Consider the following 72089-nt stretch of genomic DNA (forward strand, 5'->3'; position numbering starts at 1 on the left):
CTGAGAAGCAGACAAGACCAGCCATTTTCCCAAGTCTTGACAGAGACTTCCTTCCTTGCACTGGCCCAGTTGTAGATGGCAGACTTGATGTTGTAATGGTGAAGGTTTTCCAAAGTCCTCTGGCCTCGCATGTCCCGTCCCTCCCTGCACTCGTCCTCGTCCTTGAGAACAACCATCACCTCATCCAGGAACTTCTGAAGATACAGCCTCTTCATTGCCTTGATCACTCCTTGGTTAATTGGTTGGATGATAGCATTCGTATTATGTGGCAGAAACATGCACCTAATGAGGCCGTTCTCAGCCACCAACTCCTTGTCGGATGGATGTGCAGGTGCATTGTCCAGAAAAAGGAGGGCCTTTACGTGGTCGTGAGGGATTCCCAGTGTCTTCGTCTGGTAATGGATGACCACCTTGATGAAGTGGTGGTGAAACCAGTCTTTGAAGATCATGGCTGTGAACCAAGCCTTCAAAGAATGGTACCAAATGACAGGAAGGACATCCATCATCCCACGAAGACACCGAGGCTGCTTTGCACAGCCAACAATAATGGGCTTGAGCTGGTGCATGCTGTTAGCACTGGCTCAACACAAAACAGATATCTGTTGCTTGCAAAGCTTGTGGCCAGGTACATGCTTCTCCGTCTCCTTGGCTAGAGTGTTTGTTGGCATCGAGCAATAGAATAGACCAGTTTTGTCAGCATTGTAGACTTGATTGAGAGTAAGGCCCTCCCTGTCGATCAAGCCCTTCACCTTCTACCGAAACTCCTCTACTCCCTCCTTTGGCATCCAGAGCTTCGCCATGGACCTTATGATTGGTAAGTCCATGCCGTAACTTGAAAGCATTGAGCCAACTCTCGGATGCTTTGAAGTCTGGGGTGTCATGTAACCTTGCGAACTTTGTAGCAGCAGACTTCAGCTCCATACCATACACCAGTATATCAGCAGCATGTTGTTGACGATACCAAATCAGTGTGGAGTGGTCGATTTCTGCAAGCCGGGGAGTGAACATAACCTTCCTCTCCACGTTGTGTTTGGTCTTCAATTCGAAGTCAGCCATGTTCTGGGTAAGATTGTCCTGGGATCTCTTGATATCAAACAACGTAGAGCAGGTCAGGTTGAATTCAGGGAGGATGCATGACGTCAACCATCCCACATCCAACTTGTCCAATATCTTCCTCTTCTTCTCCAGAGTCAGAACCATTCGTTTCCTCTTCTCGGGCGGCGGGGACATCATCGCACACACGATGAAGAGGCAGGAGATGAACACCAGAGCCTGCAGCAGGTAGGGCAGCACCACAAAAGCAAGCACGTGGACGACCATGGTGACGAGCGTGCACTCATGATAAAGGACAGGCGGGAAATGGGGATGAAGCAGCGTCACCCTGCTGAACACTGGCAGAACTAAGTGGCAAAACAAAGCTGGTCCTTACCATGTGCCAAGTTCAAATTATGGGGGGATAAAATTAGATTTTTTAAAATTCTTTACGTTGGGGGGGCAATTTCGGGGTTGCGAAGTCCCAGGCCCAAAATATCCAGGTAATGGAGGGGCCGGATAGTGGGTGTCTGGATAGTAGAGGGATTATATATATATATATATATATATATATATATATATATGGAAGATTGTCGGGTGTTGATAGAAGAAGGGCAAGAGAGGGTGTTGTTAGTGAGCCCGGAAGTACAGCAGTGTGTGACTGAATGGAAGGAAGTGCCATTGAGACTGATGTGGGTGAAAGCGAAATTTGAACGTGAGTTGTGGGTATCTGTGAGTGCATATGGGCCTGGTAGTGAAAGGGATGAAGAAGAAAGGAGTCTTTCTGGAATGATGATGAGTGACTGCAGAGTTTTGGTGCGAATGTGAATGTGGTAATGATGGGAGATCTGAAAGAGTGGGAAATGCAGCAGTTGAAGGTGTAGTTGGTATGCGTGGTGTGCCTGTAAGAAATGGAAATGGGAATCGAATGATAGGGATGTGCATTGAGCGAGAGATGGTGATTGGATATTGTCTGAGAAGAACGATATTTACAAGTATATATGGTGAGACAGGAGGGTGGATGAGTTGTTGATAGAGCATTGATAGACTATGTGGTTGTGTCCAGGAATGTTATAGGTAGATTGTTGGATGTGAGAGTTTTGAGACGGGAGGGTGGAGGTATGTCTGACCACTACCTGGTGGAGGGAAAGTTGAGAGTAAGTAAGAGATGGGTGAGAGCTAGGAGAGTTAGGTGTGGCAGGGAGGTTTTGAAAGTGAGTGAGTTGGATAAAAGAGAGAAAATGATATCATATCAGGAGAAATTGAAAGATGAGTGGAACGCAGTGAAAGATCAGGGAAGTGGAAGTGTGCAGGAGGAATGACAGTTGTTTAGGAGTGCTGTGGTGGGGCATGCAGGAGAGGTGTGTGGTGTGAGACGAGTGGGTGGTGGTGTAAGAAAAGGAAGTGAATGGTGGTGCGAGGAAGTAAATATGGCTGTGGCTTAGAAGACACGTGCATATGAAGTGCGGATGCTGAGGAAGGATGAGGTATCATATGAGAGGTATAAGGAAAAGAGGAATAGTGCGAGAAGGGCTGTGCATGATGCTAAAGTGGCAGCAGATGAGAGGTGGGGCGTGCGGTTGACTGAGAATATTCAACAGAATAAGAAAATATTTTGGAAGGAGGTGAAAAAGGTGAGAAAGGGAGAGTCTGGGAAGGAATAGCGAGTAAAAGCAGAGGATGGAAGGACGTTAATTGAGATGGATGCCGTAACGAAGAGATGGGCGAAGTATTTTGAAAGATTGTGAAATGTAGAGGAGGAAAGGGAGGCTGAGATTGTGGCGGATGGAAGGGTGCAAGGAATAAATATTTTGGGAGAGTTGAATGAATCTCCACGGACGCATATCCGGATCCTTTTTAATGGCAATGACATTGGCAGAGTTATGTGCTCTTTGGGTGCTTTCCACTTGCTAATGTAATTGCAGACACAGTATACTTGTAATGTTTACGTGGAACTAGGCAAAGTGTATCCTTGAACGTTTATATAGGCTATTCTGGGCAGTGGTGTACTTGATATTGTTTTAGCTTTTAATTTGTACAGTGTAGCGCAAATGTGGCTTGAATTCAGCGCCCCAATATATATAAATATCACATGCAATAATAGAATTTCAAAGTTTGCTTGTGTTATATAATTATAATTAATAGAGTACATTTACATCACAACGCGATTTACATACAGATATACAAATACACACACACACACACACACACACACACACACACACATATATATATATATATACAGTTTAGAGAGAGAGAGAGAGAGAGAGAGAGAGAGAGAGAGAGAGAGAGAGAGAGAGAGAGAGAGAGAAATGGATATATTGTGTGTGTGTGTGTGTGTGTGTGTGTGTGTGTGTGTGTGTGTGTGTGTGTGTGTGTCTGGATTTAATGATACTAGATTTCTCCCATAACCTCTTCGTTATTGTTACGTTTTTCATGTGTAATGGTTGCTCTCTCTAGGCACTTTTATCCAGTTATCCAGTTTAAGGGATTTATTTTTCATAAACATTTTCAGTTTGGAGACACATCGTATGCAGAAGTTATGGTGGCAGAATGCTGCTGCTGCTTCTGATGATGATGATGATGATGATGATGATGATGAGGAGGAGGAGGAGGAGGAGGAGGAGGTGTAAGAGGAGAAGGAGAAGCAGGAGGAAGATGATAGGCATATTCATAGTAATAATAATGATACTACTACTACTACTACTACTACTACTACTAATAATAATAATAATAATAATAATAATAATGATAATAATAATAATAATAACTAGATGCCCCCACAAGGGGGGAATCACACCAGTCGCAAGCCGATACATGTATAGTGCGGCTCGGAAAATGACCTTCACCTTGACCTACTTTTACCAATTTCGAACTGGTAGTAGATTTTCATTCCTACTACAAACCTATAAAATAATGTGATGATATCTTGAGTCGTTGCGAAGTTATCGTGCTAACAGACACACAGACAAACAAAGAGTCAAACTGAAAACTGGAAACCCCCCAGTGGGGGAATCACACCAGCTGCAAGTCGATTGATATCTAGCACGGCTCGGAATATGACCGTGACATTGACCTACTTTCACCAGTTTCGAACTCGTAGGAGATTGTCATCCCTACTACACAGCTGTAAAATTTTGTGATGATATCTTTGGCTTTTGCTAAGTTATCGTGGTAACAGACACACAGTCCTTGACCTACTTTCACGAACTTGGAACTTATAGGATATTTTAATTCCTACTACACACCCGTATTTTTTTTTTTTTTGATATTTTGAGCGTTTGCTAAGTTATCGTGGTAAAAGACACGCAGTCCTCATACATTCACCAATTTCGAATGCCTCGGAAATTTTCATCCCTACTACGCACGTCAGACTTTGTGATGATAATTTGCGTTGGTGCAAAGATATCGTGGTAACAGACACACAGACCTTAACCTACTGTACTACCACTAATTTCGAACTCGTGATCGATTTCATTCCCAACTACACACCTATAAATTTTGGGGTGATATCTTCAGCGGGTGTGAAGTTATCGTGCTAACAGACAGACGCACAGACAGACACACAGACAGACAGATAAACTGAAAACAATACCAGCTTTGCTATCACAGCTGGTAGTAACTGATGGTTATAAAAATGTGAAATATACACTCTACTCATCAATAAATAAACAAGAAAGCAGTGCCAAGGCACAGCAAACCCGTCTCCGGCAGTCATTTTAGTGCTGATATATAAACACAATAGGATATCTAGGCAAAGATGTCATATAACAAATTTGGAGTAAATCGAATGAAAATTAATGAATTGACGCCCATTTTAAATTTTAAGCCTGGCCCACCTGACACTGACCCGCTACTGCTAACTGGGGACTGGCCCCACTGATGTGATGAGGCATGTTATAGGATGCAAATTTGAAATATGTAACTTTAGGTTTTGGTTTCATGTCCATATGACGAATTTGAAAGGAGTTATGGCCAAAAAAACTTTTTTTTTTTTTTTTTTTTTACATTTTTGGGCCTACACTCTGGGTCTTGGCCCAGTTTGGGCCAAACTTTAACCATTTTGTGTTTATGCATGCAGTGCAAATTTCATGGACTCATTACCATTTGATGCAGGCTGCATCTGCGTACATTTCAACTGCTTGCTACCATTCAATGCTGGTTGCATCGAACAAAATGGCCCCTGTTTTTCTGGTTTTGGAATTACTTTGCATCCATTTTCTGGGTAAGACAAAGCACTACTTGCGTCCCTGTGTATCACTCTGCCATGCTTAACCCACTCCAGACCCAGTGTCACCCCTCCGCCCCAGTCAGTGTGCGACAGGCCTTGCTTGAGCGTAAGATAATTTCATTTGGCGTTCCGTAAAATTGGCCCTAACTGACCTACAGTAATTCTTCATACACCAAATGTAGCCAGATAAAGTCCCTATAACTTTTTCTCAGTAACATTTACCATACGGATTATATTTTTATGAGAAAAAAATGAAAAAAATGGAAGTAGAAATAAATAAATAAAGACATAATTTACATTCGGCTAATCTTTTTTACAAGACCATAAGCAAGTACATTTATTCAGGATTATGGTAAAAAAAAAAAAATTATTGAAGCATAAGTAAGAGTGTGAGGATTAATTGTTTATGAACAATCTAGTGCACAGGAATAGCACGATGACAGACCTTGGGCGCCCAGGCCTGTGTCCCAAGTACTCTCTAGTGTAACTTGCAATACTTTGGTGATAGAAACTCCGTGTACAAACAGCTAGATAAGGAGTTTATTACAAGCTCACAGTAAAATAGTCTTCCCGTCTTGGCTGCCTGCTATCAACTGATGCAATCACGCCTTCGTTCAGGCATGGGGGCCCTGGAAAAGCGTGCTGAGGTCAGCAGTTTTAGTGGGGGCATGTATGCATTGGGAGGGGACATATATACATCGAGGGTAGACATATTGTGGAGGGGGTACACTAGTGGTTGAAAGCAGCATGCGTCAGTTGGTAACAAGAGGGTTAATCAGATGATCAGAAGGTCATCGCCCATCTTCCCTGTAATTTTATACAAAATCACATCAGTAGTTTCCACATAAAGTTGTTAATAGACAGAAAAGCAGCAAACCGAGTGAAAACAATACCCATCCCCGAGCCCCTCCAGGGTGGGGATTGGAAAATTATTCTCTCTCTCTCTCTCTCTCTCTCTCTCTCTCTCTCTAAATGACATTGTCTGTATGTTTGTTTGTCCTACAATCATACCCAAACCAAGGGCCAAAGACCCAGAAACCATATATATTCTGAATCAGGGTGACCCAACGATGGTTTTAGGGGTGTCAAAATTTAGATGTGAGTAATTCAGGGTCATCTGTAGAGTGTTTGCCTTATTTGGCACAGGCAACGCCGGTTACCCTTGCAGCCCAATTTTTTGGCAAGGAGACTCATATGAGACCTCCAGTTTGGACATAGGCTATGTGAGGTTGGCCTCTGAGATCATCTGAGGTCACTGGTAATACATGCTCTAAAGAATGGATCCAGCATCCCAATTATTGGCTACTTTTACACGAGCGGTTTCTGCCATGGCGGTTTAACCCACTCACTTGGATGTGCAATTTTGGTCATCCCTTCACATGGACAATTTTAACTGCTGCATGTCACTGTCTCTTCTTGACAGAGGACGTGAGGAGGAAAGTTATGTGTGTTTATTTAATGAACAAGTTCATGAAAAAATAGGAGCATTGGAAATTCTTGAGCCATGCCTTGAACAGCAGTTGACTTGGGCTGGGTGCATTTTACACTGTATAAAGGTCTGAAAGCTGATGATACCATGACACAGTATTGCAATTTAAAGTCATCAGTGTTCAAAAAACGTTGAGTTACAGGGTTAATACGTCTGTAACTATATACCCTAGTACATTTTGAGTATGAAGTTATGAAACAATAAATGAATTAATATTTGCATTATCGTACAAGCCAGCTACTGATATTACAGAGCAACTGGTTGAGTGTTGTCTGTCTCAGTGCTGAAACCTAACTGCCGCCGCAGGCAAAACAGATTGTGTGAATGGACCCATAACAACGCGTGACCTTGCAGCCAACCTTGCAGCTTTATTGCCACCGCGTTCTAGCTATCCAGGCAGTCAGGGCAGCTGCCGCGGCGGCAATTTTGCCGCTTTGGTCTGGTGATCCAAGTGGCCGACGGCGGCTGTCGTGGAGGCTATTTTTCTTAGGACTCCATATTATAATTACAACTCATAATAGATAGATAGATAAATAGATAGATAGAGAGACAGATAGAAGCAGGAGGTCGGATGATGAGAAGGTACTGTGTCTGCAAGAATCGAGCAATGCTAAACATGCTTACACACTCTTAACTCAAGGAATGCTTTATAGGCACACGACAGCACCTAGTGACCATACACACACATACACACATACTCACACACAGGCTTCTAGAACTTTCCAGTCACAGGGAACACACGTGATACGACTTCTGTATCACCAGAATTTAGGAAAGAGAGCTCAGAAGGAAGCTAGCCATAGAACAGACAGGTTGCAGGGAGAAGGGCTTAGCAACTTGGGAGAGAGAGAGAGAGAGCGAGACAGGGAGACAGGGACTCTACTCATACTCACTCGTGAGTGAGAGACTTGTTAATATTTCCAAGACAAATAAAAATAGTCCCATACTATTCTTTACCTCTCCTGTCATTGCACGACAAATGGGAAAGAAGATTATCTACTTACAAAGCTACTCAAGTATAACAACCGCTCGTCCACAAGTCTAATGTATATATAACTTCTCTACAAGTAACTACAAAGTCATTTATGACATTTGGTAGCAGCTAACGTATACGAACCTCGTCTACGAATCAACAGTGAATTCCTACAAAATATCAAGATTGAAAACAAAAAAATACCTCTCACAACCAACAACTTACAACCAGCTCCTGACAGTATTCTCTCCAACCAGCCCCCTCCGTTTCCATGATCATCACGCTGATTTAGAAGTGATCACACGACGCCTTGCAAGTAGTTTAACAAAGTACTGATACAAACAATCTTGAAATTTCTACGACGAACCAACGAACTACAACCATCTACAATCAACTACAAGTAACAACTCTACGAGTCGTCTGTATAATCTTCTACACGCACCTACAAGTAGCAGCAGTCTTCATCCTACAACGAGTAAATCACAAGAATAAAGGACCACGAATACCTCGAGGAAGAAAACAAACAAACAAACGAAGAGTAAGATACGACTCACAACTCATAACCACCTGACCTAACCCTCCTCTCTCTGCTACCGTCCCCCGCAGGTGTGAAGAGGTCAAGACGACGAAGCAAATACCAAGTCCATATTCACAACTCATCTTACTCACTCATCTTCACTCAAGTTACTCATCGCTACTCATTCACTCACCACAGCTACCAGTGTGGGAAGTCGACGTCATCATGCGTGCTTGCTGAAAAGACGCCACGTCAGTCAACTCACCACCTGCACCATCACTCACACCATTCCCACCACGGTAAAAATTAATGAGTTACATAGTTACTTCATTTATACACTACACAGTGATAGACAATAAGCTTCTGCACAAACATATAAAACGCGCTGTATAGTTACAGCTTAAATACACATACTTACTTCAGTTGTCTGCATAACTCAAACACTAAATAATCACCAACAATAAATATTCTACACTGTATATATTCATTCATTTATTATAGCATTTATTTACTACCAACGAGTGTTACCATTTATACCTACATAAAATACGTGTTTCATACATACAACTATACATTATTACATCTACAAAGTAATAAAGAAAATATACCACCACAGTTACTCAGTGAGCGATTAAAAGAACTGTATTAAACATTTATTAATTTAAGCTACCTAGTGGAAACAGATAAATTAACTTACAAGGAAGATTAAAAAAAAAAATGGCCAACACAAATGACGTTAGCAAGAATGAACATCTTCAACACAATCGTGAAGACAATGATTTCCACACAGTGCTGACACACATATTACCCACGATAGGTACAAGTGAACAACAAGTCAGTGTATATAGTTAATACTGTATATAGTATATATATTTTTTTTATATATAATAACAAAATATGGGACTATATAATATCATTTTCAGTAATACCTGTGCAATATAAACTAAACTTTAAAAAAGTATCCCAAGGAAATTAGCCAGTAATTATGCAACCATGAACAACATAGAAAAAGCGTACACAAGCGAAGAAAAACAAACTATGGAAAATCAATACATACAAAAAAAAAGAAAGAAAGAAAGAAAGAAAAAGTAAGAAAGAAAAAAGAGAGAAATAGAGTAAGATCACATAACAAACAAATGAAAATAAGTGTAAGTGTTACTACATATGCCAAAATACCACATAAACTACAAACGAAAAAGTAAGTTGTTGTCTCCACAAGCAAGTGGCATGACACATCATCACTATCATCGACCGCAGCATGACCGGATTCATATGTCAGGACTGCAATTATTACAATTATGTAAAGACAACCGATTGCATTATGTTACACTTGCTACAATTATGTAACTACAAACGATATGTAACAATTATGTAACGACAAACGATTGCATTATGTTACACTTGCTACAATTATGTAACTACAAACAATATGTAACAGTTATGTAACGACAAACGATTGCATTATGTTACACTTGCTACAATCATGTAACTACAAACAATATGTACCATTTACGTAACAGTTGCATTAACAAGATGTAACTTTTATGTAACTTTAACTACAATTATGTAACTACAAACGATATGTAACAATTATGTAACGACAAACGATTGCATTATGTTAAACTTTGCCAATTATGTAACAGTTGCATTAACAATATGTAACTTTTATGTAACTTTAACTACAATTATAAGGCCAAGACACTTATGTAACAGTTGCATTAACAAAATGTAACTACAATTATAAGGCCAACACAATTATGCATTACCACAATATTTTGTAACAATTCATAAAATGTTACAATTATGTATTACCACAATGTTAGTACAATATTATGTCATACAACTATAGCACAATTCTGTATTACCAGTATCATCATACAAGTTAGGTGAAATATTAGACATTACTAAAGTGATAACTCAATATGTAATGTATAACCTAGCAGTATTACCATTGCACAATTATATGCGTATGTCTGTTATACATACACATCTCACAAAATGTATACAACTTGTTTAAAATGTAATATTACTGGAGAATTGCTATTTACTATGAATGTTATATGTATACAATATTATAATCAATATTATATACTAATAGATTAGCATATGTCAATGATGATTGCTGTCGGAGGACCTCCAGTGGCGTGTACCGAGCATATGTTAGGACTCCATATTATAATTACAAATCATAATAGATAGATAGATAAATAGATAGACAGAGAGACAGATAGAAGCAGGAGGTCGGATGATGAGAAGGTACTGTGTCTGCAAGAATCGAGCAATGCTAAACATGTTTACACACTCTTAACTCAAGGAATGCTTTATAGGCACACGACAGCGCCTAGTGACCATACACACACATACACACATACTCACACACAGGCTTCTAGAACTTTCCAATCACAGGGAACACACGTGATACGACTTCTGTTTCACCAGAATTTAGGAAAGAGAGCTCAGAAGGAAGCTAGCCATAGAACAGACAGGTCGCAGGGAGAAGGGCTTAGCAACTTGGGAGAGAGAGAGAGAGAGAGAGAGCGAGACAGGGAGACAGGGACTCTACTCATACTCACTCGTGAGTGAGAGACTTGTTAATATTTCCAAGACAAATAAAAATGGTCCCATACTATTCTTTACCTCTCCTGTCATTGCACGACAAATGGGAAAGAAGATTATCTACTTACAAAGCTACTCAAGTATAACAACTGCTCGTCCACAAGTCTAATATATATATAAATTCTCTACAAGTAACTACAAAGTCTTTTTATGACATTTTCTCCCTCCTGCTTCATGTGAATGGTCCCATTGGACTCAGTGTATTTCTAAACCACTCGGCAAGAGCCGCTCGTGTGAAAGCAGCCTGAGACTTGGAGACTCACATGACCTCCAGTATGGACATAGACTATGATTGTGAGGTTGACTGCCGAAGTCATCTGAGGTCACTGGTTGGAGGTCATTTGAGGTCACCGGCAGTAGTAAACAAGTGTGCACAAATACAGTGCTTTAGTCTGTGAAAGCTGAAATAGAACATTCCTGGACCTCTTATAATCCCTCTTCAAAAGCATAAGAGGTTCATGAACTTTTTGGATTAGAAAGATTGAATTAGAACAAATAAGATTAGAGTGTTCACATTTTTGGCCTGGGCAACGCCGGGTACCTCTGCTATCTCATATATATATATATATATATATATATATATATATATATATATATATATATATATATATATATATATATACAGTGGAGTCTCTTTTATCCGAAATTCTTTTAACCGTAACATGCCATTAACTGTAAGTTTTACTGAAACGTTCTCATTTTGATTAACTGCAAAAATCTGAGATGTATCCGAAAATTCAAACACGGCGGGCTTGTTTCGTGCCACTAGCGTTAGTTTATGGTTGCTCCGCTAGTCACTAGAGCGAGCGATGGTTGCCCCAGCCCTCTCTGTCTGGATGATGTGGGAGATGATGTGGATGATGTGGAAATTATTGAATAAGAAAGCAGAAAATATGAAAAAAATTAATTAGCTTTAAGACTTTATTTGATAGTATTGTTTTTTTTTCTAATGTGAGGAAGAAGGAGCCAAAGGCCATGAGCCTGCAAAACTATTCCTTCCAAGAGAATAACAAAATACAAGAGAGCCAAATTCAGGATCTGATCATTTCGAGATCCCTGGACACACTGCATTTGAAAGACTGGAGATCATAGGAAGCAGGAAATACAGACATAGGGAGACAGTTCCAGAGTTGACCTGTTACATAAATGAAGGATTGGGAGTAATGGCCAACTCTTGCAAGAGAGAGTTGGACAGAAAAGGGATGAAAGTTTGATGCTAGACGGGTGCCAGCACTCGTCATAGAGGTGGAGGAACGCAATTGGACCGTTCAGAGGAGCAGTGACCACTGAAGTAGCGATAGAAAAAAGATAAAGATGCAACAGTGCGGCGAAGAGACAAAACTTGAAGGGAGTCATTAAGAGGAGGAGAGTTGATGAGACGAGAAGCCTTTGACTCCACCCTATTGAAAAGAGCTGTATATGGGGAACCTCCCCACACATGAGAGTTGTACTCCACACAGGGGCAGATAAAACCTGCGTATAGAGTCAACAATTGTGCAGGGGTTCAAATGAAATGGAGTCGGCTTAGCACACCTAATCTCTTGGAAGCAGATTTTATAAGAGATGTAATATGATCGTTCGAAGATGAGTCTCGAGTAAATGAAACCCCAAGCATGTTCAAGAATGATGCAGGATGAAGCTGAATATTATTTAACATTAGTGGGTACTTTTGTGGAAGATTTTGTTGGGTTGATAGGTGTAAGAACTAAGTCTTAGATGCATTAAAAACAACCATATTATTTTTACCCCAGTCAGAGATACGAGTCAAGTCAGACATTAGGTGTGTCATAGTCTCATCCCTTGTTTGGTGTAGTAACTGATAAATGGACGTCGCAGGAACCGAATGGAAAGGTGAAGGGTGGAGTCATCAGTGTACGGGTGGATTGGGTTAGATGTACAGCTTAGAAGGTCACTGATAAATTTAAAAAATGTGAGTTGGTGATAGGACAGTGTCCAGAGGAACACCACTGTTGATAGGTTTAAGAGAAGAACCGTGGCCTTCTACAACAGCAGCCTTAGAACAACCAGAAAGGAAGCTATAGATGAAGGCACAGTTAGAAGGGTAGAAACCGTAAGAGGGCAGTTTGGAAATTAAAGATTTATGCCAGACTCGATCGAAAGCCTTTGAGATGTCAAGTATAATGGCAAAGCTCTACCCAAAGTCCCGAAAGGAGGATGACCAGGAGTCTGAAAGGTAGGTGAGAAGATCGCCAGTGGAGCGTCCCTGAAGGAACCCATACTGACGATCAGAAAGAAGGTTGTGATAGGAAAGATTCTTTAAAACTTTTCTGTTAAGAATTGACTTGATATGTTAAAGCAATTGGACGATAGTTAGACGGTTGGGAAGGGTCACCCTTCTTTGGGACTGGCTGAATGAGACCAAACTTCCAGCAAGAAGGAAAGGTACAAGTTGAGAGACAGAGGCGAAAGAGTTTGCCTAGGCAGGGTGTAAGCACAGCAGCATAGTTCTTGAGAACAACAGGAGGGACTCCATCGGGCCCATGTGCCTTGTTAGTATTTAGGCCTGTGATGGCAGAAAATACGTCAGCTGAAGAAATTTTAATGTCAGGCATGAGGAAGTGAGAGGGGGGAGGTGATGGAGAAACAGTAACAGAATCGTCTAAGGTGGAAATGGAGGAGAAAGTCTGAGCGAAAAGATCTGCCTTATCAGTAGAAGAAATAGCTACAAAACCATCAAAGTAGAAAAGAGGATGGAAGGATGATGAGGTAAAGGTGCTTACAATGAATACCGTAATATTTGAGTGAAGATTTATTTTGACAGTTTCTATTACAGCTACAAAAGTGCAGTTACAAATGTAGTTACTATAGTGTAATAAGTGTTTTGGTGATGGTTGAGTGGCTTTTGGAGTGCAGGTGGTAGTGGTGGGCTAGACGTCGCCAGAAATAGGTAATGGGTGAGTACAATACTGTTCCCTTGTATCCTACATATTGTTACAGTATCTTTTATCCGAAAAAAATCGATTAAACGAAACTTTGAAAGTCCCATGATTCTCGCATAAAAGAGACAACACTATATCTATCTATCTGTCTATCTATCTGCATCTATATCTGTCTATCTATCTATCTTTTTTTTTATGTGAAGAAGAAGGAACCAAAGGTCATCAGCCCGCAAAACTGTTCCTTCCAAGAGAAAAACATAATACAAGAGAGAGCCATATTCAAAATCAATTCATTTCGAGATGCCTGGACACACTGCGTTTGAAAGACTGGAGATCAAAGGAAGCAGCAAATACAGACAGAGGGAGACAGTTCCAGAGTTGACCTGTTGCATAAATGAAGGACTGGGAGTAAAGGTTAACTCTTGCATTAGAGAGTTGGACAGAAAAGGGGTGAGAGTTTGCTGCTAGACGGGTGCTACACGGCCGTCATAGAAGTGGAGGAATGCATGCAGACAATTCAGAGGAACAGTGACCAATGAAGTAGCGATAGAAAAGAGATAAAGGTGCAACATTGCGGCGAAGAGACAGAGGTTGAAGAGAGTCAGTAAGAGGAGGAGAGTTAATGAGACGCAAAGCCTTTGACTCCGCCCTATTGAGAAGAGCTGTATGTGGGGAACCTCCCCACACATGAGAGTTGTACTCCACACAGGGGCGGATAAAACCCCTGTATAGAGTCAAAATTGTGCAGGGGCAAAGAAGGAATGGAGTCGGCTTAGCACATCCGATCGCTTGGAAGCAGATTTTACAAGAGATGTAATATGATCTTTCCAAGACAAGTCCCGAGCAAATGAAACCCCAAGCATGTTCAAGGATGATGCAGGATTAGTTAAGTATTATTAAACATAAGTGGGTATACCTGTGGAAGATTATGTCGAGTTGATAGGTGCAAAAACTGAGTCTTTGATGCATTAAAAACAATCAGATTATTTTTACCCCAGTCAGAGATACGAGTCAAGTCAGACATTAGGTGTGCCATAGCCTCATCCCTTGTCTGTTGAAGTAACTGCTGAGATGGACGTTGTGGGAATCGAATGGAAAGGTGAAGGGTGGATTTATCAGTGTATGAGTGGATAGGGTTAGATGTACAGCTTAGAAGGTCATTGACGAATAAAAGGAAGAGAGTTGGTGATAGGACAGAGTTCTGAAGAACACCACTGTTAATAGATCTAGGAGATGAACGATACCCGTCTACAACAGCGGCTATAGAACGACCAGAAAGGAAGCTAGAGATGAAGGCACAGAAAGAAGCATAGAAACCGTAGGAGGGCAGTTTGGAAATTAAAGATTTATGCCAGACTCGATCGAAAGCCTTTGAGATGTCAAGTGCAATGGCAAAGCTTTCGCCAAAGTCCCGAAAGGAGTCTGAAAGGTAGGTGAGAAGATCTCCAGTGGAGCGTCCCTGACGGAACCCGTACTGACGATCAGAAAGAAGGTTGTGATAGGAAAAATGCTTTAAAATTATTCTATTAAGAATAGACCCAGAAATTTTTAAGATACAGGATGTTATAGCAATTGGGCGATAGTTAGAGGGTTTGGGAATGGTCACCCTTCTTTGGGACTGGCTGAATGAGAGCAAACTTCCAGCAAGAAGGAAAGGTACAAGTTGACAGACAAAGGCGAAAGAGTTTGCTTAGGCAGGGTGTAAGCACAGAAGCACAGTTCTTGAGAACAACAGGAGGGACTCCATCAGGCCCATATGCCTTATTTGTACTGAGGCCAGCAATGGCAGAAAATACATCAGCTGAAGAAATTTTAATGTCAACCATGAGGAGGTCTGAGGGGAGAAGTGATGAAGGAACAGCACCAGAATCGACTAAGGTGGAATTGGAGGAGAAAGTCTGAGCAAAGAGATCTGCTTTATCAGTAGAAGAAATAGCTACAGAGCCATCAGAGTAGAAAAGAGGAGGGAAGGATGATGAGGTAAAGTTGTTAGAAAAGGTTTTTGGCAAGGTGCCAGAAGGAGCGGGAAGTGTTCGAGTTGGAGAGTTGAGAGCATTTTGTACAGATAAAATTATTTTTAGCAGAGCGAAGAACAGACTTAGCACGATTCCGGTCAGAAATGTATAAAAGATGTGATTCAGGGGTGGGTTGGCTTTGGTACCTTTTATAGGCCCTCTCCTTGTTGCGGACAGTATTAGAACAAGCGTGATTAAACCAAGGCTTTCTTGCGTTAGTCAAAGGATATGAGAAAGGAATGTATGCTTCCATGCCCGAGAGAATAACCTCCATAATGCGCAAGGCACACCCAGATAGCTCCCGGCCATGATAGAAATAATCATTCCAGGGAAAATCAAAGAAGTACTGCCTGAGGGCCTCCTAATCCGCAGCTCCAAAGTGCCACAGACGATGTTTTTCTAGAGGGTCCGCAGGCCGTACTGGAGCGATAGGACAGGTTAAGGTGATAAGGTTATGATTGGAGGAGCCCAACGGAGAGAAAAGATTAACAGTGTAAGCAGAAGGATTAGTTGTAAGGAAGGGATCAAGTATGTTGGAGATCTCTCCAAGGCGGTCAGGGATACGGTAGGGTGCTGTACAAGCTGCTCTAGGTCATTAACCCGCCCCATCCCGACGTTTTCTGGGCAGTGGTACGCCCCAGTCCCGACATTTTTGGACCTTTTTTTTGGGGGGGGCTCAAACATCCGCTTTTGGTGAGAAACATCGAAAATTCATAGAGAAATCGCTCACCTGAGGTTTAAAATACTCGATCCAGGTACGAGTACTTCCTTACCTGACTGGGTTTTCTAACAGGCTGACACCAAAGAAAACGAGTTCTATGGGAGGGTAACTATTTCACACCACTCATAAACAGTATTTATTTATTTACTTGGTACGAATTTATATCTAGTACAAGAGTATATTGGTTTTCAAACAGTAATATAAGCATTATAAGCATTGTTTCACTCACTAACTCATCACCATTCATGACCAATATTTTCCCCACATTACCTGATCATCATTTGTGACTGTTTCTTCCTCTAATGCTATGTAAACTTTGTCCTCCACATTGTCATCGATTGGGGAATCACTCTGGCCCTGAATGTCTTTATTGGCCAGGTCACTGGTAACAGGTGAATTGCCGAGACAATGGTGTGCAGGGGGGGGGAAAGGTTATGCGGTGTAAGGCATTGTCCCTGCTTCGCATCTTGTAGAGGAACAGAGGAAGGTGTCCCGTGTATACGTGCCAAAAATCACTCGAGAAATCACTTGCGAAAATTGAAAATTGTGCAAATTAGGGACCTTGCAATGTTGCCACGTTAATTTATGTCTCCGGGATATGAGTGCACATCATGTGAGGACGTGAATTCACGTCTCCCGGACGGGGCGGGTTAAGGATAGAAAAGGTGTAGGCTTGTTCACCAGGTGGATCAGTGAAAGGAGAGGAGAGCCAAAGGTGATGGTGAACATTGAAATCTTCAAGAATGGAGATTTCAGAGAAAGGAGAGATGGATACAATGTGTTCCATTGTAGAAGTAAGATAGTCAAAGAATTTTTGATAGTAGAATTAGGAGATAAGTAAACAGCACAGATATATTTAGTCAGAGAATGACAGGAAAGCCGAAGCCAGATTGTAGAGAATCCAGAAGAATCGAGTCCAGGAACACGAGAGCAAGATAAGTTGTTGCGTATATATACACAACAGTCACCTTTGGCTTTGAAATGAGTCTAGAGAAAGTAGGAGGATGCAGAAAAGGGTTTGCTGTCAGTTGCCTCAGACAGCTGAGTCTCAGTTAGGAAAAGAAGGTGAGGTTTAGAGAAGGAGAGGTGGTGCTCAACAGAGCGAAAGTTGGAGGAAAGGCCGCAAATGTTGCAGAAATGAAGAAGAGAGTCAAACAGTTGTTCCAGGCACCTTGAGTCGTCACTGGGAGAGGGGCTGAAGGTGGGGGCATTTTCGCCCCCTCCCCCGGGGACTCCGAGGCTATGTTATTCGACGCCATTATGAAAATTTTGAAAAGGAAATGTGATGTGTACTGTGCATGTAGTTTGGTGTTGATAGTTGGAGAAACTTGTATTGGAGGGCATGCTGGTCTACTCTCTGTGTTACTGAGACACTGAAAAAGTTCAGCAAAGGGGGATAGTTGGGACCTAGTCCCGAGGGCTGATGAAACGGGAGCTCCAGCTCTCCCTGTCATTAGCTTTCCATCCACCTTGGGAGTACTGCCCTGCTCGACTAAATATATATATATATATATATATATATATAGAGAGATAGATATAGATATATATATATATATATATATAGATAGATAGATAGATAGATATAGATATATATATATATATATTTAAGGAGACGAAGAAGGAACCAAATGCCATAAGCCTGCAGTAACAGTTCCCTCCAAGAGAAAAACAAAATACAATAGAGAACCAAATTCAAGATCCGATCATTTTGAGATGCCTGGACACACTGTGTTTAAAAGACTCGAGATCATAGGCAGCAGGAAATACAGACAGAGGGAGACAGTTCCAGAGCTGACCTGTTGCATAAATGAAAGACTGGGAGTAATGGTTAACTCTTGCATTAGAGAGCTGGACAGAAAAGGGATGAGAGTTTGCTGCCAGACGGGTGCTAAGCCCCCGTCGTAGAGGTGGAGGAATGCAAGCAGACAGTTCAGAGGAGCAGTGACCATTAAAATAGTGATGGAATAGAGATAAAGATGCAACAGTGCAGCGAAGAGACAGAGGTTGAAGGGAGTCAGTAAGAGGAGGAGAGTTAATGAGATGAAAAGCCTTTGACTCCACCCTATTGAGAAGAGCTGTATGTGGGGAGACTCCCCACACATGAGAGTTGTACTCCACACAGGGGCGGATAAAACCCCTGTATAGAGTCAACAATTGTGCTGGGGTAAAGAAAGAGCGGAGTCGGCTTAGCACATCCGATCGCTTGGAAGCAGATTTTACAAGAGATGTAATATGATCTTTCCAAGATAAGTCCCGAGTAAATGAAACCCCAAGCATGTTCAAGGATGATGCAGGATTAGTTGAGTATTATTAAACATAAGTGGGTATACCTGTGGAAGATTTTGTCGAGTTGATAGGTGCAAAAACTGAGTCTTTGATGCATTAAAAACAATCAGATTATTTTTACCCCAGTCAGAGATACGAGCCAAGTCAGACATTAGGTGTGCCATAGCCTCATCCCTTGTCTGTTGAAGTAACTGCTGAGATGGACGTTGAGGGAATCGAATGGAAAGGTGAAGGGTGGATTTATCAGTGTATGAGTGGATAGGGTTAGATGTACAGCTTAGAAGGTCATTGACGAATAAAAGGAAGAGAGTTGGTGATAGGACAGAGTTCTGAAGAACACCACTGTTAATAGATCTAGAAGATGAACGATACCCGTCTACAACAGCGGCTATAGAACGATCAGAAAGGAAGCTAGAGATGAAGGCACAGAAAGAAGCATAGAAACCGTAGGAGGGCAGTTTGGAAATTAAAGATTTATGCCAGACTCGATCGAAAGCCTTTGAGATGTCAAGTGCAATGGCAAAGCTTTTGCCAAAGTCCCGAAAGGAGTCTGAAAGGTAGGTGAGAAGATCTCCAGTGGAGCGTCCCTGACGGAACCCGTACTGACGATCAGAAAGAAGGTTGTGATAGGAAAGATGCTTTAAAATTATTCTATTAAGAATAGACTCAAAAACTTTTGAGATACAGGATGTTAAAGCAATTGGGCGATAGTTAGAGGGTTGGGAATGGTCACCCTTCTTTGGGACTGCCTGAATGAGAGCAAACTTCCAGCAAGAAGGAAAGGTACAAGTTGACAGACAAAGGCGAAAGAGTTTGCTTAGGCAGGGTGTAAGCACAGAAGCACAGTTCTTGAGAACAACAGGAGGGACTCCATCAGGCCCATATGCCTTATTTGTACTGAGGCCAGCAATGGCAGAAAATACATCAGCTGAAGAAATTTTAATGTCAGCCATGAGGAAGTCTGAGGGGGGACGTGATGAAGGAACAGCACCGGAATCGACTAAGGTGGAATTGGAGGAGAAAGTCTGAGCAAAGAGATCTGCTTTATCAGTAGAAGAAATAGCTACAGTACCATCAGAGTAGAAAAGAGGAGGGAAGGATGATGAGGTAAAGTTGTTAGAAAAGGTTTTTGACAAGGTGCCAGAAGGAGCGGGAACAGTTCGAGTTGGAGAGTTGAGAGCATTTTGTACGGATAAAATTATTTTTAGCAGAGCGAAGAACAGACTTAGCACGATTCCGGTCAGAAATGTATAAAAGATGTGATTCAGGGGTGGGTTGGCTTTGGTACCTTTTATAGGCTTGTTGCGGACAGTATTAGAACAAGCGTGATTAAACCAAGGCTTTCTTGCGTTAGTCAAAGGATATGAGAAAGGAATGTATGCTTCCATGCCCGAGAGAATAACCTCCATAATGCGCAAGGCACACCCAGATGGCTCCCGGCCATGACAGCAATAATCATTCCAGGGAAAATCAAAGAAGTACTGCCTGAGGGCCTCCTAATCCGCAGCTCCAAAGTGCCACAGACGATGTTTCTCTAGAGGGTCCGCAGGCCGTACTGGAGCGATAGGACAGGTTAAGGTGATAAGGTTATGATTGGAGGAGCCCAACGGAGAGAAAAGATTAACAGTGTAAGCAGAAGGATTAGTTGTAAGGAAGGGATCAAGTATGTTGAAGCTCTCTCCAAGGTGGTCAGGGATACGGTAGGGTGCTGTACAAGCTGCTCTAGGTCATTAACCCGCCCCATCCCGACGTTTTCTGGGCAGTGGTACGCCCCAGTCCCGACATTTTTGGACCTTTTTTTTTTTTTTGGCTCAAACATCCGCTTTTGGTGAGAAACATCGAAAATTCATAGAGAAATCGCTCACCTGAGGTTTAAAATACTCGATCCAGGTACGAGTACTTCCTTACCTGACTGGGTTTTCTATCAGGCTGACACCAAAGAAAACGAGTTCTATAGGAGGGTAACTATTTCACACCACTCATAAACAGTATTTATTTATTTACTTGGTACGAATTTATATGTAGTACAAGAGTATATTGGTTTTCAAACAGTAATATAATCATTATAAGCATTGTTTCACTCACTAACTCATCACCATTCATGACCAATATTTTCCCCACATTACCTGATCATCATTTCTGACTGTTTCTTCCTCTAATGCTATGTAAACTTTGTCCTCCACATTGTCATCGATTGGGGAATCACTCTGGCCCTGAATGTCTTTATTGGCCAGGTCACTGGTAACAGGTGAATTGCCGAGACAATGGTGTGCAGAGGGGGGGGGGAAAGGTTATGCGGTGTAAGGCATTGTCCCTGCTTCGCATCTTGTAGAGGAACAGAGGAAGGTGTCCCGTGTATACGTGCCAAAAATCACTCGAGAAATCACTTGCGAAAATTGAAAATTGTGCAAATTAGGGACCTTGCAATGTTGCCACGTTAATTTATGTCTCCGGGATATGAGTGCACATCATGTGAGGACGTGAATTCACGTCTCCCGGACGGGGCGGGTTAAGGATAGAAAAGGTGTAGGCTTGTTCACCAGGTGGATCAGTGAAAGGAGAGGAGAGCCAAAGTTGATGGTGAACATTGAAATCTCGTAGAATGGAGATTTCAGAGAAAGGAGAGATGGATACAATGTGTTCCATTGTAGAAGTAAGATAGTCAAAGAATTTTTGATAGTAGAATTAGGAGATAAGTAAACAGCACAGATATATTTAGTCAGAGAATGACAGGAAAGCCGAAGCCAGATTGTAGAGAATCCAGAAGAATCGAGTCCAGGAACACGAGAGCAAGATAAGTTGTTGCGTATATATACACAACAGTCACCTTTGGCTTTGAAATGAGTCTAGAGAAAGTAGGAGGATGCAGAAAAGGGTTTGCTGTCAGTTGCCTCAGACAGCTGAGTCTCAGTTAGGAAAAGAAGGTGAGGTTTAGAGAAGGAGAGGTGGTGCTCAACAGAGCGAAAGTTGGAGGAAAGGCCGCAAATGTTGCAGAAATGAAGAAGAGAGTCAAACAGTTGTTCCAGGCACCTTGAGTCGTCACTGGGAGAGGGGCTGAAGGTGGGGGCATTTTTGCCCCCCCCCCGGGGACTCCGAGGCTATGTTATTCGACGCCATTATGAAAATTTTGAAAAGGAAATGTGATGTGTACTGTGCATGTAGTTTGGTGTTGATAGTTGGAGAAACTTGTATTGGAGGGCATGCTGGTCTACTCTCTGTGTTACTGAGACACTGAAAAAGTTCAGCAAAGGGGGATAGTTGGGACCTAGTCCCGAGGGCTGATGAAACGGGAGCTCCAGCTCTCCCTGTCATTAGCTTTCCATCCACCTTGGGAGTACTGCCCTGCTCGACTAAATATATATATATATATATATATATATATATATATATATATATATATATATATATATATATTTAAGGAGAGGAAGAAGGAACCAAAGGCCATAAGCCTGCAGTAACAGTTCCCTCCAAGAGAAAAACAAAATACAATAGAGAGCCAAATTCAAGATCCGATCATTTAAAAGACTCGAGATCATAGGCAGCAGGAAATACAGACAGAGGGAGACAGTTCCAGAGCTGACCTGTTGCATAAATGAAAGACTGGGAGTAATGGTTAACTCTTGCATTAGAGAGTTGGACAGAAAAGGGATGAGAGTTTGCTGCCAGACGGGTGCTAAGCCCCCGTCGTAGAGGTGGAGGAATGCAAGCAGACAGTTCAGAGGAGCAGTGACCATTAAAATAGTGATGGAATAGAGATAAAGATGCAACAGTGCAGCGAAGAGACAGAGGTTGAAGGGAGTCAGTAAGAGGAGGAGAGTTTATGAGATGACAAGCCTTTGACTCCACCCTATTGAGAAGAGCTGTATGCGGGGAGACTCCCCACACATGAGAGTTGTACTCCACACAGGGGCGGATAAAACCCCTGTATAGAGTCAACAATTGTGCTGGGATAAAGAAAGAGCGGAGTCGGCTTAGCACATCCGATCGCTTGGAAGCTGATTTTACAAGAGATGTAATATGATCTTTCCAAGATAAGTCCCGAGTAAATGAAACCCCAAGCATGTTCAAGGATGATGCAGGATTAGTTGAGTAGTATTAAACATAAGTGGGTATACCTGTGGAAGATTTTGTCGAGTTGATAGGTGCAAAAACTGAGTCTTTGATGCATTAAAAACAATCAGATTATTTTTACTCCAGTCAGAGATACGAGCCAAGTCAGACATTAGGTGTGCCATAGCCTCATCCCTTGTCTGTTGAAGTAACTGCTGAGATGGACGTTGAGGGAATCGAATGGAAAGGTGAAGGGTGGATTTATCAGTGTATGAGTGGATAGGGTTAGATGTACAGCTTAGAAGGTCATTGACGAATAAAAGGAAGAGAGTTGGTGATAGGACAGAGTTCTGAAGAACACCACTGTTAATAGATCTAGGAGATGAACGATGCCCGTCTACAACAGCGGCTATAGAACGACCAGAAAGGAAGCTAGAGATGAAGGCACAGAAAGAAGCATGGAAACCGTAGGAGGGTAGTTTGGAAATTAAAGATTTATGCCAGACTCGATCGAAAGCCTTTGAGATGTCAAGTGCAATGGCAAAGCTTTCGCCAAAGTCCCGAAAGGAGTCTGAAAGGTAGGTGAGAAGATCTCCAGTGGAGCGTCCCTGACGGAACCTGTACTGACGATCAGAAAGGAGGTTGTGATAGGAAAGATGCTTTAAAATTATTCTATTAAGAATAGACTCAAAAACTTTTAAGATACACGATGTTAAAGCAATTGGGCGATAGTTAGAGGGTTGGGAATGGTCACCCTTCTTTGGGACTGCCTGAATGAGAGCAAACTTCCAGCAAGAAGGAAAGGTACAAGTTGACAGACAAAGGCGAAATAGTTTGCTTAGGCAGGGTGTAAGCACAGAAGCACAGTTCTTGAGAACAACAGGAGGGACTCCATCAGGCCCATATGCCTTATTTGTACTGAGGCCAGCAATGGCAGAAAATACATCAGCTGAAGAAATTTTAATGTCAGCCATGAGGAAGTCTGAGGGGGGACGTGATGAAGGAACAGCACCGGAATCGACTAAGGTGGAATTGGAGGAGAAAGTCTGAGCAAAGAGATCTGCTTTATCAGTAGAAGAAATAGCTACAGTACCATCAGAGTAGAAAAGAGGAGGGAAGGATGATGAGGTAAAGTTGTTAGAAAAGGTTTTTGACAAGGTGCCAGAAGGAGCGGGAACAGTTCGAGTTGGAGAGTTGAGAGCATTTTGTACGGATAAAATTATTTTTAGCAGAGCGAAGAACAGACTTAGCACGATTCCGGTCAGAAATGTATAAAAGATGTGATTCAGGGGTGGGTTGGCTTTGGTACCTTTTATAGGCTTGTTGCGGACAGTATTAGAACAAGCGTGATTAAACCAAGGCTTTCTTGCGTTAGTCAAAGGATATGAGAAAGGAATGTATGCTTCCATGCCCGAGAGAATAACCTCCATAATGCGCAAGGCACACCCAGATGGCTCCCGGCCATGACAGCAATAATCATTCCAGGGAAAATCAAAGAAGTACTGCCTGAGGGCCTCCTAATCCGCAGCTCCAAAGTGCCACAGACGATGTTTTTTTAGAGGGTCCGCAGGCCGTACCGGAGCGATAGGACAGGTTAAGGTGATAAGGTTATGATTGGAGGAACCCAACGGAGAGAAAAGATTAACAGTGTAAGCAGAAGGATTAGTTGTAAGGAAGGGATCAAGTATGTTGGAGATCTCTCCAAGGCGGTCAGGGATACGGTAGGGTGCTGTACAAGCTGCTGTAGGTCATTAACCCGCCCCATCCCGACGTTTTCTGGGCAGTGGTACGCCCCAGTCCCGACATTTTTGGACCTTTTTTTTTTTTTGGCTCAAACATCCGCTTTTGGTGAGAAACATCGAAAATTCATAGAGAAATCGCTCACCTGGGGTTTAAAATACTCGATCCAGGTACGAGTACTTCCTTACCTGACTGGGTTTTCTAACAGGCTGACACCAAAGAAAACGAGTTCTATGGGAGGGTAACTATTTCACACCACTCATAAACAGTATTTATTTATTTACTTGGTACGAATTTATATGTAGTACAAGAGTATATTGGTTTTCAAACAGTAATATAATCATTATAAGCATTGTTTCACTCACTAACTCATCACCATTCATGACCAATATTTTCCCCACATTACCTGATCATCATTTCTGACTGTTTCTTCCTCTAATGCTATGTAAACTTTGTCCTCCACATTGTCATCGATTGGGGAATCACTCTGGCCCTGAATGTCTTTATTGGCCAGGTCACTGGTAACAGGTGAATTGCCGAGACAATGGTGTGCAGAGGGGGGGGGGAAAGGTTATGCGGTGTAAGGCATTGTCCCTGCTTCGCATCTTGTAGAGGAACAGAGGAAGGTGTCACATGTATACGTGCCAAAAATCACTCGAGAAATCACTTGCGAAAATTGAAAATTGTGCAAATTAGGGACCTTGCAATGTTGCCACGTTAATTTATGTCTCCGGGATATGAGTGCACATCATGTGAGGACGTGAATTCACGTCTCCCGGACGGGGCGGGTTAAGGATAGAAAAGGTGTAGGCTTGTTCACCAGGTGGATCAGTGAAAGGAGAGGAGAGCCAAAGTTGATGGTGAACATTGAAATCTCGTAGAATGGAGATTTCAGAGAAAGGAGAGATGGATACAATGTGTTCCATTGTAGAAGTAAGATAGTTAAAGAATTTTTGATAGTAGAATTAGGAGATAAGTAAACAGCACAGATATATTTAGTCAGAGAATGACAGGAAAACCGAAGCCAGAGTGTAGAGAATCCAGAAGAATCGAGTTCAGGAACACGAGAGCAAGATAAGTTGTTGCGTATATATACACAACAGTCACCTTTGGCTTTGAAATGAGTCTAGAGAAAGTAGGAGGATGCAGAAAAGGGTTTGCTGTCAGTTGCCTCAGACAGCTGAGTCTCAGTTAGGAAAAGAAGGTGAGGTTTAGAGAAGGAGAGGTGGTGCTCAACAGAGCGAAAGTTGGAGGAAAGGCCGCAAATGTTGCAGAAATGAAGAAGAAGAGATTCAAACAGTTGTTCCAGGCACCTTGAGTCGTCACTGGGAGAGGGGCTGAAGGTGGGGGCATTGTTGCCCCCCCCCCCGGGGACTCCGAGGCTATGTCATTTGACGCCATTATGAAAATTTTGAAAAGTAAATGTGATGTGTACTGTGCATGTAGTTTGGTGTTGATAGTTGGAGAAACTTGTATTGGAGGCATGCTGGTCTACTCTCTGTGTTACTGAGACACTGAAAAAGTTCAGCAAAGGGGGATGGTTGGGACCTAGTCCCGAGGGCTGATGAAACGGGAGCTCCAGCTCTCCCTGTCATCAGCTTTCCATCCACCTTGGGAGTACTGCCCTGCTCGACTATATATATATATATATATATATATATATATATATATATATATATATATATATATATATATATATATATATATATATTTTTAAGGAGAGGAAGAATGAACCAAAGGCCATAAGCCTGCAGTAACAGTTCCCTCCAAGAGAAAAACAAAATACAATAGAGAGCCAAATTCAAGATCCGATCATTTTGAGATGCCTGGACACACTGTGTTTAAAAGACTCGAGATCATAGGCAGCAGGAAATACAGACAGAGGGAGACAGTTCCAGAGCTGACCTGTTGCATAAATGAAAGACTGGGAGTAATGGTTAACTCTTGCATTAGAGAGTTGGACAGAAAAGGGATGAGAGTTTGCTGCCAGACGGGTGCTGCGCGCCCGTCGTAGAGGTGGAGGAATGCAAGCAGACAGTTCAGAGGAGCAGTGACCATTAAAGTAGCGATAGAATAGAGATAAAGATGCAACAGTGCAGCAAAGAGACAGAGGTTGAAGGGAGTCAGTAAGAGGAGGAGAGTTAATGAGATGAAAAGCCTTTGACTCCACCCTATTGAGAAGAGCTGTATGTGGGGAGACTCCCCACACATGAGAGTTGTACTCCACACAGGGACGGATAAAACCCCTGTATAGAGTCAACAATTGTGCAGGGGTAAAGAAAGAGCGGAGTTGGCTTAGCACACCCAATCTCTTGGAAGCAGATTTTACAAGAGATGTAATATGATCTTTCCAAGATAAGTCCCGAGTAAATGAAACCCCAAGCATGTTCAAGGATGATGCAGGATTAAGCTGAATATTATTAAACATTAGTGGGTATACCTGTGGAAGATTTTGTTGGGTTGATAGGTGTAAGAACTGAGTCTTAGATGCATGAAAAACAACCATATTATTTTTACCCCAGTCAGAGATACGAGCCAAGTCAGACATTAGGTGTGCCATAGCCTCATCCCTTGTTTGTTGAGGTAACTGTTGAGATGGGCGTTGCTGGAACCGAATGGAAAGGTGAAGGGTGGAGTCATCAGCGTAAGAGTGGATAGGGTTAGATGTACAGCTTAGATCATTGATGAATAAAAGGAAGAGAGTTGGTAATAGGACAGAGCCCTGAGGAACATCACTGTTGATAGATCTAGGAGAAGAACGATGGCCGTCTACAACAGCGGCTATAGAAAGACCAGGAAGGAAGCTAGCGATGAAGGCACAGATAGAAGGATAGAAACCGTAGGAGGGCAGTTTGGAAATTAAAGATTTATGCCAGACTCGATCGAAAGCCTTTGAGATGTCAAGTGCAATGGCAAAGCTTTCGCCAAAGTCCCGAAAGGAGGATGACCAGGAGTCTGAAAGGTAGGTGAGAAGATCGCCAGTGGAGCATCCCTGACGGAACCCGTACTGACGATCGGAAAGAAGGTTGTGATAGGAAAGATGCCTTAAAATGTTTCTATTGAGAATTGACTCGAAAACTTTTGAAATACAGGACGTTAAAGCAATTGGACGATAGTTGGAGGGTTGGGAGTGGTCACCCTTCTTTGGGACTGGCTGAATGAGAGCAAACTTCCAGCAAGAAGGAAAGGTACAAGTTGAAAGACAAAGGCGAAAGAGTTTGCCTAGGCAGGGCGTAAGCACAGAAGCACAGTTCTTGAGAACAACAGGAGGGACCCCATCAGGCCCATATGCCTTGTTAGTACTGAGGCCAGTGATGGCGGAGAATACACCAGCTGAAGAAATTTTAATGTCAGCTAAGAGGAAGTCAGAGGGGGGAAGTGATGGAGGAACAGCACCGGAATCGTCTAAGGTGGAATATATATATATATATATATATATATATATATATATATATATATATATATATATATATATATATATATATATATATATATATATATATATATATATATATATATATATATATATATATATATATATATATATATATATATATATATATATATATATATATATTTTCCGTATATAATTCTCGCGATGCATGTGTCAGTCTGAATATGACTCACCGTGTGTGGGAAGGGGAGCGGGTAAGAGGAAGGGCAAATCAGCTACAACTCCACTTCCCTCCCCCCCTTCCCACTGCCTTGCAGCCACAGCTGTTCAGTAATATAAGGAAGGGTGGGAGAGTCCATTCGTGCACCGTTCCTTATCAGGTACAGAGGCAGCAGCAGTGGAGGTCAAATACAACCTTCCCTTAAGTCCCTCATACAAGCTGCTTCTCTGATCACCTCACCTCAAACTTCTGCTTTCTTCTCTAAGTAAGAGTTTTGCTTAGTATTTGTAAGAGCTTAGGGATCACTTTAGTCTTGATTTTCTCTTGAGGTCCGGTCTGAGCTCACTAAAAGTCACATCTAGAACCCAAACGAGTCGCAAAATACTCAGTGCCCAGTTTGGTCCATATCTTCGTCTGCATTCGTCGCCATGTAAAACTTTTCAGTAGAAACTTTTATTTCACGAGAGTATGGTAACATTTTCTTAATTATACCGGATAGAGACAGCCAATCTAACCAACTAGAAAAGACTATTGTATCGAAAGGATTAACAACAGCTGCGTATGACCTCCCCAGTTAGCTAAGTCTATCCTGAAGAGATACAGTATAATCACTTGCAAACGACCTAAATTATACGTAAAAGTTATCCTTGTGTTGAGGGATTTAACCCATTCGTGCAAAGGAATTCCTGTGCAAGAGACTTTGCTGGAAGGATAATTAGAGTATCGCCCTCCGCCTGTCGTTCATAGTCGCTAATGTGATAGGTCCGTGCCCTTTATTACCCTTTGAAAATGCCCAGCTCCGTCCTCTTTTGAGGACTCGCATAATTGGGTTAATGAAGTTCAGGTTCATCCTAACCTCACTTTAACTCGATTTTCGTTCACTTTTGTCTCAGTGTAAGAAACAATATCGGATTAATGCCGACTCCACGAGATTCAGTGAACCATTTAAGCCAATTATGCTATTTTTATATCGTTCTCCCCATGGCGGTCGTTTTTACTTACTTCAGGAGGGGTTAGTTACAGCCCTTTCACTTCACAACTCGGGAAAACTCCTAGGCTGTATCAAAATCGTCTGAAAGTAGCAAGCATGAAACGTAAAGGCTAGGCTGGCTATGAGGTATAAATCAGATGGTTGGTTCTTGGTAAGGCCCAGTTATCCTGTAGAATTTTATATAATATTGACCTCTTGCTTCTGTTCACTCAGCAGTATGGTCATTCTGTATAATAATTAGCCCTTGTTTCTGTTCACTCAGCAGTATGGTCATTCTGTATAATAATTAGCCCTTGTTTCTGTTCACTCAAAAGTACAGTGACTCTGTCGAATAATTACCTATTGTCTTTGTTCACTCAGCAGTATAGTCCTCTGTAGTCCTCTGGAATCGTTTTATTTACCGCTTGTCTATGTTAACCAGCAGTATACTCGGCAAACAAATGGAAGGGAATTATAAACATATATTCCAACTGTTCACTGTGTTATAAGTGGCTATATTATACTCTTTGGAAAATCTACAGTATTATTAAACCAAACAGGGAAAATAGTGTTTTCGAAATCTTTTGACATTACCGGACTCAGTCATGGTCATGTCTGCCTCTTAAACTACAGTATATGGCGTATTTGGTGTATTTTACGTATTCTTCCTGCCAATAGGCAGATTGTAGCGCTATCTGAGCAGGGCGGTACACCCAAGGTGGATGGAAAGCTGACAACAGGGAGAGCTGGAGCTTCCGTTTCATCAGCCCTTGGAACCTGGTCCAGGCCATCCCTTTTTGCAGAACTTTTCAGTGTTTCAGTAACACGGCCAGCATGCTCTCTAATACAAGATCCTCTGTCAACAACAAACTACGAGTACATGCACGTTACACACTACACTCCCAGTTCAAAGTTTTGTTGAAAATGGCGTCTCAGGATCAAGCCTTGGAATCTTTGGGGGGGGAGGGGGGAGACCATAAATGCTCCCACCATCCACCCTTCTCCCAGCGACGACCAAGCGAGATACCTGGAACCAGTGTCTAACTCACTTCATTCTTCAACATTCGCGGCCTTTCCCCTAACTTTCTGTTGATCGCTGCCTCTCCTCCTCGAAACCTTACCTTTTCTTCTTCACAGAGGCTTAACTGTCTGAGACGACTGATAGCAAACCATTCTCTGTATCCTCCTGTTTTATACTTATTTCAAAGTGAAAAGTGGTTGTTGTGTGTATGTACACAACAACATATCTACCTCTCGTGTTCTTGAACTTGGATCATCTGAATTCTCTACTCTTTGGCTTCGACTATCCTGTAATTTTATAACTAATTATATCTGTGCTGTTTACTTGTCCCCTAATACTACTGACTTTCGAAAATTCTTCGAGTACCTTACTTCTAAGATGGAACACATCCTATCAACTTCTTTCTCTGAAATCTCCATTCTAGATTATTTCAGTGTTCACCACCACCTTTGGCGCTCTTCTCCATTCACCGATTCACCTGGTGAAAAGCCTGCATTTTTTTTTTCTATCCTTAATATCCTAGAGCAGCTTGTACAACACCCTACCTGGATCCCTCAACTTGGAGAGAGTTCCAAGATACTTGACCTCTTCCTTACAACTAAGCCTTCTGCTTAATTTTCTCTATCCGTTGGGTTCCTCCAGTAACAATCTGATCCACTGGACCTGTCCTACCATTCAAGTAAGGCCTGTGGACTCTCACAAGAAGTAGCGGCTGTGACACTTTGAAGTTGTTAATTGGGAGGCACTCAGACAATACTTCTTTGACTTTCCCTTGAATGATTACTGCCTCCATGGCCTAGAGCCATCTGAGTGTGACTTGCGCATTATGGAGGTTATTCTCTCGGGCATGGAAGTATACATTCCTTTCACTTATTCTCTGACTAATGCCCCACGCCCCCCTCCCCCCCCAAAAAAAAAGGTTAAATCACACTTCTTCTAATGCTGTCCACAACAAGGAGAGGGCCTACAAAAGGTACCGAGACCAACCCTTCCAAAATTGCAACTCTTTTATGTTTTTGCGTAGAATTGTGCAGAGTCTGTTCTTTGCCCTGCTAAAAATGATTTAATTTATACTAAATGCTCTGATCTCTTCAATTCATTTTCTTCCCGCTCCTTCTGGCAAGTTCTTCGCTCATCTAAAAATAATTTCATATGTACTAAATACTCTGATTTCGCCAGCTCCCTTTCTTCCAGCTCCTTCTGGCACCTTGCCAGAAACCTTTGTAAGAACTTTACACCATCATCCATTCCTCCTCTCTTTCACCCTGATGGCTCTGTACCTGTTTCATCTACTGATAAGAGCAGAACTCTTTGTTCGGACTTTCTCACCTGATTCGGCCTTAGACAGTTCCGGTGCTGCTCCTTCCTCACTTCCTCACTCTGACTTCCTCATGACTGACATTAAAATTATTTCAATTGATGTGGTTTCTGCTATCATTGGTTTCAATACTAACAAGGCATATGGGCCTGTTGGGGTCCCTCCTATTGTCCTCAAGAACTGTGTTTCTGTGCTTACTCCCTGCCTAAGCAAAGTCTTTTGTCTTTGTCTGTCACCTTGTATCTTTCCTTCCTGCTGGAAGTTTGACCTCATTCAGCCTGTTCCAAAGAAGGGTGACCATTCCTGGCCCTCTAACTATGCCCAGTTGCTTTACCAGCCTGTATTTCAAAAGATTTCGAATTTATTCTTAACAAAGTTGAGAGTTGGAAGGGAAAGTTAGATACTGGGAGGAAGAGAGAGGTTGCAAGATTAGTGAGATAGAGTAAGGAGAGAGTGTATGAGGAAACTGGAAGGAATTCGAGTATAAAGTGGAGAGAATGTAAAACATTGTTCTGGAAGAAGGTAAGGACAGTTAGACAGGGTGATAAATAAGTTAGTATGGGAGTGAAAGATAAAAATGGTTGACTGATAGTGGTGAAGGGAGAAAAAGTAAGAAGATGGAGATAACACTTTGAGGAATTGCTGAACATAGAGAATGAAAGTAATCCAAGAAAAAACTGGCTGACGAATGGCTGGGAGAAGGAGGGAGGTGAGAGGGGAGGAAGGAATCAGTAGGATGGAAATAGAGGTCGCAATGACGAAAGTCGAAATGGGGAAAGCCCGACGAATTGATGGAGTGTGTGGTAAAATGCTGAAGCCTTGAGGAGAGATAGTAGTAGAACTGATACGGAAGATTTGCAGATTGGCCTGGGAGGAAGGTAGAGTAATGGTGGATTGGAAGTCAGATATAATTAATCCCATTTACAAAGGAAAAGGGCAGAAAGAATTCTGGCTAATGACTGGGGCATTTGTCTTCTTAGTGTAATAGGAAAAGTATATGGCAATATAATTATTGACAGAGTCTGGGAAATATCAGAGGAATAAGTAAAAGAACAGGGAGATTTTAGGATGGGAAGAGGTTGTGTAGATCAGAAATTCATTCTTAGGTCCTCAGTGGAAGTGTCTCTAGAGAAGGGACGGAAGATGTTTGTGGCCTTCATGGATTTGGAGAAAGCATAAGACAGTGGATAGCCAAGGAATGTGGAAAATATTAAGAAAATATGGAGTAAAAAGGAAACTGTTGAATGCCGTGAACAGTGTGTATGAGGGTGTCAAGGCCGCAGTGCGTGTGGATGGTGAACTGACTGAGTTTTCTCATTTAAATGCTGGATAGAAACAGGGATGTGTCTCCATGGCTGTTCAATCTGTATATGGATGGGGTTATTAAAGAGATACAAGGTAGGGAAGTGGATGTTGTAGCGGCTGTAATAAGAAACAGCAAAGTTTGGAGACTTCCTGTTCTGTTGTCTGCGGATGATACTGTATTGCTAAGTGAAGATAAAGTGGAACTGCAAGGCTTCGTAAACGAGTTTGCGAGAACATGTTAGAAACGGAATCTAAAGGTGAATGTAGGGAAGAGTAAAGTTATGGTTTTCAAGAGTAATGTCGTCAACAAATGAACTATGAGGTCAGATGATGAGAAAATGGAAAATGTGAGTGCATTTAACTACTTGGGCAGTGATGAATAAGGAAGGACGTTTGGATGATGAAGTGCTTCAAAGGGTACAACAAAGAATAAAGGTTGATGGTTCTTTGAAAGCAATGATAAGAAACGGGGAAATGAGCATGGAAACAGGGAAGTGAGCATGGAAGTAAAAAAGTCGATGCATGACAGTATTGTGTTACCGACACAAATATCTGGAAGCGAAACTTGGACCATGTTGTAAGGACATAAGTCTAGTGTGAGAGCAGTGGAAATGAGTTACTTGAGAGGAGCATGTGGAGTTATATAAAGACACAGACTGACAAATGAGGAAATAGAGGAAGGTTTTGGTATGGACGTGGGTGTGACAGAACACGTTAGAGGAAATATACTGAGGTGGTTTAGCCACATGAAGAGGATGGAGAGTGAGCTACTAACGAGGAGAGTGTATTTGAGTGAGATGCGGGGGGGGGGGAGAGGGAGGTGGAGGCGCGGATGAGATGGAGGGATGGAGTGGAGAGGCATATGAAAGAAAAGTATGTAAGCTGGAGAAAGGCAGCGAAATGGCAAGGGAAAGGGCGACATGGAGGTGATTTATTTGTGGCTGCCCCTTACGGCATTAAGGCATCTGCCAATAGTTGGATAGACAGACCTTTCCTATCACAACCTTCTTTCCGATCGCCAGTATGGGTTCCGCCAGGGACGCTCCACTGACGATTTTCTTATAAAACTCTTAAACTCCTGGTCATCCTCCTTTCTGGACTTCGGCGAAATCATTGCCATTGCACTTAACATCTCAAAGGCTTTCGATCGAGTCTGGCATAAATGTTTAATTTCCAAACTGCCTGCTTGCGGTTTCATTTCTTCTCTCTGTGTCTTCAACTCTCTCTTCCTTTCTGGTTGTTCTGTAGCTGCTATTGTAAACGGTCACTATTCTTCTACTAGAGCTATCAACAATGGTGTTCCTCAGGGCTCTGTCCTATCATCAACTCTCTTCCTTCTCTTCATCAATGACCTTGATGTACATATAACTCTTCAGACTCACATGCTAATGAGTTCACTCTTCACTTCTACATTTGCTTCCCACAGTGTCCAATTCAGCAGTTAATTCAGCAAACAAGGGATGAAGGTAGGGCACTTCTAACATCTTACTTGGCTCATATTTCTGACTGGGGTAAAAGAAATCTTGTTTTTAGTGTTTCAAAAACTCAGTTCTTACATCTTTCAGCCTGTCAAAATTTTGGACATGAGTATCCTCTAATTTTTAACAATATATATCTCAATCTTCCATCATCTTTAAACATACCTGGGGTTTCATTCTCTTGGGATTTATTTTGGAAAGCTCATATTACTTATCCCGTAAAATCTGCCCCCAGGTGATTAGGTGTACCAAGCTGTCTCCATGCCTCCTTTACCCTTGACAATTGTTGACTTAGTACACGGGTTTTATTCATCCCTGTGTAGAGTACAACTCTGGTGTGTAAAGAGGCTCCCCACATACAGGTATGCTCAACAAGGTTGAGTCAAAGGCTTTTCGTCTTATTAACTGGGGAAGTGATGGAGGAACAGCACCGAAATCGACTAAGGTGAAATTGGAGAAGAAAGTCTAAGCAAAGAGATCTGCTTTATCAGTAGAAGAAATAGCTACAGAGCCATCAGAGTAGAAAAGAGGAGGGAAGGATGATGAGGTAGAGTTGTTAGAAAGATTTTTGGCAAGGTGCCAGAAGGCGCAGGAAGAATTCAAGTTGGAGAGTTGAGAGCATTTAGTACGGATCAAATTATTTATAGCAGAGTGAAGAAGAGACTTAGCACTATTCCGGGCAGAAACGTATAAAAGACGTGATTCAGGGGTGGGTTTGCTCTGGTACCTTTTATAGGCCCCCTCCTTGTTGCAGACAGCATTAGAACAAGCGTGATTAAACCAAGACTTTCTTGCATTAGTCAAAGGATATGAGAAAGGAATGTATGCTTCCATGTCCGAGAGAATAACCTCCATAATATGCAAGGTACACCCAGATGGCTCCCGGCAATGGAAGCAATAATCATTCCAGGGAAATTTAAAGAAGTACTGCCTGAGGGCCTCCCAATCTACAGCTCCAAAGTGCCACAGATGACGTTTCTTTGGAGGGTTCACAGGCTGTACCGGAGTGATAGGACAGGTTAAGGTGATAAGGTTGTGATCAGAGGAGCCCAACGGAGTTGGAAGATTAGCAGGGTAAGCAGAAGGATTAGTTGTAAGGAAGAGGTCAAGTATGTGGAAGCTCTCTCCAAGGCGGTCAGGGATACGGGTAGGGTGCTGTACAAGCTGCTCTAGGTCATTAAGGATAGAAAAGGTGTAGGCTTGTTCACCAGGTGGATCAGTGAAAGGAAAGGAGAGCCAAAGGTGGTGGTGAACATTGAAATCTCGTAGAATGGAGATTTGAGAGAAAGGAGAAATGGATAGAATGCGTTCCATTGTAGAAATAAGATAGTCAAAGAATTTTTGATAGTCAGTAGAATTAGGTGTTAAGTAAACAGCACAGATATATTTAGTCAGAGAATGACAGGAAAGCCGAAGCCAAAGTGTAGACAATTCAGAAGAATCGAGTTCAGGAACACTAGAGAAAGATAAGCCGTTGCGTCTATGTACATAACAGCCACCTTTGCCTTTGAAATGAGTATAGAGAAAGTAGGAGGATACAGAAAAGGGTCTGCTGTCAATTGCCTCAGACAGGTGAGTCTCAGTTAGAAAAAGAAGGTAAGGTTTAGAGAAGGAGAGGTGGTGCTCAACACAGCGAAAGTTAGAAGAAAGGCCGCGAATGTTGCAGAAATGAAGAAGAGAGTCAGACAGTGGTTCCAGGCAGCTCGAGTCGTCACCGGGAGAGGGGCGGAAGGTGGGGGCATTTATGTTCCCCTCCCCCCATGGGGACTCCGAGGCCACGTGTTGAGCTGCCATGTTTTTTTTTGTTTTTTTTAAATTTTGGAAAAGGAAGTGTAATATGTACTGTGCATGTAGTTTGGTGGTGGTAGAGAAACTTGTATTGGAGAGCATGCTGGCCATACCCCTGAACTGAAAAAGTTCAGCAAAGGGGTATGGTCGCGACTTAGTCCCAAGGGCTGATGAAACGGGAGCTCCAGCTCTCCCTGTCAGCAGCTTTCCATCTACCTTGGGAGTACTGCCCTGCTCGACTGGTGCTACAGCCTATGACCTCCAATCTTTCAAAAGCAGTGTGTCCAGGCATAATGAATTGTACAGGTCTTGAATTTGGCTTTCATCTTGTTTTCCTCTTGGAAGGAACAGCCTTACGGGCCTCTGAGCTTTGGTTCTAACTCCTTTGAAAAAAAAAAGAAAAAAAGAAAACAAAAGAATCGGTTCAACATCGATTCTGAGGGGTTATATATAGCCTAACTTACTGTTCATGGCTAGACCCCATCCCGAAAGTAACATTAAAACCTGTCTATCTATCTATTGCCAGACTCCCTAATCCCGTGAGGGGTGGCCACAAACAAATCGTCTCCACGTCACCCTGTCCCCCGCCATTTCACTGCCCTGCTCCCAGTTCACACACCCCTCTCTCATATACCTCTCCCCTTCATCCCTCCATCTTATCCTCCCCCTTCCTCTCCCCGCCCTTCACTTCATTCACATACACTCTCCTCGTCAGTCTCTCGCTCTCCATCCTCTCCACATGGCCAAACCACCTCAGTGTGTTTCTGCTAACGCTTCCTATTACATCCACATCCACACCACAACTCTCCTTCACTTCCTCATTTGTCAGTCTGTCTCTCCATGTGACTCCACATGTCTACATATCAGGATCGCTTGTGTAAAAAAAAAAAAATGTCATCGAAGTGAAGGTGGAAATCAAATCCTATGACACTGGCGGTATTACATGCTAGGAATGGCCTGAACATTAGTGAATATATGATGGCTGTATTAGTACACTTAGCCCCCTTATGACATCCTCAGCTGGGTAAATGCACCTCCCGTTAGCTGCAACGTAGCACTCGAGGTGTTCCGATCATGAGACAGTTAACAACGTCAGCACTGCAAATGTCGGACTCTTGTGACTTACTCTTGGGTGAATTATATCGTCTCGTGTCCATCCTGATGATGAGAGGGTTTTAATCCTTCACCCCTAACACTCACCCATGTTGTCTCTCAGGCTTCCCAATGAAAGAGGATCTGAGCCATATTTTCGAATCATTAAGTCCATGTAGCATGTAAAAATTATTGTGAGTCACATCAATGTTTTTTATTTTCACATTGTTATTCATTCTATGTTTCCTGGTAAGATTTTGGAAAATACACGAGGTATTATTAAGCTATAAACAAGTTACCACAATCACAACTCAGGCTCAAAAAGTTAATGAACACTGCCCCTGCTCTCATTACCTCATCTGCACCTTCATCTGGTTTCCTCGGCACATAAAATTTTTTAACCTTTACCTTTCTCAGCTGGGACACACTCTTGAAGTCGGTGTATTTTCCCCTTTTTTATTTTAGCAGTTGAAATGGGGATCTGGATGTTATCTGACTGTAAGGCGTACTCTAGAACTATATATTATCTACCTTAATGACCCTTTTGTAGTCAACAATTCTCAGTATGATGCCCATATGGCTAAACCTTTGCCCTAATTGATGACTGTCTTTTCCAGAAGGCTTATGGTAATTAGGTCTTTTCATCCTGCAGCCCACATTAGAGTAAAAAAAAAAAAAAAAAAAAAGAATGACAGACACGCCTTATTTACGTCATGTGTATTAGAATTTGTTTTACTAAAATAAGAACTTGCATTCCTCTTCATCACTGAAGGTTTATTTCCAAGGCCTCGGAAATTAGTGTATGTTTCGTATGCTGGGAAACGATGAGGTAAAAGTCCCTTCAATCTTTGTTAAGAGTAAAATACTCAAGCATCACACTAATCACGAAGCTGTGTTTACTTACCTTGTACGGGCATTTTACTATCATTTTGGGCATGATAACCTTTTGCATCCAATGGTATCAGCAGATGCCATACAATTTACCGGGCTCAAAGTGCCGTAGTCATCAATCGATAGAGCACCACCAAAGACTGTCTCATATAATAAAGGTAAATTTCCTCTATTTTAACATTCTTATGTGATCCCTAGAGTGCACCCAGACACTTACCAACTGGGTATACCATTACCTATGATAGAGTCTTACCTTTTTTCTTGATTTACCTTGAAATGATGAGTTTCTTTTCTAGTTTTTCTCTTGCCACATATATTTAATACATTTCCTTCAACCGAATGTTTACGCAGTGATTTTCAAAACAGTGTGGCATTGGCAGGAACATTTTGACATCGAAGAGGCTGAATATATTATGCGACTTTATTTTAAAAGCTAGGTAGTAAATGCATAGACAGGTTGTAAATAAAACTATGGCCAAAATACTTCTACAGTTATATACATCTACCCCTGTATCGTGTATCTTCTCTTTTACCAACGTAAGATCAAGTATAAACAGGCGGGCAAACAGTTTCCAAATAAGTGTTTCTCTGACTATCAGCACTGTGGCCATATAATGGTACATACTGGTCTGAAAAACTCATCTCTGCCGATAATGGTATTTCTAATGTCGACTGCAGTTGCCTCTGACCAGAACCAATCGTTCTAGTCAAGTAATAGCATAATAGAAAGACTGAAAATCGACAACAGCTCGGAACAGGAAGAAACTTAGGCTATACATTAAAAGGCATGACAACAAAGGGTTAAACACTTTCGCCTATGTTAGCAATTCAAGCAGGTTGTGATAATGTTGATATATAGCCACTAGGAGGGTATATTAATTTTCTCATAACCATCTAAGCATCTTCGCCAAATAACCCTCATCCTTCGGGTCTCACGTGATGAATGAGGGGTTCTAGTCCCTTTGGGTCACAAAGTATCACGCACTCAGCTGCTACACCGTAATTTGAAGAACGTGCCCATAAATATGGTGTGAGGTGTCAGCTGAGTGCATATCAGGCAGCGTCAGTCTCGCAGTTGCCTCTGTAGTCATAACTTCACCTAGTGAACTTGATTGGTTCCTTGCCTGTCTGTTTACAGCACACCATTTCTCCTCTTTTCAGTCCTACCCCCACCACCACCAATGCACCCAAAAAAAGAGACTTAACGATAGTGTCACAAGGCGTGAATTGGCCGTGCTAGTTTCTCCTCTGTTGAGCCATAAGTCATCATCGACATACGTGACATATCACACGGACAACATGGCACCATCCTGGCTCCCCTCCTTCCGTACGATGCCTTACCACCCTCTCAACCTTCCTCTCATAGATGCCCTCCCTTGGCGAAATTAATTTTCCACCTAGATTTTCGCTCCCACAGTGTAACGAGTTTACGAGAATGACGTTTGTATACGTATAGTTCACGACAGTGACGTACACTAGGTGATGTCACGGGGGGAAGTGAAATTAAAAATAAGATGCTAATATAATTTGTATATGATCAGTTGACACAAGGTGAATCGACTTGTGAAATCTAGAAGGAAATTTTACTTTATTCAGGCTTACTTCGCCGATTCTCTAAAGATGAGAATCTTATAAACTTTCTCAACGGTACACAGCTTAGACTAATCACTCACGAGTGCTGTATTATTAGTACTGTTGGCCTCTGAGAAAATGACTCTACCCCTGACAATCAATAACTAATACTAATAATAATGGACAGGTTCTTGCAGACACTAACTCCAAGTTGGCACAACGAATTAAAGAATTAACACCAAAGAACTGGCCTAAATACCAGTTGTGATTAATATGAGAAGTTTGTGCTAACTGGGATAAGCAATTTAAGGAAAGCACAATGTGGAGAAATAAAACACGATTCTACATTTACATTAAGCTGATAGAAAGGAACTGTAAATTTATTAATGACAAAAAAAAATTACGTTACAAGTATCTTTAAAATGAACTCAAATATCAAAAGAAATACACTCACTCACTCACATTCAAAAAGCTAATTAATCTTAAGTCTAGGAAAAAGAACGTTAATACTAGTCAGTGGAGGGAATGAAGCTAGCTGCGAAGAGGCTGGGCATATCTAACTGCTAAGTCCACACTACGGCCTGTCACCAACTAGGTGGGGAGATACAGGAAATTGAAGAACTACTGGAGACCATAGGCGCTACGATGAGGGGGCCTGCTCTCAGCACTGGGCTCGACGATTCCTTACTCGCCTGGCTGTCCAACACCAACAGATCCAGTGTTGCCAGATGGTGCAGAGGAAATTTCAGGAGAAAATTACCTAAAAATTCAGTAGATATAGGTAAAAATTCGGTAGACACACACCAGTATATATATGCACCATATTGGTACTTAATATATATATTTCTGGAATCAATTTAATGAAATTAAGGAGAAGCTTTTTATATATTTAATATTTTATTACAATAGTTGGTGAAATCATTACAATACAAAATATAATTATCTTCACAAACTAAAAATTACAAAATCATTCTTTTATATGCAAATCAGAAGGAACCAAAGGCTAAGGAGCCCACAATTTTGCTCTCACTTAGAAATTAGCTTATTGAATAATTATTAATCACCATCATTTTGTTCACACAAAAAATGAATATAATGAATATCGAGTAGCTTTTTAACGACCGTAAGTGACAGTAATTCAGACATCTAGTTTTTTTTTTTTTTTTTCAGCAAAAATGAACTGATAAAGTAAGTCAGTATAGGCCATCGTTTACTTTAAAATATCCCCAAAACATATTATGATCTATTAAAACTTCTCACCTTTCAATTATGGCGTATGGGGTACTCGTAAGATTTGCTGCACTAATGTCTATCTCCCTGCATCTCGTCTCGTCCTCAGCGCAACTGCCAACTGTTGTGCCGGATTTCTGACAGACTAGGAAAAGCAGGGCTGCCAAATATTATGTCAAGGCACTATACGTGTATTTACAAATAAAAAGCAATAGAAAAGCGTTGGATTCGATATTGGCAGCATTACTAAAAAGTTAACCTTACAAACATAACATCCAAATAAATCAACAAAATATTTTGAGCCTTTAGGCCATTATATTAGGTCTCGTGGATGTGTGTTCCTCATTGTCTGCAACTCATCCCCGAGCGTTCAGTCTCGTCGCCTTCCTGTACACACCAACGTGTTTAATACGAACGGGTGGCAGTCGGCAGTGGCACACGTACAGAAAACGTCACAACATCGGCCATCCAGTCCTCCATCACCCCTCCCCTGGGCCTCTCTCTCTCTCTCTCTCTCTCTCTCTCTCTCTCTCTCTCTCTCATATTTAGCTTTTAAGGATTTTCAACTGCCGGGAAGCATAATTTCTGTAGATTTTCTGGAGAACCTTTCAAAATTCAGTAGATTAGAGCAATAATTCGGTATTTCTTGAGATCCATCAGAAATTCAGTAGATCTCACGATATTTCGGTAGATCTGGCAACACTGAACAGATCACAGATGTAACCAACCCGGGTACGTGGGGTGAGAAATGGGCATGTTCACCGGAAGTGGGCGTGGCCTAACTTCAACGGTCAGCAGAGGCAAGGCGAACGATATACACACGCAACAAAATCACTCAGTGAAGCACTAATGTCATGCATAAGAACAGTCACTTTTGGAGCAGTGACGAATATTCTGAAAAACCATCCCGCTCAAAGTGCATACAGGGACGGTTAAACTGAGTGATACACAGTGCGTCTTCCACTAGAGTTCGTACCTTCCCACCAAAGTACAATGTCACGAATTTGTATAAATACATAGCCTCGCGAATTCGTGACAACCTGGCTCCCTCCTCTCGTACAATGCCTTGCCACCTTCTCTACCTTCCTCTCATAGATGCCCTCCCTGGGCGAAATTGATTTTCCACCTAGATTTTCGATCCCACAGTGTAAAGAGTTTACGAGAATGATGTTTTTTATAGTTTATGACAGTGACGTACAGTAAGTGACGTGAAGTAGCAGGTGACATGCGAAGAATGTAAATGTCAGTGACGTGTAATTCACGAAACTGACGTGGTAAAATAATGTGTGTGGCAGTGACGTGTATGTTTTTACTACAGGAACGAGTATTATTATATCACGTCAGACAGTGACGTGTGTTTCTAGTATTTATAAATACTTATTTAAAATAAAAAGTAAACTATATATATAAGTGGTTAAGTGATTTTGTTAGTACTTAGCGTGAATAGAAAGTAACTGATTATTCATAATGTTTTCATTTAGTATTACCGTAAGAGATTTACAGAAAAATACGTATTTGGCACACTAGGTGATGTGCACATTAAGTAATAATAATGACATTGGTTGAAATTCAGTGATTTTAGAAAAAAAAAAAATTTCAGTCAGGGAATTTTATTCGTAAGATTGTTACTCCCAGTATACCATCGGGCACGGTGTTACACTGGAGTGGCTGAAAAATGAGTGAACTGGTAAGTTCTGAATGTGAGGGAGCTGCGCGAGGCAGTCAGCCAAAGGCCACATAGCATCTGAACGCAGCGTCTTTGAGCAGGCAAAAGTTACCTCTATTATTCACCTCCGTGCTCCTCAAGAACACCAGCTAGTGGACTTAGGAAGCTTTCATTGGAAAGAGGAAAGATTACTGAGCATCCTGATAGTCATCCGATTTTTCCAGGTAGTATGGTTGCTGGGATATGTGTGAAAATGATTAATTTCAGACTTTTTACACGTGAGGAGATGTGGCGGCTTCAACCCCCCAAAGGACATGGGTTAAAGTGATATTAGTTTAAATGAATCACACAATCCCATTGTGGCTAATGACAATATGTTGAAATGTTCTCTTTTAATATAAGTTACTTTTCTTAAATCTCAGCTCACAAGAACACGACATAGGAGCCATAATAATTGTGGAAGTTTATACTTTTACTCATTTTTAATGCATTTCTTATTTCACTATACCAACATATTAAAAATGTACAGTACACGACATGTACGTAAAAGTATGTTTCGTTTATTTGTACATAATTCCATAATCCCGGATTCCCAGGCACACAAGTATATCTAGATTCATTAAGTCCTCATTTATAATAAGTTTCTTCCAGGACATTTCTATGTGTAACTTACAAAGAAGGGAGAGAGTGTGAGGTATTTTGTTTTTGTTTCATCCATTAGAAACAATGGGTTTTTATTTCACCATAATACAGTGAATTCAAAAGGCCCTATCCATTTGTTTTCGCTGTTGGATTATGGTCACGATTACAGCCAGTTAAAGGTGTGGATAAGATGTCACACGTTCTCAGACTTAAAGCCAGCCCCCGTATGGACTCCTTGTGTGAAACATTATTACGTCTGATGACGATCAGTGACTAGAGTAATGTCGGAAATTAGTTTTGGTCAGGCACGAATTACCAGATTCAAGGTTAGTTAAAGTGAGGTCAAGGTGGGATAATGCTGAATCCTTGTAATTCACTCGTTTCCCTACATTTTCATTTTAAGCGATTTGTGCAATTTCCATTTCCATTGTCAAGTTAAGTTTTTATCATTTTTTACAAAGGTGTCCGTCTGGAAGCAATGAAGAAAGTAAAAATGGGGAAAGCCCCAGGAATTGTTGGAGTGTGTGGTGAAATGCTGAAGCATGGGGGTTAGTAGTAGAATGGATGTGGAAGATGTGCAGATTGGCCTGGGAGGAAGGTAGAGTCCCAGAGGATTGGAAGCCAGGTATAATTATTATTCCCTAGTAAAAAGGAAAAGGGGAAAAAGAAGTGTGTGGTAATCATAGGGGCATTTGTCTTCTTAATGTAATAGGAAAAGTATATGGTAGGATACTTGCTGACAGTTAGGGAAATAACAGAGGAATTAGTTGGAGAAAAACAGGGAGGTTTTAGGAAGGGTAGAGGTTGTGTAGATCAGATATTCATTCTTAGATCTTTAGTGGAAAAGTATAAAGAGAAGGGAAAGAAGTTGTATGCAGCCTTCATGGATTTGGATAAAGCATGTGACAGGGTGGGTAGACAAGGACTGTGCAAAGTATTAAGAATGTATGGAGTAGATGTTAAGTTGCTGAATGCTGTGAACAGTATGTATGAGCGTGCTAAGGCTGCTGTGGGTGTAGATGGTGAACTGAATAAATTATTCTACTTGAAGCTTGGATTGAAACAGGGATGTGTTATGTCTCCATGGTTGTTCAATCTGTATATGGATGGGGTTACAAAAGAGATACAAGGTAGGGCAGTGGCTGTTGCAGTGGCCGTGAGAGAGGACAGTGTCTGGAAACTCTCTGTACTATTGTTTGCAGATGATACTGTGTTGTTAAGTGAAGACAAAGGGGAGCTGCAATGCTTGGTGGATGAGTGTGGAAGAGTGTGTAAGAAACAGACTGTAAAGGTGAATGTAGCGAAGAGTAAAGTTATGGTGGTCGAGGGAAGTGAAGTCAGTGAATGTACAGTGAGGTTGGATGAGGAGGAAATGGAAAATGTGAGCGCATTTAAGTACAGTAAAAGTCCATAGACCTTCCGGATGATCAGATTTTCCGTCAGACAGGTACTTGAAAATGTTCAAAACACCCCCCAAAATAATATTAATCGGGGAGACAACACCTGATAAAGTACACCTCGGACAACTGGCTGGGTGAACATCCGGGACCTCCTGAATGCCAGTGTGGGAGTAAAATTGGATGGTTCGACGCACTGCTTTGGGCTATTTTTTGACATATTTCGATTTTTTCCCGAACTATCGCGATTTTTTACCCAAAAAATAAAAATGACCCTGGGGTGAAAATTCTGAACCATCAGGTTTTCCAAACCATCGGATGCCGGATTATCGGAAGTTCACTGTACTTGGGTAGTGTGATGAGCAAGGATGGAAGTTTGGAGGGTGAAGTGCTTGGAAGCGTACAACAAGGAAGAAAGGTTGCTGGTTCCTTGAAAGCAGTGATAAGAAAAAGGTAAGTGAGCATAGAAGTGAAAAAGTCTCTACATGACAGTATTGTGAATGAAGCTTGGACCTTGTTGGAGGGACAGAAGTCAAGAGTGAGAGCAAGGGAAATGAGTTATTTGAGAGGAGCATATGGAATCACATGGAGAGACAGACTGACAAATGAGTATGTGAAGGAGCATTGTGGTATAGATGTGGATGTGATAGGAAGCGTTAGGAGAAACACATTGAGGTGGTTTGGCCATGTGGAGATGATGGAGAGTGATAAACTGATGAGGAGAGTGTATGTGGGTGAAGTGGAGGGGGGGAGAGGGATGGGGAGGCCAAGGATGAGATGGAGGGATGGAGTGGATAGGTATAAGAGAGAGGGAGGTGTGAGCTGGGAGCAGGGCAGTGAAATGGCAGGGACAGGGCGACGTGGAGGCATTTTTGTTTGTGGCCACCTCTTACAGGATTAAAGCGTCTGGGAATAGATAGATAGACAGTCTGATTGATATTTACCTTAAAAATAGCTATACAAGCACTAGATTTCGAGCGTGGGCTTCTTTGGGCTAAAACTCGAAAACTAGTGATTTGCGATATATCTTAACGTCACAGTAAATAATAAACCAATTGGAAACGATTTTATCCAGTGTTAGATCACTGTTAAATTTTACCATAATATCCTTCAGGAATGCCGGGTGTGTGGGTGACAAGGGCTGAGATGAGGGAAACGAGGAAGGGTGTGGAAGCTGTGTTGCCCAAAAGTGATCATATGACAAGATCAACTTTAGTCTCTTTTATCCAGTGTGGACTAAACTTTGGAAATGCTTAGGTAAAAACCACTATAAAGATTCCCTTTTCGAAAGTCAAGGTCACTAAGAAATAGATGTCAGGGTCACTCGCCAAAGTTCTGATCTGATGGGAAACAAAGTTGGTGAAATTATTGTTTAGACAAGAATTAAGCAGTCTGATTTTATGAGCACTCAGTTGAAGATCTACGCCATGCGACAAAGTTCTTAATCCAGCTGAAGCACACTTGTGTTGCACCCTCTGATGCACTTTCTTGGTCATATTATGCAACTTTGCAGCAGTTTGTCAAAATAACAAAAATGTTACTCTGTCCTGCGATTTCCAGTAAGTTCAGTCCCAGGCATGACCAATGTGCAGAGTCGAAACACTGATTTGTTACCCGGGGCAGGCGGGAGAGGACTGGGAGTGAGGCTATGGCGGTAGAACTACAAGGCATGGGGATGTTGGGACAATGTAGTGTAGGAGTTAAGATGCCTTGGATAGCTCTCTGCTTGATAAAACACACACACACACACACACACACACACACACACACACACACACACACACACACACACACAATAATATTAATCTTCCATCTGGTACAGAAACCTGCCTTCCTCTATGATAGAGCACGTACATTTATAAATTTTTTGTTGGTGGAATGATGAGCCAGGAGAGATATGTTGGTGTAGCAGAAACATCATAATCATCATCATCGTCATCATCTACCTGAATCGATCCATTGATACTTCTTGGCTGTTAGCTTGTTCCATTTAATCTCAGCGAATCTCCGAAATTCCCAAACCCACCTTGTCCTTTGTCTGTCTCTCGCTCTCACTTGAACTTTGTACTGCCACTCAGCCTGTGTGTCCATCGGCTATCTGTTTTATGAACTATGTAACCTGACCACGTTCATTTGTGCTTTTTAGATGTAGTGATTATATTTGCTACTTATGTCTGTTCCCTGACCCAGGACTCCTTCTTTTTATCTCTCCATGTGACCCCCAACATGATCTTTTCCATCAATTTCTGAGCACATACTTCTTTGAACACCGGGCACATGAAGGATTGCACCGTCTTTCATTAATCCATTTCTGGTAAAAAGAGCTTGCTTATTTCTCAGTTACCCCCCCCCCCATCTCCTCCCTTGAGGGCTCTGTTCCATTCTACAGAAAGGGATCCAGGCATGAAGCTGCGTTGGGCTAAAGTGTTGTCTTCCCTCCTTCTGTCAGGACGGTACCCTTCCTGATATTTCTTTTCTTTTTACACCAGAACTAACTTTGATTTTATTTACTCTACAGATTATATTTACTCCTCCCAGTGGCTGCTTCTGTTATTTTTAGTCATTTCTGCAGTGCTCTTTCTGCATTTTTTTAAAATTTGTCCTAGCTATTGTTTTTCAATTTTAGGTTAACACTTTCTTTCTGTGATGCCGTGTCCAGAGAGGGGTTTTGTTGGGTTCCGGCCCATTAAGGTGTGTCAAGGAATGAGCAAACTGATCTTTTGGCTAAGGCAGCATCGCCACGCCCTCCTCCTGCCGTAGGATCATAGTCTTCTCAGCATTGGCAGCCTGTATAGGATTATTATCCTTATGCAGATGGACAATTTGGCATTGCTGGCAGGAATCCTGGAATGTGTAGTACTGGTATATGCAAAACTCTGAGCTCCTACAGTTACTGAGACCCGTCTTACCGGTGGGAGATGACTTTATGCCACCTTCACATTGCCCACACCAATGGGTTGCATCTCCTTTCTCTGGGGAATACACGATTTCCTTAACTATTTGACACTTGCTGGTGGAGTGCTTAGTCTTGGATATTCGCACTGTCGATGCCTCGCCAAGCACCAGACGGGATGGACTGCACTGTCTTTAGTCAATGCTTTGAGACGTTGCCTGTTGTATGAGAGAGGGAACCTTCCCTTCGTGGACGCTAGTGTTTTCATTTCTGCTAATTATATTTTATCTATTACTTGCAGTGCGCTTTTATTCCATCTTCATTATTGTGTTTCAGACTGATGTCCAACAGCATATAACCCTGGCAGGTGCAACTCCCGTTTCATTTCGGATCACTCACTCACTCGTCAAATTGCCTCATCACTGCAGTTGTTTCAACTACGAGTAATTCAAATACTGTTCCATAATAATAAAAAAGAAGGACATTCACAGAAGTTTCTCATATTTTGAAGTTTTCTCAATCACCTCATTAAGAACTTGAAATGGTTTGTTGTCGAGCAACCGGTTCTAAATTGCGCTTGTTCTCTCGGCTTGTCTGCATCAACGTTATGACTAAATTAATTTGTTATAACTTTTACGAAATGTCTATACACAAGAGATATATTAAGAATTGAACCGTAGCTCTTTAGGTCTTTGATGTAAACGTTTTGTGAAACAGACTATCAGACTCCTTTTCACCGAGATCTGGTTAAAGTTTGTATCTCAAAACATTTGGTATATAACTTTGCTGGATCACATAATACGAAGTCACCTGCATTGTTAGTATGATCAGTGGTAATACCATCATCACCTCCAGCCTTCCAGCTCTTCATTCATCTCAGAGTGTTCTTTACTTTGTCTATTGTAACGCAGGGAATGACCGAATCCACCATTTGACTATCCTCAGCTTAATTTTTTACCGTTTTACTGATACTATGTTATTTTGTGTAAAAATCAACTATATTAATCTCCTCATTTCTTAAGTTCGTTACTTCTCCATTAGGATCTCGCACATCATACTATTGCGGCCAGGTGTAGTTATCCTCCCTCCTCCAGCCAACTCGTGAATATTACAGCGCTGCAGTCGTGGTCACCACAGTTGCCTGCTATACATTTCCCTCTGTTATATCCCTAAGCTCAAGGCGTACATTGGCATATAAAACTGAAGTAATATAAATGGAGAGGACAAGACTCTGATAACATGATTATATGAAAAGAAAATTTTAATAATGCACTGTTTCGCTTATAATACAGTCGGCCAACGATCAGACATAAAAGGGTAGACTTGGCTCCCCTACCCGGTCACCACTAGATCTGAACTTTTCACACACGTCGAGTGAGCCAAGTCGAAGGATTCATTTGTTACCATTAGCGAGAGGGAAAGTGAATGTTGGAGTGCTACTGAATACTGAAGAAATAAAGAGGGTGAAGGTAATGCAGGGGGTAAAGCATTGTATTACTCAATCCTTGATATCACACACACACACACACACACACACACACACACACACACACACACACACACACACACAGACCTCGATACCATTTTTTTCCCCATCTTCCCCTGGAAGTTGCATTGATTTGTGAGGATGTAATATTTTATGTAAGAATTTCTATGGGTCGGATATTGATGTAGAGAAGGAATGGAGGTGCTTTAGAAAAAAAAAAAAAAATGCCATTTGAAACCTATTTGACATTTTCCCATTAGGGATATCCGTTTAAAGAGTAAAAATCAGAAGTCTGCCACACTTATCTGGTGCTAGCCAGGGCAAAAACTCATATTTTACACCATACACTGTTTATGGAGGTTTATTAATCAGGAGCTTTGATCGGATGTCGATCAAGCTTTGTGGAATGCTAGAGGGTCAGGGAAGGCTACAGTAATTCTACTTTCAGAGAATCTGTCAAAGCTCGTGGCCACAAAACAATATCAAATATTCAATCCTTAGATCATATAGGTGACGGATGTTCCACTCTCCGAATGATGCTTCTGGGTTAAACATTTAAGGCTTATACAGTGTCTCTTGAATACTGGCTAAACCGCTTAACGAGCAGGTATACAATAATTACAGACCCTTTAAAGATTTACAGCACGATTTTACAAGTTATTATTCATCCCCACAACGGAGGATCTCGGGGACGGGTATTGTTTTCATTCGATTTGTCTGTTGCTTTGTTTGTCTGACTGTCTGCCTGCTTGTCTGTCTGTCTGTTTTTAACTACTTTACGCAAAACTACTGGTGCGATTTTGAATGTAATTACAGGGACGATGGACTATGACCTTCTGATCACCTAATTAAATTTTGGTCCAAACTGAGGGAAGGCCCAGGATGTAGGCCCAGAAAATGTATTAAAAAAATGGAGAGCGTAATCATCGCATTTTCGACATAGCACCTTTCAGTACATCATATCGACATGAAGCCATAACCTAGAGGTGCATCTTTTAAATTTGCATCATATTACATGTTTCATTACATTAGGGGGTCACCTCCCAGTTAGTGGTAGAGAGGTGGGTCGGGCCTAAAATTTCTAATGGGCCTTACATCGTAAATTTTCACCAGATTTGCTCCAAAGATGATGTGCGACATCCTTGACTAGATATCGTGTTGTGTTTATACGTCGACACTAAAATGACTGCCGGGGACAGGTTTGCTGTGCCTTGGCACTGCTTATTGTTGTTGTTGTTGCTGTGGCTCGAGGCATAACTATACTTGACCCCGATGGACTACAGTCTAAAGTTGTCCCATTCTCCTACAGGCCTTCACCCACAGGACAGGAAGGGAACTAACCGATTTTTTAAATAACAGTTCTGTAGCCCGGTTATGTTGATACCACTGAGTGAAGACACCCTCTCCAGCACCGAACTTACTCTTAAACGTTATGTATGGCTCAAAAACCTAACCTGACAACCTACGCTAACCTAATCTAACCCTGTTATAGCCTAACCGTAATTAATCTAAGACAATAACTGTCTTAATCTCACCTCACCTAATCTAGCAATCAAAACGAACCAATCATATCTTGCACATCGAATTCTAAGGCAAGACTGGGACTTGGAAGTACTGTCAACATTAATGACGCTCATGAAGCCGATAGGTATTAATATAAGCCTTATTCTAGCCTAATCATACTCGACCTAACCTAACCTAACTCAGCCTAACCTAACCTAAGCTAACGTAACTCAACCTCACCTAACCCACCCTATCCTAACCAAACATAACCTAACTTAGATCTGGAAAAGAAAAAAAAAAAAATGCCCTACTTGTCCGCAGTTTGGACAGTTCGTTCCTGATCATCCATCATGAAGACCCTGCTGACCCTGACTTTGATGATGGTGATGATGATGATGGCTGCCTCTCAATCAACAAACGAGCCGGGACTATTTGGATGTCGTGACGATCGCGAATTTAAGGTTAATGTCAGGAAACTGTATGACTGGCAATTAGGTGAGTAATTTTAGTTTGTTTTATCGTAATAATTCTGTAAAAAAAAAAAAAAAAAAAAAAGGAGAGCAGCACATGTGGATGAGATGTAAATAGAGAGTATCGGAAGAAGTGCAACAAATAATTTGCAGGAAATATAGCAGAAGATAGGATTCGATGAGTAATATCAGTGCAGTGAAGGAATGATGTAGTTATCCCGTTGTACAAAAGATGAATGAAATGTGTGATATAAAATAACAGTAAACAATTATCTCATGAGTGTTTTACGAAACATATTTGGAAAATTTAGATAATATGGTGTGAATGTACGAGTATTAGAGTGAGTGGTAAGTGATTAGGAGCGATTTTTTAAGTGTGGTAATGGATGTGTTGATCAAATATTTGCAGTGAGACAGAAAGTAGAGGATGCAAATGTGAAGATCCGTACGGTGTTCATGATGTTTATGGATTTAAATAAGGAGGATGACAAAATGAACAGGAATGGATTACTTATTGCGGATGGATGGTGTGGATGGAGAGCTGCTGAATGCTGTATATGGTAAAAGCTATCTGTCTGGAGAGAGAGAGAGAGAGAGAGAGAGAGAGAGAGAATGTGTGTGTGTGTATGTGTGTGTGTGTGTGTGTGTGTGTGTGTGTGTGTGTGTGTGTGTGTGTGTGTGTCCTGGTAACACTTCACATCTCACAATAACCTTCCTCTGCTCAGCATTAGATCAGTGTACGAAGCCGAGGACGCTGGAATTCTGCGAGTCTCAGCTGGACAACTGCACTCAGGTAACATATAAACTCTGTTGGTTTTGTCTTCACTCACAGAGCAGTTAAACAAGTGACAATCTGGATTCCCATTGAAAAATTTTCATAAGCATTTATTTTGCACAGAACTGATCGTTTGTGCATTTATCTCTACTCAAACAAGACCTTACATTTTCGCTGGAATTTGCTCTCATTCAGTCTGTCTGGATGAAATGTAACTTTTCCTAACCTTCTACGCATCGCTTATATACTTTGATCCCCTGCATTCCTATATTCCTTTAATTTGTTCTCAACAAAACGATTTTGATGCATCTATTCTCTCATATCCGGTTCTATGACCTCCTGTACAGGTTCCATCAAGGAAGCTCCATCATTGGCTTTTTTACTTTCCTTTTTTAAGTTTTGGCCATACATTTTCAAAATTTCTGTAAGATTTGTTATTGCAATACGCATCTTATGTTTCCTTCTCAGTCTTATGTTTCCTTCTCAGTCGCTCCGTTGCTGCAGTCATACACGGATATCGTTCTTCCTCTGTAACACTTGCCGACCTGCAGACCTTATATGAGGCACAATGAAGCCCTGTATCGTCCAGGCTGCAAGTCTCTTATGACTTTACATTGATTATAAAACAATGTCTCGGGGGAAGTAAACTACCTTACACAGAATCAGCCAGGCTGGGGATGACTGTCACTTCTGTCTTTTCTCGGGGTTCTTTCCCTCCACCTCTTCTGTTCTTATTCATGACTGACCTGGATTGTATACTTGATCCTAAAGGTATCGTTGCTTACTTAACAGGAAACAGTCTGGATCACAGACGATGGATACTGAAAAAATATGCAGTGATTTTTACCTCCCATACGTAAAACTTTCTTCATGAGGATGTCACCCATCGCTTGGTTATGATCCTAGTCAGTATTGCCAGGATAAGCGAGTACAGATTAAAATGGTGAAATCTGCTGGATCATCACGAGATGGTTTGATAATCCGCTTTATCTGTCTATCTCTCTATCTATCTATGTCTATCTATCTATCTATGTATATATATTTACATATACCAATTAGGGTCATAACTTTTTTTTTTTTTCAAATAAAAGATAGTCTGTATCATAAATGGATGAACTTTTGTTTAAAAACAAAGAAAAAAGCCCTTATTCCTCACAGTTTTTTTTTTTTTAAAGGTCACCCCCAAATCAAAAATTGGATTACCATTTATCTAACGTTACCACACACAAGTTTTATCACTTTCTTAAGCTTAATACATTTTTTTATAACTTTATATACTTGCACAGATGATTTTAGAACTGTATAGAACTTTCTAGAGCAGTTTGTAACGTTCTAGTATGGTTTAACATTGTTTAGAACATTCTACAATAATCAAATTATTATAAAATGGGAAGCAGTTTTCAGCATCTAACAGTTATCTTCGCAGTTTGCAGGTGAACAATCAGCAAAAGAACTACTGCGTAGTGTGTTACTGTAATATATTAAGTATATTTGTTTTTCAGATAAGCATGATGTCACACAAAAGAAGTAGTAATATCATCAAGAACAAGAATGTCTGGACCAATAATTTGGTGCGGTTCCAGCAGTCACATAGAAGAAGAGGAATTGTGCCTCTAGAAGAATTATCATTAGAAGAAAAATGCAGAATGCCAACGAAATGCAAGTTGTTGGACGTTACTAGTTTCTTGGAGCAATAATCAAATTAAGAAAAGAACGAATAGTCGACATTTCAAAAGAAGTTACAAAATTATGGGAGAATATATTGTACTTTCCACATGTGTCAGATCAAGCAATACAAACAAAGCTTGACAAGGTGCTAAAATCTTACGATGAATGTATCAAAAGGGGAAAATATGATGCCCCAAATACATTTTTTGATATCACAAAAGTAAATGGTCAGTGGTTATCCATTGAAGATAAACAACTCTACCACTTACAAGTGCAAAGCAAAGGAGAAGTGGGGTACTCAACAGGTCATGTTGCAAGTAAGGAAATAATTCACCCTTCAAAAAGAAGAAAACTGCCTGATGAACCTATATTACCATCAACATCTTACGGTCTTTCGTTTGGTGGTAGTTGCACTGAAGCTGATGACAGCGAATATAAGGATGAAGATGAGGCTAAACATCCACCAACCAGAAACCACAACAGAAGTAAAGTTGCAACTAACTTGGTGACATCCGCTGAAGTATCGACATATAAAGCTACTAAAATATGCAAACAATTGTCACTTGATGTTACTGACATTCCAGCTCCATGGCAAGCAGCAATTTACAAGTCAATATAAAACAAGGCTGGTACACTGAAAGAGGAAATTATTGAAAAGTTACGGTTGGAAACATGCTCTTTACCTTTCGATGGAAAGCGGATTGATGAATATGAGTACCAGGTGGTACTACATAAAAATGAAAGAACCGAAAAAATATTGGATGCAATGCGTTTGGAAAATTACAAGGCTGATACTATTGCTGAAGGAATTTCAAAGTTATTGACGAATACAACTTATGGCATGCCATAAAAATGATCATTGCAGATACAAGTAGCATTAATAATGGGAAAAGAGTGGAGTTGTTGTCAGATTACAACAAATGTTCTCGGAAAAGAGATTCAACAAACCACAATTTATCGGCTGTCAGCATCACATTCTTCATTTTGTGATGGACGAAGAACTTGGAGCTAACACCAATTCTCCAAACATCGAATATCCTTTGGTGTCTCAACTAATAATGAATTATGAAAAACTAAAATCACAGTTTGTTAATGGAACAGAAGAGATCCTTAATAAGTCATGAGGGAGAGATGATGTCATGGGGGATGTGAATTTAGGAATTAAAAAAAATGCTGATATTACTTGAAAGTAGAGGCAAGGAACTGACTTGTGAAAATCAAGTAGTAAGTTTTACTTTATGCTGGCTTGCTTTGCCAATTCTCTAAGAATGAGAATTTATAATTTTTGTCAACAGTACACAGCAGAGACTAATTGCTCACAAGTGCTGGATGTTAGTATTGTTAGCCTCTTGAGAAAGTGACTCACCCCTTACAATCAATACCGATACTAATAGTAAATGACAGGTTCTTGCCGGTGCTTAACTCCTGGCTGGCACAATGGATTTAAGTTTAAATATGGAAGAACTGGCTTAAATACCAATTATGAATAATGAAAAGAGTTTGTGCAAACTAGGAGTGGCAAACTGAAGTAAGCTTAATGTGGAGAAATAAAACACTAGTTTAAATTACATTAATCTACTACTATCTATCTACTGCCAGATGCCTCAATCCCATTTGGGGTGGCCACAAACAAATCGCCTCCACGTTGCTGTCCCCCGCCATTTCACTGCCCTGCTCCCAACTCACACCCCCCCCTCCCTCATATACCTCTCCACCCCATCCCTCCATCTCATCCTCGGCCTCCCCCTCCCTCTTCCCCCCTCCACCTCACTCACATACACTCTCTTCGTCAGTCTTTCACCCTCCATCCTCTCCACATGGCCAAACCACCTCAGTGTGTTCCTCATAACGCTTCCTATCACATCCACATCCACACCACAAAGCTCCTTTATATCCTCATTCGTCAGCCTGTCTCTCCATGTGACTCCACAGGCTCCTCTTAAATAACTCATTTCCACTGCTCTCACTCTTGACTTGTGTCCTTCCAACAGCGTCCAAGTTTCACTTCGATACGTTAGAGTTGGTATCACAATACTGTCATGTAGTAACTTTTTCACTTCCATGCTCACTTCCCTGTTTCTTATCACTGCTTTCAAAGAACCAGCAACCTTTCTTCCCTGCTGTACCCTTTCAAGCACTTTACCCTCCAAACCTCCATCCTTACTCATCACACTACCCAAGTACTTAAGCGTACTCACATTTTCCAATTCCTCACCATCCAACCTCGCTGTACATTCACTGACTTCACCTCTCTCAAAGACCATCACTTTACTCTTCCCTACATTCACCTTTAGATTCCGTTTCTTACACACTCTCCCAGACTCATCCACCAAGCCTTGCAGCTCCCCTTCGTCTTCACTCAACAACACAGTATCATCTGCAAACAACAGTACAGGGAGTTTCCAAACACTATCCTCTCTCACCAGGGCCACTCCAACATCCACTACCCTACCTGTGCCTCTTTCTTTACCCGATCCATGTACAGATTGAACAACCATGGAGACATGACACAACCTGTTTCAACCCAAACTTCAAAGAGAAAAATTCACTTAGTTCACCATCCACACGCACTGCACCCTTAGCACCATCATACATACTCTTCACAGCATTCAACAACTTCCCATCTACTCCATATATTCTTAATACTTTCCACAATCCTTGTCTATCCACCCTCTCATATGCTTTCTCCAAATCCATGAAAGCTGCATACAACTTCTTTCCCTTCTCTAGAAACTTTTCCACTAAAGATCTAAGAATGAATATCTATACACAACCTCTTCCCTTCCTAAATCCTCCTTGTTCTTCTCCAACTAATTCCTCTGTTCTTTCTCTAACTCTCTCAATAAGAATCCTACTATACACTTTTCCTGTTATACTAAGAAGACAAATGCCCCTATGATTACCACACACTTCATTTTCCCCTTTTCCTTTGTACAAGGGAATAATTATACCTGACTTCCAATCATCCGGGACTCAACCTTCCTTCCAGGCCAATCTGCACATCTTCCATATCCATTCTACTACTATCTCTCCACCATGCTTCAGCATTTCACCACACACTCCATCAATTCCTGGGGCTTTCCCCAATTTAACTTTTTTCATTGCTTCCACAACTTCTCTCCTACTGATTTCTTCCTGTCTTCTCACCTCCCTCCTTCTCCCAGCCATTCCCCAGCCACTTATGCTTGCACTACTTCCATCCTCTGTGTTCAACAATTCCTTAAAGTGTTCTCTCCATCTGCTCACTTTTTCTCCCTTCTCCACTAGTAATCTACCATTTTTATCTTTCACTCCCCTGCTAACCTCACTTCCACCCTGTCTTCCTCTCTTCACCTCTTTCCAGAACATTTTCTTACAGTCCCTCCACTTTACACTCGAATTCCTTCCAAATTTCTCATCCATTCTCTTCTTACTCTCTCTTACTAATCATTTCACCTCTCTCTTTCTTTCTACATATAACTCTCTCTTCCGCCTCTCAACTTCTTCCACGTCCCTATTTCTCATCCGTTCATTGTATGCTTTCTTCTTTTGTGCCACAGCCTGTCTCACCTCTTCAGTCCACCAGCTGTTCCTTGCACCCCCCCTCCGTTTTCTCTTCCTACCACACACCACATCACATGCTGCACATATTTCTTCTGTAAATACGCTGCACACACCTTCCACGTCCCCCATCTGCTCCAATTCATATTTGACCAATCGTTCCTCCACTTCTCTCTTATACTCTGTCTTTTTCTCATCCTCTTGTAACCTTTCCACTCTCCTTGCAACTACATTAAGCTCAAAGAAAAGACCTGTAAATTTATTAATTACAATAAAATAAATTTATATTATATGAATCTCAAAATGAATTCAAAACGGGAATTTATAGTTACAGGGGAACTCGTGAATTCAAATAACAAAGGAAATACACTCACTCACTCGTTCAAAAGCTAATCAGACTTAAGCCTAGAAAAACGAATGGAAATAATGGTCAGTGGAGGGAACGGAGCTGAAGCTACGAAAGACTGGGCATCTGTGTGTTGAACACCAAGAGCTGCTATTCGCTGCAAGCCCACTTCTCTGATCATCATCTAGGTGGAGATACAGGAAATCACTGTGCAATGGAGATGCTGCTCTCTATGCTGGACACAAACGATCCTACTCTCGAGGCGGTCCAAAGCTGACTAAGTTCAAGCTGGGAAGGGGGTAAGAGTTGGCCGTGCTCGCCAGAAGTAGGCGTGGCCTAATTTCAACAGTCAACAGAGAGAGGGCAAACGGTATACACACGCAATAAAATCACTCAGTGAAGGCACTAATGTCGTGCATAAGCATGGTCACTTATGAAACAGTGATGAATGTTTTGAAAACCATCCCAATCGAAGTGCATACGAGGATGGTTGAACTGAGTGATACCCAGAGGAAATTCTACTAGAGTTCATGGTTTTCCCACCAAAGTACAATGTCACGAATTTGCATAAATACACAATCGTGTGAAGTCGTGACATTACGCACCATCAAAATCAAATTTTTACGATATATACATACATATAAATCCTAACTCAGTCACACAAGATTCACACTGTGATGTGTGTACTGTCCTGCTACAGGAGAAAATCACTGTCGCCAATGAACGTAAAAACCTCATATTTATGTTAACAGAAGCAAGCTTGAGGAAAAACTCCATGACGATGGTAAAAAATCCTGTACTCAGGTCAAACTGAGCAAAAATTTGCCACATTTACATTAACAACTAATTGTTATGTAGCGTGGTGTATGTAATACATGGTGTAGGTGTGACAATTGTTGTGTAACTGTACCTATGTGTAAAATGATATGATACACATTAATAGTAAAAAAAGATGACGAGGCAGAAGAGAAGAGGCAGCAGCATGCGGCAGAGACGTTCAGCTGATCTGCACGACAAAACTGCTACACCCGCCAGCTGCACCTGTGAAATCAATCATGGTGGAGCAACAAACAATATTGATTAACCTGTCACGTCCCGAGTTATTTCGCACCTCCAACACCCCCCAATCCCGAGGTATTTTCGAAAAAAAATTTTTTGCCTAAACCTCTGCTTTTGGTGAGAAACATCAAAATTTCATAGAGAAATCGCTCATCTGAGGTTTAAAATACTCGATCCAGGTAGCAGTGAGGAGTAGACTGTAGCGCCAGTCGAGCCAGTCGAGCAGGGCAGTACTCCCGAGGTGGATGGAAAGCTGATGACAGGGAGTGCTGGAGCTCCCGTTTCATCAGCCCTCAGGACTAGTTCCTGACCATCCCCCTTTGCTGAACTTTTTCAGTGTCTCAGTTACACAGAGAGTAGGCCAGCATGCTCTCCAGTACAAATTTCTCTAACTATCTTCACCAAACTACATGCACAGTACACACTACACTTCCTATTCAAAATTCACCAAAAATGGCGTCAATTCACCCAGCCTTGGAATCCTCAGCGCGGGGTCCCATAAATGACCCCGCCATCTGCCCCTCTCCCGGTGACGACCCGAGGTGCCTGGAACCACTGTCTGACTCTCTTCTTCTTCATTTCTGCAACATTCGCGGCCTTTCATCTAACTTTCGCTCTGTTGAGCACCACCTCTGCTACTCTAAACCTCACCTTCTTTTCCTAACTGAGACTCAGCTGTCTGAGGCAACTGACAGCAAACCCTTTTCTGTATCCTCCTACTTTCTCTATACTCATTTCAAAGCCAAAGGTGGCTGTTGTGTATACATACGCAACGACTTATCTTGCTCTCGTGTTCCTGAACTTGATTCTTCTGAATTCTCCACACTCTGGCTTCGGCTTTCCTGTCATTCTCTGACTAAATATATCTGTGCTCTTTACTTATCCCCTAATTCTACTGACTATCAAAAATTCTTCGACTATCTTACTTCTACGATGGAACACATTCTGTCCATTTCTCCTTTCTCTGAAATCTCCATTCTTGGAGATTTCAATGTTCACCACCACCTTTGGCTCTCCTCTCCTTTCACGGATCCACCTGGTGAACAAGCCTACATCTTTTCTATCCTTAATGACCTAGAGCAGCTTGTACAGCACCCTACCCGTATCCCTGACCGCCTTGGAGAGAGCTCCAACATACTTGACCTCTTCCTCACAACTAATCCTTCTGCTTACTCTGTTAATCTTTTCTCTCCGTTGGGCTCCTCCGATCACAACCTTATTACCTTAACCTGTCCTATCACTCCACGGCCTGTGGACCCTCCAGGGAAACGTCGTCTGTGGCATTTTGGAGCAGCAGACTGGGAGGCCCTCAGGCAGTACTTCTTTGATATTCCCTGGAATGATTATTGCTTCCATGGCCGTGAGCCATCTGAGTGTGCCTTGCGCATTACGGAGGTTATTCTCTCGGGCATGGAAGCATACATTCCTTTCTCATATCCTTTGACTAACGCAAGAAAGCCTTGGTTTAATCACGCTTGTTCTAATGCTGTCCGCAACAAGGAGAAGGCCTACAAAAGGTACCGGAGCCAACCCACCCCTGAATCACATAATCTTTACGTTTCTGCCCGGAATCGTGCTAAGTCTGTTCTTCGCTCCACTAAAAATAATTTCATCCATACTAAATGCTCTCAACTCTCCAACTCGAATTCTTCCCACTCCTTCTGGCATCTTGCCAAAAATCTTTCTAACAACTTTACCTCATCATCCTTCCCTCCTCTTTTTCTGCTCTGATGGTTCTGTAGCTATTTCTTCTACTGATAAAGCAGATCTCTTGCACAGACTTTCTCCTCCAATTCCACCTTAGATGATTCCGGTGCTGTTCCTCCATCACTTCCCCCTCTGACTTCCTCATGGCTGACATTAAAATTTCTTCAGTTGATGTATTTTCTGCCATCACTGGCCTCAGTACTAACAAGGCATATGGGCCTGATGGGGTCCCTCCTGTTGTTCTCAAGAACTGTGCTTCTGTGCTTACACCCTGCCTAGGCAAACCCTTTCGCCTTTGTCTGTCAACTTGTACCTTTCCTTCTTGCTGGAAGTTTGCTCTCATTCAGCCAGTCCCAAAGAAGGGTGACCACTCCCAACCCTCCAACTATCGTCCAATTGCTTTAACGTCCTATATTTCAAAAGTTTTCGAGTCAATTCTTAAAAGAAAAATTTTAAGGCATTTTTCCTATCACAACCTTCTTTCCGATCGTCAGTATGGGTTCCGTCAGGGACGCTCCACTGGCGATCTTCTCACCTACCTTTCAGACTCCTGGTCATCCTCCTTTCGGGACTTTGGCGAAAGCTTTGCCATTGCACTTGACATCTCAAAGGCTTTCGATCGAGTCTGGCATAAATCTTTAATTTCCAAACTGCCCTCCTACGGTTTCTATCCTTCTATCTGTGCCTTCATCGCTAGCTTCCTTTCTGGTCGTTCTATAGCCGCTGTTGTAGACGGCCATCGTTCTTCTCCTAGATCTATCAACAGTGGTGTTCCTCAGGGCTCTGTCCTATCACCAACTCTCTTCCTTTTATTCATCAATGATCTTCTAAGTTGTACATCTAACCCTATCCACTCATACGCTGATGACTCCACCCTTCACCTTTCCATTCGGTTCCCGCAACGCCCATCTCAACAGTTACTTCAACAAACAAGGGATGAGGCTATGGCACACCTAATATCTGACTTGGCTCATATCTCTGACTGGGGTAAAAATAATATGGTTGTCTTTAATGCATCTAAGACTCAGTTCTTACACCTATCAACCCGACAAAATCTTCCACAAGTATACCCACTAATGTTTAATAATATTCAGCTTAATCCTGCATCATCCTTGAACATCCTTGGGGTTTCATTTACTTGGGACTTGTCTTGGAAAGATCATATTACATCTCTTGTAAAGTCTGCTTCCAAGAGATTGGGTGTGCTAAGCCGACTCTGCTCTTTCTTTACCCCTGCACAATTGTTGACTCTATACAGGGGTTTTATCCGCCCCTGTGTGGAGTACAACTCTCATGTGTGGGGAGGCTCCCCACATACAGCTCTTCTCAATAGGGTGGAGTCAAAGGCTTTTCGTCTCATTAACTCTCCTCCTCTTACTGACTCCCTTCAACCTCTGTCTCTTCGCCACACTGTTGCATCTTTATCTCTTTTCTATCGCTACTTTAATGGTCACTGCTCCTCTGAACTGTCTGCTTGCATTCCTCCACCTCTACGACGGGCACGTAGCACCCGTCTGGCACCAAACTCTCATCCCTTTTCTGTCCAACTCTCTAATGCAAGAGTTAACCGTTACTCCCAGTCTTTCATTTATGCAACAGGTCAGCTCTGGAACTGTCTCCCTCTGTCTGTATTTCCTGCTGCCTATGATCTCCAGTCTTTCAAACGTAGTGTGTCCAGGTATCTTAAAATGATCGGATCTTGAATTTGGCTCTCTATTGTATTTTGTTTTTCTCTTGGAGGGAACTGTTACTGCGGGCTCATGGCCTTTGGTTCCTTCTTCCTCGCATAAAAAAAAAAAGTACCTCCTTACCTGACTGGGTTTTCTAACAGGCTGGCACCAAAGAAAACGAGTTCTATGGGAGGGTAACTATTTCACACCACTCATAAACAGTATTTATTTATTTAATTGGTACGAATTTATATGTAGTACGAGCGTATATTGGTTTTCAAACAGTAACATAGGCATTATAAGCATTGTTTCACTCACTAACACATCACCATACCTGACCTTCTTTTGCCACATTACCTGATCATCATTTCTGACTGTTTCTTCCTCTAATGCTATGTAAAGTTTGTCCTCCACATTGTCATCGATTGGGGAATCACTCTGGCCCTGAATGTCTTTATTGGCCAGGTCACTGGTAACAGGTGAATTGTCGAGACAATGGCGTGCGGGGGGAGGGGGGGGAGGTTATGTGATGTTAGGTATTGTCCCTGCTTGGCATCTTGTGAAGGAGTAGAGGAAGGTGTCCCATGTAAACGTACGAAAAATCACGCGCGAAAATTGAAAATTGTGCAAATTAGAGACCTTGCAATTGCACGATGTACCAGTACGTCGTTGGGACTGGCAAATGCAAAATGTTGGAACGTACCCATACATAGTCGGGATGTCTTGGGTTAAATTTAAATTTCTCTCTCTGCCTAGTAGTCAGTACATATGCCACAAAACGTACACTACTGTTTTCTTAATGGACGCGTTATTAACCAGGAAACATAGTCCCAGGACAGAATCTCAAAGGAACCTTGTAGTTTACTGGTTAAACCTAACTCTACACTTACAATTAATATTGGCAAGCTGAGAATACCTATGCAATCTCAGGCAGGTCACATTTTAACACACACCGTGGGTGTGAACACTCATGTGGATAATGTGCATATTCTCGGGGAATCCTCAGAGAGGCCCACAGCTCAAGATGCTCCACTAGGTATTTCAGACACAGCCTCGGATTACCTCTGCAGGGGTCCCGAACTTCCCCTTAATCTATGGTACATATATATGTACAGGCCCTGGACATAATGTGTCCTGTGGGGCCAACGGGCAAGACATCAGGTTTGCATCCACATTACCACTCCCCTCTCTCTCAGCTGACTCAGAGATTATGGGCGTGGATTCAAACGGCACAGGAAGAACATGTCCCTGATTGGTGGTACATCGACACACATTTCAGGAACGCACAAGCTTATCTATTTCCTGCCCTATCCCTGGCCAGAAAAAGTCAGCACGGATACAGCAGTGGGTTTTTCTTTGCCCATGTGATCTCCTGAGGCTGAACAATGACCCCATTCTAATTGCTCCGCGATGAGGAACAACAAACTGCAGTCAAACCTCATCCTAGGGTGTTTGTGACTAATGGTAGAGCCCTCCTTGTTTACAAAGGAACCTGGTTTGACCTCCCTGTGAATACTTAATCGCTTTACCCTTTTGCTTCTTCCGCACGGCAGCAAGTGTCAGGTCAGACTGTTGTTCTTGGACAACATCTTGACTATAAATCAGATCTTGTGGCGATGCAATGGTCACCAGGGTGACACAGTTCGGAGCCTTGGCCATGGCTCATGTTACTGCAGCCGAAGTCTGAGTAGCGTCATGTACGGTGCAACTATACTTGGCACCTTGTAAGTTGCCTATTATTACGTCGAACAAAGGTTCTGGCATGACAAATGCAAGTGTCGTACCAGTGTAAAATGGGGATGCCACTTGGATACGTGCCTCAGGGAACAATCTCATTGATCCACCAAAAAGCTGAGCTTGGATCTGTCGACCTGTGTACTTCTCAGGCTGATTTAGACTCTGCCTTACAGAGCAACCTGAGGAACCATTGTCTCTCAGGACCTTTACAGGAATGCCTCCCACAAACCCTGGCTGAACAGGTTACTTGTGGAAGGGCCTGTGGAGGAAGCAGCCAGCCATTGATAAAGCTGCTGAATGAATGATGCAGCAAATGTGGCACCCTGAGAACTAGATGCCTGAGGGGTTGTACTCACCGTTTGGGGAGATGGAACATTGACTACCTGTGGAGGAGAGTTCACTGTCACAGGGGGACTAGTGAGTTATGGGGAAGTACCTGTGCTGCTCAGGATGACACGACTGTATTGCTGTCAGGGAATGAAGGCTGTATTTGCCTCCTGCCTCCGATACACTGGGGCTGGTGCTGAAAAGGATTGTCCCAACTGTAGATCATGTGGCTGATACTGCTGCTGGTTAGGGTACTTGCCGTACCCCTTCCAATCGGGTTTCTGCGTATTTTGCCACAGGTCCTCCTTCTGCGGCTTGTTTGGACCTTGGCCATTGTTCTGAGAATGGCCTTGATGCTGGGATTCAGTCTGAGATGGTTTCCCAGACTTGTCAGCTTTCCTGTTCCAGGTGTGTTGCTTATGAGTTTGGTACCCATATGCAGTGAAGAATGCATCAGCCTTCTCCACCATTTGGCTGGCATCCCTTACCTGGCAGATCTTAAGCTGAGCCATAAGCTCGGCAGGCCACAACTTTTCTAGCTGCATGCACAGCATAAGGTCAATTATCCCCTCTCGCGTGCGAGGGGTTTCATCTTTCTCCATCCACTCATCTAAGTAAGCAAAAAGACGGTCGAGGAATTGAATAGCAGTCTCCTTGTCTTGTAGACGCGCCCTCATGAACTGACTCCTGGCGTCATCAACTGTGAGACCGTACGCTTTGATGAGTGCGTCCTTCATCATCTCATATGTGAGATTGTCTCCATGAATTCTGTGGGGAATATCAAGGGCAGGGCTCTCAAACAAGCTAAGAAACTGGAGCTGCTTATCTGCCTCATCCAGCTGGTATAGCTGTGCCATGTCTTCAAAATGAGCTATGAATGGCTCGATTTGCTCGCTTTCCTTGTATGAAGGAAGCTTGAGGCATGGAGTTGCCAGAACATGTACTGGAAGAGCACTCGTGGAGGTCGGGTAGACTGCACCATCTATCCCTGAAGCCAAGGAGTCTCACTTGAGCTTCAGCATCTCAAGTTCATGTTTCTCACGTGCCTCACGTTCAGCACGTTCGTGTTCATGTTCTCTCTCACGTTGTTCTCGCTTGTATTCGCATTCTCTCTCACATTCCTCACGCTGCTCTTGCTCGTATTTGCTCTGTTCTCACTCATGTTCACATTGAATTCTACGCTCTTCATGGGCATCACTCTCGCGTTGCTGTTCATAAGTGTACCGTGAGGGCTTATAATCTTAAATTTCCTTGGGGTCGGTAAGCACCATATCTTTGGCTTCCTGTACATATATATTAGTAGCCATGATGCTAACTCAACTAAGGCTGAGTGGACTAAAGAGTGAGTACTGACTGCTGTTTTACAGAGAAATGGTAATAATCAAAAGTAAAGAATATTGGCACAGGCTGGTGGTGACCAGTCTTATCTAGTTAAACTGGTAAGGAAAGAAAATTAAAAAAAATGCAACTGACTGAGAAAACTATTACGTAAAATTAATAGAGCTGAATCAATAATCACCAGTAAGATAGTGCCTATAGACTTTAATGATAACAAATACCTAGGTGTGAGTGAGTTAGTATTATTTCGTTAATAACTTTAGAGCTAGGAGTTAATATCCTGGAATGAGGTCGCCAGATATCACGGGGGGATGTGAATTTAAGAATGAAAAATGCAGATATTACTTGAAAGTAGAGACAAGGAACTGACTTGTGAATATCAAGTAGTAAGTTTTACTTTAAGCTGGCTTGCTTCACTGATTCTCTAAGGACTAGAATTTATAAACTTTCTCAGCGGTACACAGCGGAGACTAATTCCTCACAAGTGCTGCTTGTTAGAATTGTTAGCCTCTTGAGAAAGTGACTCCACTCATGACAATCAATAACTAATACTTATAACAATGGACAGGTTCTTGCCAGTGCTTAACTCCTAGCTGGCACAACGGATTTAAGTTTAAATATGGAAGAATTAGTTTAAATACCAGTTGTGAATAACTTAAAGAGTTTATGCAAACTAGGAGTGGCAAACTAAAGTATGCTTAATGTGGAGAAATAAAACATGAGTCTAAATTACATTAAGCTAAAAAATAGAGAACTGTAAATTTATCAATTACAATAAAATAAGTTTACATTACATGAATCTCAAAATGAATACAAAAGGGGAATTCACGGTCATAGGGGAACTCATGAATTCAAATAACAAAGGAAATACACTCACTCACTCGTTCAAAAGCTAATCAGACTTAAGCCTAGAAAAACGAACAGAAATACTGCTCAGTGGAGGGAAAGGAGCTGAAGCTACGAAAGGCTGGGCATCTGTGTGTTGAACACCAAGTTCTGCTATTCACTGCAAGCCCACTTCACCAATCACCATCTAGGTGGAGATCCAGGAAATCGCTGTACAATGGAGATGCTGCTCTCTACACTGGTCACAAACAATCCTACTCTCTAGGCGGTCCAAAGCTGACTAAGTTCAAGCTGGGAAAGGGGATAAGAGATGCCCGTGTTCGCCTGAAGTAGGCGTGGCCTAATTTCAACGGTCGACAGAGAGAGGTCAAACGATATACACACACAAAAAATCACTCAGTGAAGGCAATAATATCGTGCATACAGTATGAATGGTCACTTTTGGAACAGTGCTGAATGTTGTGAAAAACCATCCCGATCGAAGAGCATACAAGGATGGTTGAATTGAGTGATACCCAGTGGGATTTCCACTAGAGTTCATGGTTTTCTCACCAAAGTATAATGTCACGAATTTGTGTAAATACACAATCGCGCAAATTCAAGACAGATGACATGAAGTTTTTGTACCATTTAACACGAATGTTTAGACTCTTTGAAGAAAAAGGGCCTTTTCCTTGAAAAAAAAATCCAGATATCAGTAATGCGAGGTGAAATTCATGAGCAGTTCTCGCTCTCCTTGCTTTCATTCTTATACCTACAACAAGGAAGACTTTGGAGAATATATACAGATTAATTTCCTACCAGTGGATAGAGTACTAGTTTACTAATCAGATGTACAATGAAAATGACTTAAAGAACGTGTCAGAAATATTGAAACCTTAAAAAAAAAGCACTAAACTCATTGCAGAATCACTGAAAGCAGGAGCCATCCTTACGCAAGATACCAAGAAGTAATCAGTGTGCAGAACCTGCAATCAAAGTGATGCAGCAACTTTATGCTGCCTGCAGAAACAAAGCCTAACAGCAACTTAGATTTATTCTAGTTAATAGACAGAGATTTTAAGTATTAACTCATTTGTAAAATCTCTTTTGTTTTTCTTTTCTAATTATTATACATGTGAATATACAGTACACTTGCAATAATCTAAATTTTAATTTCAGGGTGACCTTTTTTAAAAAACTGAGAGGAATAAGGGATCTTTTCCTTTGTTTTTAAGCAAAAATTCATGGACTTCAGGTACAGGAACATAAGGCTGTAAAAACGTTATATCCCTAACATCCATATTTATGCAGATATATAATATCTACATTTTATCTACGTATCTGCCTGTCTATCTGTTTACTTGTCTATCAAATCTATGTTATCTATGTATGTATGTTCTAAGTTATCTATATATGTATGTCTGTATGTATGTATCTCTCTCTCCCTCTCTCTCTCTCTCTCTCTCTCTCTCTCTCTCTCTCTCTCTATATATATATATATATATATATATATATATATATATATATATATATATATATATATATATATATAGATATATATATCAGCAGCCATAACTAGTCCACCGCTGAACAAAGGCCTCCCCCCAACCTTTTCCACGAATTCCTTGACTGAGCCAAACTTTGCCACATTTTCCCTGCAAATTTCTCCATCTCATCTCGCCATCTCCTGTCTGGCTTTTTTCTGCTACGCTTACATTCTTGGTGTCCAGTCATTAAGCCTCTTGCTCCATCGGTTATCCCTTATTATTGGTATATGGCCTGCCCACCTCCATTTCTGTTCTTTTATAACTTCTATAATATCTTTGACTTTAGTCTGCTCTCTCACGCAAGTTGATCGTTTCCTGTCTCTTAAAGATATTGCCAACACTGACCTTTCCATTGCTCTCTGAGAACGGATTAATTTATTTTCCGTTGATTTTGTCAGTTTCCAGGTCTCACAACCATACGTCATAGCTGGAATTATACTTTCGTTATATACTTTTCGTACAAACTGGCAAGCTACTTTTCATAATGTCTCTATGTATACCGAAAACTTCCCATCCAATTGTAATGCGTCTTTTTATTTCACTCTCATGATCTTACGTTAATTTTAGCATTTGTCCCAAGTAGATGTACTCCTCAACTTCTTCAAGAATTTCATTGCTTAATCTGATGACGCTCTTTGGTGTTTGTGGATTAAACATTACTTTAGTTTTACTCCGGTTCATCTTCAGTCCTGCTTTCAGACATTCTCTGTTCAGATCATTTAACATTTCTTGCAATGCCTCCGCTGTTTCTGAGATTAGGACAATGTCATCTGCAAATCTTAAATGGTTTAGCTCTTCTCCATCTATGTTCACTCCCTTGTTTTCCCAGTCTAGCTTTCTGAAAATACTTTCTAGGCATGCTGTAAATAATTTTCGTGAAATTGTATCTCTCTGATGCACGCCCTTCTCAGTCTTAATTTTTTTCAGAGTCCTTATGTAATTTAACTATAGCAGTTCCCTCTTTATATATGTTTTCGAGCAGGTTTACAATGTTCTCATTCACTCCTTGTTCTCGCAATGAATTTATAATCGCTATGTGCTCCACTGAGTCGAAAGCCTTTTCATAATCAACAAAACCTAAGCTCAGTGGTTTATTATATTCTGTAATTTTCTCAATTAGCTGATTCATTGTATGTAGATGATCAATGATCGAAAACCCGCTCCGGAATCCTGCCTGTTCACGAGGTTGGTTTTCCTCCAAAATTGTTGTTATTCTATTCGTAAGGACTTTAGTGAAGTGTTTGTAAATGATTGATAATAAGCTAATGGGTCGATAGTTACTAAGATCTTTTGAGTCACCTTTCATGTAGAGTAAAATAACTATTGCATTACACGATGTTTTGGGAATTTTCTTCTGTTTTATACAATGGGTAAATAAATGAGCAAACCTATTTTGTACTTCTGCTCCTACATCCAACAGTAAATCTGTTACTATCCCAGCTTCTTCCGGAGCCTTCCTTCTTTTCATATTATAAAGACAGATATTTACTTCGTCTGGTGTTACCTCAGGTATTTCACTTGTGTCAGTTGAAAAGTTAGCTATTGGTACTACTGTCTTTGATGCATACAGTTCTTTGTAAAATTCTTCAACTCTCTTCACCATCTTATCTCTGCATATAATGATTTCACCTTTTCTTTTGTTTCAGTGATGTCATTTGTTGCTTTCCTAGTGCCAATTTACTTCGGACCGGTTTTAGACTTTTCCATTTTTGATGATTTCTTTGATCTGATCCATGTTTCTCTCTTTTCTTCTCTTTGTCTTTTGTTGATAAGCTTATTTTATTCCGCTCGTTCTATTTCGTCTTTCTTTGTTTTTACTTTCATTTCCTCTCGTTTTCTCTTAAGCTCGAGTGTCTTTTCTGAATATTTCGTGGCTTTGGTTGTATTAGATTTTCCTACTACCCCCGCTGATTCTCTTAGCACTTTTGTTATCTGCCATTCAGTTCATCAGTATCACATTCAGCATTACTTAGAGGCTGAAATCTGTCCCATATTTCCAACTGAAAGTCTTCTTTGTTTTCGTTTACATTTATTGGGCATATCTTTTAATCTTTAATCATCTTCTTTCTTTCCTTTCTAAAATTGAATCTGGCTGTGCAACCCACCATTCTGTGATCAATACCTATATTTACTTTGTTGATAACTGTGACATTTGTGATCGTATTATTCTTATCTGCCATAACAAAGACGATTTCATTCTTTGTTTCCCCATTTGGGCTACTCCAGGTCCAATTTTTCCCTGTTCTTTGCATTGAAGTCTCCCATGAGTATAGTATATATTGTCTTTTCCATAATCTAGGAGACGCCATCATAGAATGTTTCTATTTCTTCATCTGGGCTTTGAGAAGTTGGTGCATATACTTGTATTACTTTCAGGGTATATTTTTTACACAGTCTAATGACAACAGATGCTGCTCTTTCAGATACACTACTGAATTTAAGAATGTTGTCTGCAAGATTTCTGTTAATTAGAAATCTTACACCATTAACTCTTTCATTTTCCCTTCCTCTGTAGTAAAATGGATGGTTCCTGTCTTCGAGCTGAATTACTTTTTCTTCTTTTCTGTGGATCTCACTGAAATCTACAATATCCCAACTAATGTTTTCCAGTTCAGTCATTAGGTTATCAAGTTTGTAATCTTCAGCGAGGTTTGTTACATTGTATGCATAGATCTTCATGGATTTGAATTTGTTTAATATCCAAGAGTCTAATTTTCCAACACAGTGCCTACTTACTTTCGGCGGCACATTGCCTGTAAGCACAGGAGGCAGTGCAGTTGCACCTTTAGTAGACGATGATCCAACAGGAACGCCCGTCAAATCATTTGCAAAAGAACGTCATGTTTGATTGGGAGGATTGTTGCAAATAATCTTACCTCCCTGCCACATAGTTTCTGGTGAGATGAAATTTTTGTGCCACCTTATTCGTTATATTCGGTGGAGCCCTAAATTTCTATATGGGGTCCCATGGTCCGAGCCGTCTAAGACAGTACCTCGTATATCTACAAGGCCTTCCCCTATCCGCCACCCGGGGACGCGCCAGGTAGCAGTGGGATCCTGCACCTGCCAGGATATATATATATATATATATATATATATATATATATATATATATATACACACAGTAATCCCCGTAATATCTGGACACCCAATTTTCGGACATCCCCAATTACTGGACATTTTCTTCCCAGGATCCAATATTCCCAAAATGGGCCAAAAACCGCAAAAAATTCGAAAAAATCCGACTTTTTCCCGCCCTTAATTTGAAGTTGGCATGCGCAGCGTGGACCAGCTGGGTTTTGTTGCGTCGTTCTGCCGACATCTGCTAGAGCACCCCTGCATCCTCCCCACTTACCGCCCATCTCTTGTTGTGTGTGCACACCCGTTGTCATGGCCGCCCATGTGCTCGCTTTTGTGGTGGTGCCTTACCTGCTGCTCTCGTGCCTCTTATTAGTGTGTGTCATGATGGCCCCGCCGCCTGAGAAGAGGAAGAGAGTGGTTTTGACTCTGAGGAAGAAGAGGGAGATATTGGGCTAGGTGGATGCAGGATGGTATTCCTCACACATCCTTCATGAATTCAACCTGGCCCAATCTACTTTGTTTGATATCGAGATCCCGAGACAAACTCATGCAGTACACGGCTGACTTCTTGTCGAAAAGCAAACGCAACGTGGAAAGGAAGGTGATGTTCACTCCCAAGTATGCAGAAGTCGACCGCTCCACGTTGATTTGGTATTGACAGCAACGTGCTGCTGGTCTGATGGTGCATGGCACGGAGCTAAAGGCTGCTGCTGAGAAGGTCGCAAGGCTTCACGACACCCTAGACTTCAAGGCATCCGAAGGTTGGCTCTTCGTGTTCAAGTTATGACATGGCCTTACCAACCATAAGTCTCATGGCGAAGCTTTGGATGGCAATGAGGATGGAGTAGACAAGTTTTGGCACAAGGTGAAGTGCTCGATTGACAGGGAGGGCCTCACTCTCGGTCAAGTCTACAATGCTGACGAAACTGGCTTATTCTATCACTCTTTGCCCATGAACACTCTAGCTGAGGAGACGGAGAAACATGTACCTGGCCACAAGCTCTGCAAGCAACGGATATCTGCTTTGTGTTGTGCCAATGCTAACAGCATGCACCGGCTCAAGCCCGTTATTGTTGGCTGTGCAAAGCAGCCTCGGTGTCTTCAAGGGTGATGGATGTCCTTCCTGTCGTCTGGTACCATTTCTTGAAGGCATGGTTCACTGCCCAGATCTTCAAAGACTGGTTCCACCGCCATTCTGCCAAGGAGGTCATCCATTACCAGACGGAGAAACTGGGAATCCCACGCGACCAGGTAAAGGCCCTCCTTCTCCTCGACAATGAACCTGCTCACCCGTGCGACAAGGACTTGGTGGCTGAGAATGGCCGAATTAGGTGCTTGTTTCTGCCACCTAATACTACTGCTCTCATCCAACCAATGGACCAAGAAGTGATCGTGGCAATGAAGAGGTTGTACCGACGAAAGTTCCTGGACGAGGTGATGGTTGTTCTCGAGGACGAGGATGAGCGCAGGGAGGGACAGGACACGCGAGGCCAGCAGACTTTGGAAAACCTTCACAGCTACAGCATCAAGTCTGCCATCTACAACTGGGCCAGTGCATGG

The 72089-nt window shown here is 41.7% G+C and overlaps 1 long non-coding RNA gene across 1 annotated transcript; it reads left to right on the top strand.

Annotated features, from left to right (window-relative positions):
- Nucleotides 1-28333: 28333 nt before the first annotated feature.
- Nucleotides 28334-51693, top strand: LOC145395466 (uncharacterized). Its single transcript, XR_013896618.1, has 3 exons — nt 28334-28449; nt 50758-50931; nt 51632-51693. It is a non-coding gene; the product is annotated as an uncharacterized LOC145395466 (long non-coding RNA).
- Nucleotides 51694-72089: the final 20396 nt, after the last annotated feature.

This window comes from Coenobita brevimanus, chromosome 31 (genome assembly GCF_032717465.1).
Source record: "Coenobita brevimanus isolate Jiangsu-jjx chromosome 31, ASM3271746v2, whole genome shotgun sequence".
Taxonomy (NCBI): domain Eukaryota; kingdom Metazoa; phylum Arthropoda; class Malacostraca; order Decapoda; family Coenobitidae; genus Coenobita; species Coenobita brevimanus.